This window comes from Salmo salar, chromosome ssa03 (assembly GCF_905237065.1).
Source record: "Salmo salar chromosome ssa03, Ssal_v3.1, whole genome shotgun sequence".
Lineage (NCBI taxonomy): Eukaryota > Metazoa > Chordata > Actinopteri > Salmoniformes > Salmonidae > Salmo > Salmo salar.
The window spans coordinates 89725999-89787206 of NC_059444.1; the positions used below are offsets into that span (position 1 = coordinate 89725999).

The 61208-nt window shown below is 42.7% G+C and overlaps 2 protein-coding genes and 1 long non-coding RNA gene across 10 annotated transcripts; 2 read left to right on the forward strand and 1 right to left on the reverse strand.

The window, feature by feature from the left end:
* Nucleotides 1–24284: 24284 nt before the first annotated feature.
* Nucleotides 24285–30060, forward strand: LOC106593650 (gastrula zinc finger protein XlCGF17.1). Of its 7 annotated transcripts, XM_045715751.1 has the most exons (4): nucleotides 24285–24825; nucleotides 24971–25029; nucleotides 27851–28046; nucleotides 28658–30060. In XM_045715751.1, the coding sequence occupies exons 2-4, from the start codon at nucleotides 25015–25017 to the stop codon at nucleotides 29488–29490; spliced, it is 1044 nt and encodes a 347-aa protein (XP_045571707.1). In that variant the 5' UTR covers nucleotides 24285–24825; nucleotides 24971–25014; the 3' UTR covers nucleotides 29491–30060. The 7 variants fall into 7 exon arrangements, with proteins under 7 accessions (XP_045571707.1, XP_045571706.1, XP_045571705.1 ...); XM_045715750.1 differs by having other exon boundaries at nucleotides 24285–25029; XM_045715749.1 differs by having other exon boundaries at nucleotides 24971–28046.
* LOC123741741 (uncharacterized) lies at nucleotides 27907–42800 on the reverse strand. 2 transcript variants are annotated; one of them, XR_006769278.1, is made up of 3 exons: nucleotides 42712–42800; nucleotides 42415–42469; nucleotides 27907–27986 (listed from the first exon to the last, which is right to left on the reverse strand). It is a non-coding gene; the product is annotated as an uncharacterized lncRNA (long non-coding RNA). The 2 variants fall into 2 exon arrangements; XR_006769279.1 differs by lacking the exon at nucleotides 27907–27986 and adding an exon at nucleotides 30961–30987.
* Nucleotides 41247–51171, forward strand: LOC123723843 (zinc finger protein 239-like). Its single transcript, XM_045715742.1, has 3 exons — nucleotides 41247–41540; nucleotides 48222–48419; nucleotides 48827–51171. Exons 2-3 carry the CDS (start codon nucleotides 48249–48251, stop codon nucleotides 49817–49819), a joined length of 1164 nt encoding a protein of 387 aa, XP_045571698.1. The 5' UTR covers nucleotides 41247–41540; nucleotides 48222–48248; the 3' UTR covers nucleotides 49820–51171.
* Nucleotides 51172–61208: the final 10037 nt, after the last annotated feature.

Sequence of the window (61208 nt, forward strand, 5' to 3'; positions counted from 1 at the left end):
ATGGTGAAAAATAGTTGATTGTTTGAGAAATTGAAATTATTAGATTCTTGCAGTTTTGAATTTCCCGCCATGGTATCTTGTCAATAAATCCCGGTACCGGGATCAGAGCGGGAAGGGGTCCTCAACAGGATAATGCACCTTTTTAAAAGAAATCACCTTCCAGTGTAAAAACCTGGGAATCTCAAAACAAAAAACTAAGTTTTAACCTGTTGGGGATAGGGGGCAGTATTTGCACGGCCGGATAAAAAACGTACCCGATTTAATCTGGTTACTACTCCTGCCCAGTAACTAGAATATGCATATAATTGTTTGATTTGGATAGAAAACACCCTAAAGTTTCTAAAACTGTTTGAATGGTATCTGTGAGTATAACAGAACTCATTTGGCAGGCCAAAACCTGAGAAGATGCCAAACAGGAAGCGCTCTCTCTGACTATTTCTTGGCCTTCTTGATCATCTCTATCCAAAACAGGGGATCTCTGGCATAACATGACATTTTCTAACGCTCCCATATGCTCTCAGAAGGCGCCAGAACGTTGAATGGTGACTTTGCAGGCCATGGCTGAAAAACAGTAGCGCATTTGGATAGTGGTCGATCTGAGAACAATGAGACTGGGGCGCATGCACGAGCCGACACCATGTTTTATTTTTTCGTCTTTGAACGAAAACAGGGTTTCCTCGTCGGAATATTATCGCTTTTTTACGAGAAAAGATTTTAAACAGCGTTTGACATGCTTCGAAGTACGGTAATGGAATATTTTGAATTTTTTTGTCACGAAACGCGCCGGGCGCGTCACCCTTCTTTACCCTTCGGATAGTGTCTTGAACGCATGAACAAAACGGTGCTATTTGGATATAACTATGGATTATTTGGAACCAAACCAACATTTGTTATTGAAGTAGAAGTCCTGGGAGTGCATTCTGATGAAGAACAGCAAAGGTAATCCACTTTTTCTAATAGTAAATCTGAGTTTGGGTGAGTACCACACTTGGTGGGTGTCAAAATAGCTAGCCCGTGATGGCCGGGCTATCTACTCAGAATATTGCAAAATGTGCTTTCACCGAAAAGCTATTTTAAAATCGGACACCGCGATTGCATAAAGGAGTTCTGTATCTATAATTCTTAAAATAATTATGTTTTTTGTGAACGTTTATCGTGAGTAATTTAGTAAATTCACTGGCAGTGTTCAGTGGGAATGCTAGTCACATGCTAATGTAAAAAGCTGGTTTTTGATATAAATATGAAATTGATTGAACAAAACATGCATGTATTGTATAACATAATGTCCTAGGAGTGTCATCTGATGAAGATCATCAAAGGTTAGTGCTGCATTTAGCTGTGGTTTGGGTTTATGTGACATTATATGCTAGCTTGAAAAATGGGTGTCTGATTATTTCTGGCTGGGTACTCTGCTGACATAATCTAATGTTTTGCTTTCGTTGTAAAGCCTTTTTGAAATCGGACAGTGTGGTTAGATTAATGAGAGTCTTGTCTTTAAAATGGTGTAAAATAGTCATATGTTTGAGAAATTGAAGTAATAGCATTTCTAAGGTATTTGAATATCGCGCCACGGGATTCCACTGGCTGTTGAGTAGGTGGGACGCAAGCGTCCCACTGGCCCAGAGAGGTTAAGTGAGAAGTAGGCATTGGTCTGAAGCTGGAAAAAGAAAGGAAATTCACAAGGTTTCAATCCTAAGCAACCTGCATACAAATTGTTCAAAATACAATAGACCAACAAAGCTACTGTAGTAGAGCAATACTGTGGGCTGTAAAACCTTGGTAGAGCATGGGTGGAGTAGGCATTGTGGTGCTCGTGAATTTTCTATCTTTTTCAGCTTCAGACCAATACCTACTTCTTATGTCAAACAATTTCGTTTTTAATTCTTACTATGAAATAGATGTCTTGACAAGGGAACATAAGTGTCTTGTCTACTAAATTGCTTAGCCACTGTAAAATAGGCTACATTAAAGTAGACTCAGCAAAATGACGCGACAAGCAGCAAATATTGCAATGAGCGAGATGCAAGACTTTGCTCTCACACAGTCACACAACGTATCTGTGCATGTATGTGCACGGGTACGCTTCACACTGTTCCAGCATGGTTGCCACAGGACCGAAACAGTTGGGAAGTGTAGCCTCGCGCTTGTGGTGGATGAATCAGAATTAGTTGGGTAACATAGATAATTAAGATGTTTTATTTGCATAATATGCTTATGTGAGATACTTGTCATATGTGAATGTATTGTTAAACCATGTGAAGGGATGGCGTGATTAATGGGGAACCAATTATTTGTCTCCACAATGTCTGTGCGCAAGTCACTCCCCTCAGTGAGCTTGTCCAGGGGTGGAGTCAAGAGGGGGTTTACTCGAGATGGGAGTATCTAGAGTTGTCAATTGATTTATGCCATTGTATGAGCTAATGGTTCTGTTCTATACCGTACCAGGGAGAGACGGTTCCAGTTTGGGGTAGGAGGACCAGATACTGGTCTATACAATGAACACTGTTGATACAGCAGTTGCTGTCTGCTATGTTTTATAGATATTGTTCATACAAAACTTAACCTTTGTGAACTGTTGAGAAGGGTGGGTCTTGGGTATAAAAGATCTTTGTACTTTTGTGTAATCACTTTTCAATGGTTCATTGAAGGTCAAGTGCTTTTGCAAAAGCATCTTAATTATTAAAGATGTAGTTTTAAGTATAACTCTGACTTGTGTGTGAAGTTTGTAACTCTCCTCATTTGGTAATGCAGAAATTAGCCACCACACGCTTCAACGCTCTGGGTTATTGCATCAATTGACCCACTATGCTGTTTACTTTGTGCATCTAGCCTACGTCATATCGCGGAGTCTACCTTTAAACTCAGAATATGCTATTCTGTTATTTTGACTCTTTGAATGTTTTTCTTTTACTAATGTTTCTTAATTCCTGCCTAAATACTTATTAGGCTGTTTGTATAGGCCTACCTCAAGTCCCGGCAGTGTGTCAAGGCCCGTATCTTGAGAGAGTGGAGCTCCTCGTTGCGGTTCTGCTCCTCGTTCTCGCATCTCCTAATCTCTCCTCCTAACACATATGAACCCAGAACTTCGTCGAGCGGCTGACCAATTACGTGAGACTTTAGTTCTGGGTTAATCAAGATTAGCTGAGGGGTGAAAGATGTGTTCAACTCCAGTGAATGCTGAATCAAAGGTTCTGAACATAAGACAGGGAGCATTACATGTGTTATCAGTTTTGACATTTGGGCACATTTGGGATGTCCTGACGGGCTGCCCCCCAGGTGGCGAGGGTAGGCTCCCGAGTGGCGCAGTGGTCTAAGGCACTGCTTCTCAGTGCTAGAGGCGTCACTATAGACCCTGGTTTGATTCCAGGCTGTATCACAACCGGCCGTGATTGGAAGTCCCATAGGGCGGCACACAATTGGTCCAGCGTCGTCTGGGTTTGGCCGGTGTAGGCCGTAATTGTAAATAAGAATTTGGTCTTAACTGACTTGCCTAGTTAAATAAAGGTTAAATACAAATGTAATAAATAAACAACACATCCGCCATGCTGACCCTCAACACGGGAGCTCCTCATGGGTGTGTGCCCAGTCCCCTCCTGTACTCTGTTCACCCACGACTGAGTGGCCGCACACGACTTCAACACCATCATTAAGTTTGCAGATGACACAACGGTGGTAGAGCTTTTCTTTTCTCTCGACAGCCTATAGGGAAGAGGTCAGAGACCTGGCATTGTGATGCAAGGACAACAACCACTCCCTCAACGTGGCCAAGACAAAGAGGTTTATTGTGGGCTACAGGAAACTGAGGGCCGAACGCATCAACGGGGCTGTAGTGGAGCGGGACGAGAGCTTCAAGTTCCTCAGTCGTGAAGAGGGCACAACAATGCCTCTTACCCCTCAGGAGGCTGAAAAGATTTGTCACGGGCCCTCAGATCCTCAAAGTTGTACAGCTGCTCCATTGAGAGCATCTTGACAGGCTGCATCCCCACTTGGTATGGCAACTGCTTTGCATCCAACCACAAGGCGCTACAGAGGGTAAAACATACGGCACAGTACATCATTAGGGCCAAACTCCCTGCCATCCAGGACCTCTGTACCAGGCCATGTCAGAGGAAGGCCTTAAAAATGGTCAGGCTCCAGCCACCCAAGTCATACTGTTCCCTCTGCTACCTCACGTCAAGCGGTACCGGAGCGCCAAGTCAAAAGGTTCCTGAACATTTAAAAAACATTTATTTGTAACTAGGCTATAGTGGTACAATGTTTTATGGGACAGTTAATACTACAAACTTCTAGAGTATGTGCCATTACAGTTGAACTATTTGTTTGACTTATTGTGTACATAATGTTGCTGCTACTGTCTCTTTTGACCGAAAATAAATAATTTCTGAATATCAGAACAGTGAATATTAGCTTTTTTTCCTTTAACGAGTCTGATGAGCCCGACATGAAGGACATACTGCTTCGCCGGGAACTTGCCCAAATCCCCGTCATTTGTGTGTAGAGAAGACAGAGAAAAAGTGGGTTGCCTTCTGAGAATTCGTAGGCGATCGAATAAACCCCCTCTGCCTTCCGTTCTACTAGCTAATGTGCAATCATTGGAAAATAAAATCAACGACCTACGAGGAAGATTAAACTACCAACGGGACATTCAAAACTAATATCTTATGCTTCACGGAGTCGTGGCTGAATGACGACATTATCAACATACAGATGGCTGGTTATACGCTGTATCAGCAGGATAGGACAGCGGCGTCTGGTAAGACGATCGGGTGACGGACTATGTATATTTGTAAACAACAGCTGGTGCATGATATCTAAGGAAGCCTCGAGGTTTTGCTCGCCTGAGTTAGTGTGGTCTAGAGCATATCATGAAATACTCTATCTACCTAGAATTTTCATCTGTATTTTTGGTAGCCGTCTACATACCACCACAGACCGATGCTGGCACTAAGACCTCACTCAATGAGCTGTATTCCGCCAAAAGCAAACAGGAAAACACTCATCCAGAGGCGGCGCTCCTAGTGGCCGGGGACTTTAATGCAGGGAAATTGAAGTCCGTTTTACCAAATTTCTATCAGCATGTTAAATGTGCAACCAGAGGAGAAAAAAATTCTAGACCACCTTTACACCACACACAGAGACAAAGCTCTCCCTCGCCCTCCATTTGGAAAATCTGACCATAATTTTATCCTCCTGATTCCTGCTTACAAGCAAAAATGAAAGCAGGAAGCACCAGTGACTCAGTCAATAAAAAAAGTGTTTAGATGAAGCAGATGCTAAATTACAGACTATTTTGCTAGCACAGACTGGAATATGTTCCAGGATTCTTCCGATGGCATTGAGTACACCACGTCAGTCATTGTCTTCATCAATAAGTGCATAGACAACGTCGTCCCCACAGTGACTACGTACATACCCCAACCAGAAGCCATGGATTACAGGCAATATCCACACTGAGCTAAAGGCTAAAGCTGCTGCTTTCAAGGAATGAGACTCTAACCCAGAACCTTATAAGAAATCCCGCTATGCTCTCCAACGAACCATCAAACAGGCAAAGCATCAATACAGGACTAAGATCTAATTGTACTACACTGGCTCTGACGCTCGTCGGATGTGGCAGGGCTTGCAAACCATTACAGACTACAAAGGGAAGCACAGCCGAGAGCTGCCAAGTGACACAAGTCTTCCAGGCAAGCTAAACTACTTCTATGCTCGCTTCGAGGCAAATAACACTGAAACATGCATGAGAGCACCAGCTGTTCTGGACGACTGTGTGATCACGCTCTCTGCCTCCGATGTGAGTAAGACCTTTAAACAGGTCAACATTCACAAGGCCGCAGGGCCAGACAGATTACCAGGATGCGCACTGCGAGCATGCGCTGACCAACTGGCAAGTGTCTTCACTGACATTTTCAACCTCTCCCTGTCCGAGTCTGTAATACCAACATGTTTTAAGCAGACCAACATAGTGCCTGTGCCCAAGAACACTAAGGTAACCTGCCTAAATGACTACCAACCTGTAGCACTCACGTCTGTAGCCATGAAGTGCTTTGAAAGGCTGGTCATGGCTTACAACACCATTATCTCAGAAACCCTAGACCCCCTCCAATTTGCATACCGCCCTAATAAATCCACAGATGATGCAATCTCTATTGCACTCCACACTGCCCTTTCCCACCTGGACAAAAGGAACACCTATGTGAGAATGCTATTCATTGACTACAGCTCAGTGTTCAACACCATAGTGCCCTCAAAGCTCATCAATAAGCTAAGGACCCTGAGACTAAACACCTCCCTCTGCAACTGGATCCTGGACTTCCTGACGGACTGCCCCCAGGTGGTAAGGGTAGGTATCAACACATCTGCCACGCTAATCCTCAACACGGGCCCCTCAGGGATGCGTGCTCAGTCCACTCCTGTACTCCCTGTTCACTCATGACTGCAAGGCCAGGCACGACTCCAACACCATCATTAACCTCTATGGGCTAGGTGGGACGTAATCATTTAGGCAGGTTACCTTTGCTTCCTTGGGCACAGGGACTATGGTGGTCTGCTTGAAACATGTAGGTATTACAGACTCAGTCAGGGAGAGGATGAAAATGTCAGTGAAGACACTTGCCAGTTGGTCCACGCATGCTTTGAGTACACGTCCTGGTAATTCATCTGGCCGCGCGGCTTTGTGAATGTTGGCCTGTTTTAACCTCTCTAGGGTAGGTGGCACCAAATCGTCCCACCTACGTAACAGCCAGTGGAATCCTGTGGCGCGTTATTCAAATACCTCAAAAATGCAAAAACTTCAATTTTTCAAACATGACTACTTTACACCATTTTAAAGACAAGACTCTCGTTAATCTAACCACACTGTCCGATTTCAAAAAGACTTTACAACGAAAGCAAAACATTAGATTATGTCAGCAGAGTACCCAGCCAGAAATAATCAGACACCCATTTTTCAAGCTAGCATATAATGTCACATAAACCCAAACCACAGCTAAATGCAGCACTAACCTTTGATGATCTTCATCAGATGACAACCCTAGGACATTATGTTATACAATACATGCATGTTTTGTTCAATCAAGTTCATATTTATATCAAAAACCAGCTTTTTACATTAGCATGTTACTAGCATGTGACTAGCATTCTGACCGAACACTGCCGGTGAATTTACTAAATTACTCACGATAAACGTTCACAAAAAACATAACAATTATTTTAAGAATTATAGATACAGAACTCCTCTATACACTCGATATGTCCGATTTTAAAATAGCTTTTCGGTGAAAGCACATTTTGCAATATTCTAAGTAGATAGCCCGGCATCACGGGCTAGCTATTTAGACACCCAGCAAGTTTAGCACTCACCAAAGTCAGATTTACTATAAGAAAAATTTTATTACCTTTGCTGTTCTTCGTCAGAATGCACTCCCAGGACTTCTACTTCAATAACAAATGTTGGTTTGGTCCCAAATAATCCATTGTTATATCCAAATAGCGGCGTTTTGTTCGTGCGTTCAAGACACTATCCGAAAGGGTAAATAAGGGTGACGAGCATGGCGCATTTCGTGACAAAAAATGTCTAAATATCCCATTACCATACTTCGAAGCATGTCAACCGCTGTTTAAAATCAATTTTTATGCCATTTTTCTCATAAAAAAGTGATAATATTCCGACCGGGAAAGCGTGTATACGTACAAAGAGAGAGAAAATAAAAACATCTCGTGCCCTCGTGCACGAGCCTGAGTCTCAGAGTACTCTGACCAGCCACTATCCAAACGCGATAATGTGTTTAGGCCTGGGGCTGCCTCGATATCATTCAGCTTTTTCCCGGGCTCTGAGAGCCTATGGGAGGCGTAGGAAGTGTCACGTTACAGCAAAGATCCTCAGTCTTCAATAAAAAGAGCCAAGATGAACAACAACTTGTCAGACAGGCCACTTCCTGTTCAGAATCTTCTCAGGTTTTTGCCTGCCATATGAGTTCTGTTATACTCACAGACACCATTCAAACAGTTTTAGAAACTTTAGGGTGTTTTCTATCCAAAGGCAATAATTATATGCATATTCTAGTTACTGGGCAGGAGTAGTAACCAGATTAAATTGGGTACGTTTTTTATCCGGCCGTGTCAATACTGCCCCCTAGCCCTAACAGGTTAAGTTTGCCGATGACACAACGGTGGTAGGTCTGATCACTGACAATGACGAGACAGCGTATAGGGTGGAGGTCAGAGACCTGGCTGTGTGGTGCCAGGACAACAACCTCAACCTCAACATGATCAAGACAAAGGAGATGATTGTGGGCTACAGGAAATGGAGGACCGAGCACGCCCCCATTCTCATCGACAGGGTGTAGTGGAGCAGGATGAGAGCTTCAACTTCCTTGGTGCCCACATCACCAACAAACTAACATGGTCCAAGCATACCAAGACAGTCGTGAAGAGGGCACAACAAAACCTATTCCCCCTCAGGAAACTAAAAAGATTTGGCATGGGTCCTCAGATCCTCAAAAGGTTCTACAGCTGCACCATCGAGAGCATCCTGACTGGTTGCATCACTGCCTAGTATGGCAACTGCTTGGCCTCCGACAGCAAGGCACTATAGAGGGTAGTGCGTGCAGCCTAGTACGTCACTGGGGCCAAGCTTCCTGCCATCCAGGACCTCTATACCAGGCGGTGTCAGAGAAAGGCCCAAAACAAGGCTCCAGTTACCCTAGTAATCAACTGTTCTCTCTGCTACCACATGGCAAGCGGTACCGGAGCGCCAAGTCTAGGTCCAAGAGGCTTCTAAACAGCTTCTTCCCCCAAGCCATAAGACTCCTGAACATCTAATCAAATGGCTACCCAGACTATTTGCACTCCCCCCCTTTTACGCCGCTGCTACTCTGTTATTATCTCTGCATAGTCACTTTAATAACTCTACCTACATGTACATATTACCTCGACTAACCGGTGCACCCGCACATTGACCCTGTACCGGTACCCCCTGTATATAGTCTCACTATTGTTATTTTACTGCTGCTCTTCAATTACTTGTTACTTTTATTTTTTATTCGTATTTTTTAAACTGCATTGTTGGTTAGGGGCTTGTAAGTACAGTTGAAGTCGGAAGTTTACATACACCTTAGCCAAATACATTTAAACTCAGTTATTCACAATTCCTGACATTAAATTCCAGTAAAAATTCCCTGTCTTAGGTGAGTTAGGATCACCACTTTATTTTAAGAATGTGAGAATGATTTATTTCAGCTTTTCTTTCATCACATTCCCAGTGGGTCAGAAGTTTACATACTCAATTAGTATTTGGTAGCATTGCCTTTAAATTGTTTAACTTGGGACAAATGTTTCGGGTAGCCTTCCACAAGCTTCCCCCATGTGCAGTTGCAATCCGTAGTCTCGCTTTTTTATGGTGGTTTTGGAGCAGTGGCTTCTTCCTTGCTGAGCGGCCTTTCAGTTTATGACGATATAGGACTCGTTTTACTGTGGATATAGATACTTTTGTACCCGTTTCCTCCAGCATCTTCACAAGGTCCTTTGCTGTTGCTCTGGGATTGATTTAAAATTTTGAACCAAAGTACGTTCATCTCTAGGAGACCGAACGAGTCTCCTTCCTAAGCGGTATGACGGCTGTGTGGTCCCATGGTATTTATACATGCATACTATTGTTTGTACCGATAAACGTGGTACCTTCAATTGGAAATTGCAACCAGACTTGTGGAGGTCTACAATTGATTTCTTCTGATTTTCCCATGATGTCAAGCAAAGAGGCACTGAGTTTGAAGGTAGGCCTTGAAATACATCCACAGGTACCCCTCCAATTGACTCAAATGATGTCAATTAGCCTAACAGAAGCTTCTAAACTACACCTGTTGTATTTGGCGCATATGACCAATACAATTTGATTTGACTATGGTAAACTCAGCTATAGTGGTAAAATGTCTTATTGGGACAGTCAATACTACAAACTTCATTAGTAAGTGCCATTTAGACTAAACACTAAAGTAATAAAATGTTTGGTCTAATGATATTCTACGTACAATACTTCCTGTGGTCACCAGGACAGAGCTAGCCCGTCCCCCTCCAGCCTGCCGGAGTCCCCTGGTCACAACTCTCCTGTGTCATGACTGTCCTGATCAGGTCAGGGTACAGGAGACCACCACCCTACAGATTATCTCCCAAACCCGCAACAGAGGAGGAGAGATCTAGGGGTCTGAAGATGTGGGGGTTTTATGACCCCTCACGCCCATAATAAACCTTAGGCCACAGAGAAATTCCTTTGTCCTCACAATGGAGAACTGGCCTCAGAACATTAAACATGCAATAAAGGGACTTTGGAACAATGGTTTCCGTCAGCCACAATGGTGGTCATGACGAGAGGTGGAATATGAAAATGTATGTAACTTTTGTATTGTTATTAAAGGTTAAGAGATGACGTTATTATGAAAACATTGTACCTTTTAAGAGTTTTCCCTGTTGATGTTTATACATTGTACGTTGTGTGGAACATATCCAAATCAAAGAGAATGTTTTGGTAAGGATGAAATGTGAAGTTAGTGTCTAAAATTGGATTTTAGTCAAATCTAGGCCTTGTCCCTTAACTTGGTACGCCCAGAGAATTGCCCTAAAGGCGGTTACGCCCACTTCTGACCCGAGGGTATAAGACAAGAGAGTGAAGAATTAACATAGGGGACTAAGTGACCCCAAGCTGCCGCGAAGGTCTAACAAAGTCAACGAACCCCAAAACGAAACACAAGGTTGAAGACAAAGAAATCTTTTTCTACACGAGCTACGGACGAGTAGCTGTGTCTACGCGGGTGAATTCAAGCCGAACCACCCAGCCTCCACTCTCCATTGAATCGTGGTATCTACACCGTTCGAGTCCGAAGCTGTGAGCTCTGAGCTACAGAGCTGTCTGTCCTCAGAAGACCCCTTTCAGATCAAGGGCGAGGGATCAGACCACTAAGCCAAGAAGGACACTGACGGAGAAGTGCGTCATTGAGAAGCCTAAACGACCCACGCGGAGCTTCCCACCTGAGACCTCCAACACGTAATTACATCATTATATTCTGACCCATAAGAGCGGCAGTTCGGGGCAAGGCTAGGTTTAAATAAGCATGGCTGACAAATGAACCCAAATGTATATTTCTCTCGTGTACTTTCTTTGTTTCTCTCTCTTTTAAATCACCATTTTGGGTAACACGTGCCATAGTGTGTTGGCCCGTTATACTAAGTCATAATCAATAGCTAGACTGTGTTTTGTGTATGTGTATTTTTATCATCATTTTAGCTTGCTAGTAAATAAATAATCAACTAAGATTGGTGTGGTAAACTCATTGGTGTAGCCCGGGTTCGTGCAGATTCCCGGATTATGCGACGTTCAGACATGAGACAAGAGGTTGATTAATTTAGCAACTGTTGTAAAATCGATATTCTGATATCCTTTGAGTTAATTTGGGAAATAGAAACTCAATCAAAATAATTTTCCCATGGTGCCCCAGGTTAATGAGTTAATAATTGCTTGATTCATTGCTTAATTCATTTAATCACGCAATTATAAACCGTTAATCATTCGATGAGCAACAGTCGTCACATTAACTAATACAACGTCACGACACCTGGTAGCGCCTTACTGCTGGGTCTGAAGAGGGTGTCTGTGCGGCTGGTCGACTGCAGGAAAACAGCGGGGCAGAGTGGAACTGTGAGAGAAGGACACGAGGAGGAAGAGAAGGGAGAAGATGGAGATTTGATTACATCAAGTAAGAACAATGTGTGTTGATTAAACTACAATCTGCTTCTCTAACTGCTCATTGATTGATAAACAATATATATATATATATATATATGTGAGTGATACCGGTTGAGCATGCCAAAAACATTTTTTTTACAGAAGTCATGAGAAAATTGTTCAGCTGCAGGGACTGTGAAGGGAGTTTAACACTACTACCTGTATTTACTGGTGGCACAGATGGTGTATCATTAATTCCTACACTTGCCCAACGATTGCGTCTGATGCCGAGCTTGCAACTTGGCTATCCTCACCATAAGGCAATAGTTATCCTTTATATTAAGAGTATAGCGACTGCAATAAGAAGGCATAACGTTACTTCACTTTTTTTTTGGGGGGGGGGGCGGACAAGGTCCTGCAGATCTATGTCCAGATAAAAATTGTGTGAGGACAAAACTAAGACCTTGTTAAATACAGACTTTGATTTAAATAGTTATTAAGAACCAAAAGCGAAAAAGTTTGTCAGGTAGCCAAGAAGCAACAAACAGTACAGCAGTACGGAGACAGCATGGAAATGCATTGCGTTGCGTCACCAGAACCTCCACCCTTCTTCGTAGGATACCCCTCAGACTCAGCTGCATTCAGCCAAGCTTATGTTGTATGGGTATTCACACTTCATGGGTATGGAGGGGTCGGGGCTTGTCACAATGCCTCCATTGGATGGGAAGCTAGCTGTCTACCTAGCCTCATTGGCTAACAAAGGGATGGCTAATTCCAACAAATCCCTCCCAAATAAGTATTGTTATTTTTCGGGGTTGCAGCTTGACAAGGTGTACCAGGATCATGGGGTGGCGGCCCAGTCCCTGAACATGGTCACAATGCTGCAGATTTACCAAACTGAGCTATTGGCAGCCCTGGCTGCAGGGATCCACACACAGAGCTCCTAGATGAGTTCTGCTACGGACGGTTTCATGTTGCGCATGTTCCGTTGCACTGTCGCAGCATTCGGGAGAAGCATGGGGGCTTCAGGGGTGGAAGAGCACCACCTCTGGTTGACTTTGTCTTAGGTGCCGGAGAGAGACCAGCTGGACAGGCAGAGACACTTTCTCCTACGGGGTTGTTCGGCTCGGCCTTGGCATCTATGCAGGAGACGGCGCTTTACGGCTTCCTTCCTCTGAAGTATTTTTCTGCCTTCAAGAGGATTTGCAGACAAAGGCCCGGCAGTAAGCTGGCTGCCCTGACTTCCGGGTCTACACCCAAGTCAGCTCCTGTTCCCCCAAGAACAGCGTCAGTCTGCTTGGCACAGGCTCTATTTTACTCCTAGAGGTAAAGAGAAAGCTGGTCCCTCTGCGGAGAGGGGAAAGCAGCAGCTCCTGCGCACCTGTCACGATGAGAGAGAAACATCTCTAGATTTTAATTGTGAAAGCGGTACCCCTCAAGTGGCACGTCCAATCTGGGTGGGTCACTGGTCACTGAAACTCAAACACCTAAGTTCTGTGGTGTTCATGGGTATCAAGAGTGTTTTCTTCCAGATGTGAGCTTAATAAAGAGCCTCTTCCCCACGGTCAGACACTCGGGTTATCAAGAAGCATGAAAAATAATCATTCTCCCAGTCCACAAGTGTGACGTAGAAGTCCGTCACTGGCCGCGGGCAGAATTTGGTACTTTAACGCACGGACACATTCATCACTCCTCCCTGCTCCGTTATCACGTAAGTTAACAATGTGGGTCGACACACAAGTTAACTTCTCTATCTTAGTACATACATTTCACACTTACCTCAGTAACCGGTTATGGTATAAAGAAATAAACAGACAAGTGGTCATATTTAATATAAGCAATATTTATTATACTTAGATGTTATAGATGAGCGTGTTGTTTGTTTGTTCTGTTCCTCTCTCTCTCTCCATCTCTGTAGTTTACGGGTATGCTGGATAAGGACCCGAGCTAAGGGAATTGGGTTGACTTTGTAGTGCCTGTCCCGAATGGCTCATGAATGTAAATGGGCATATTGAAAGACACTGTCAGTAGTGATGTAATTTTGTAAATGTTATATTGTGATATTGTTTCATAAAAAACATGTTGCAATGTATATACTTTAGTATGTTTAGTTAAATGGTAAATGTAGGTTTGAATAGGTAATTGCTTAATTAATTTGTGTTAATTGTTCTGAGGGGAGGGGCTACCCCTACAAAAGGAGCCTCTCTTTCAGTTCATCGAGAGGCATTTTGGATTGAGCTGTGGGTGGGGCAGCATTGTTTTTAAGCTGTCCCATAAGGTATACGTTTGATGGCAGTACTGTTGTTTTTGTTCCGGAATCACTATGTAAATAAACACCCTTGCACAGAATAACTTTTTCGGCTCTGCCATCTTTTTATTTTGATAGAGGCTAGGTTTTCCAGTTTAGCCTTCTGGCCTACTCTATGTGACAACAAGTTTCCATTTTGCCCCTTCAGATGGCACTTTACAGGAGAATTGCTGTCTGTGTCGACCAATGGTGTGCAGGCTTAGTGTCACCCTGGATTATGCAAACAGTGACGTCGCAGTATAGTCTCCAAGTCCCCGGCGTTTTTGCAGCGCCGTCATGTTGCGTTTTCCAGAGGCCTATGCGCCCATTTTGAGGGAGGAAATCTCTTCTCCAGAAGCAAGCAATTTCTCTCAGAACGGCTAGTACAGCCAGTATTTCCTGGTTCCCAAGAGGGGCGGGACTTTGTCCCATTTTAGACCTGCATCCCTTTAACAGGCATCTTAAGGTCTACAAGTTCAGAACCAATCGCCCATGTGTTTGGTTCACCTCCAACGCATGGGCGATGGATATTTGTGCTGCGGCCAGTTGTGCATCACCACACACTTTTGTGAGGTTTTATCGCTTGGATGTCATTGCCCCAGCGTATCCCACAGTGTTCTTATGGCTGGGACGGGAGAGGGTCATTGAAAGGCAGTGGACAGTTTTGCAATATACCCAGATGCCACAGGTTTGTTGTTGGGTTGGAACCCTAGGTGGTCTGCCGTGGCCCATTTCATTTGGTGCTGGGTTGTGATTTCAGATCCCCTGAGTTTCCTGACTACAAGGGAACATACAGTTATGACTAGAACTAATGTTCAATGAAAGAGGCAAACAAAGTACAACAGTTGTTGGGCCTCACACCGCCATGTTCAGATTTAAGAGCGGTACTGAATTGAAGGAATGACTCCGTACCTTGGTTTTATCACCTGCAAAGGTGGGACTTCTGGTGTGGCACGGTGTTCATTGGCCTTGTCAAGCGTGATTCTAATGTTCCTCAGTAGAGGGCGCTGGTGCGTGAACTCCCTATAGCTGTACCTTGTTTCCCTCCTTCATAGAACAGTAGTTAAAGTAATAACTGTTTTTTATGCTCATTAAATCATTCAGTGAACACTCATGCCCTGTGGATGGGGGCATTGTCATCAACCATAGGTTGAAGGTGAACACTCAATGGCTATGCATTTATTGGCGTTTACCTTGCCCTCTAAGTGGTTGAGTGGACCTAAACCATGCCAGGAAAATTAACCCAACACCATAAGAGCCGCCAGAACCCTAATTTCCTCAAGTGTTTCCTTTATTTTGGCAGTTATGTTTATTGATGTTCATAGTTGTTTATGGATTGCAAAACCTAGTTATTCAATGTCTTTGCTTCACAGGGGACACCCCTAACTGTCATTCTCTCAGTGGGAGGGGCTTATCATCTGGGGAGCCTCAACATCATGTTGCTGACGAGGCAAAGAAGAGTCTCTACAGATCAGAACAACTCAAGAAACCCCAGCAGAGAGGTGTAGGGAAGAAACCTCACCACTGCTGCTCTGACTGTGGGAAGAGTTTCACTAGACGGAGTGGCTTCATTATTCACCAGTGGATTCACACTGGAGCAAAACCGTACTGCTGCTCTCAGTGTGGGAAGAGTTTCACCTGTCCAGGAGGTCTTAAGTTACACCAAAGAATCCATACAGGAGAGAATCCGTACAGATGCTCACAGTGTGGAAAGAGTTTCGCTGCTTCTAACACCTTAAAATCTCATCTGAGAATTCATACAGGGGAGAAGCCTTATCCCTGCCTTGATTGTGGGAAAAGCTTTGCTAATGCAGGAGGCCTAACCATACACCAGCGTGTACACACTGGAGAGAAGCCTTATAGCTGTGATCAGTGTGTAAAGAGCTTTTCTCTTTCAGAAAATCTAACTATACACCGGCGCATACACACTGGAGAGAAACCTTATGTCTTATCAGTGTGGGAAGAGCTTCACTCAGTCAGCAGACCTGACTACACACCAGCGAACACACCTTGGAGAGAAGCCTTATCAATGTGATCAATGTGGGAAGAGCTTTGCTCTCGCTTCGTCCCTGACTAGACACCAGCGAACACACACTGGAGAGAAGCCTTATAGCTGTGATCAGTGTGGGAAGAGCTTTGCTCGAGCATCCAACCTGACTACACACCAGCGAACACACACTGGAGAGACACCTTACAGCTGTGATCAGTGTGGTAAGAGTTTTAGTCAGTCAAGAGATCTGATTACACACCAGCGAATACACACTGGACATTGGCTTTATAGCTGTGATCAGTGTGGGAAGAGTTTTAGTCGATCAGGGAACCTGACTAGACACCAGCGAACACACACTGGAGAGAACCCTTATATCTGTGTATGTGGAAAGATATTTGTTCATTTAGGGCCAATGAAAAAACACCAGAAAGCACAAATGTGTCATCTTTCAACTCCCTCCGATCCGGTTGCAGATCCCTAAATAATGAATCAATAGAAAACGTCAAGTGAACAGTCATATCCATCTCTCATTCTTAAACAGTTGACTTAGTCTGATCACCACGGTAACCTGTTTGGAACATAGATGCGGTAAAGAAGTCAATTGAACTTGAGCAAAACAAAGGAATTGCCATGGAAATGTGTGGGAGAAAAGGGCCATGGGGGAATAATCCTGAATCTCTTCATTGCCCCCCAGCAAAATTAGCCTACGTTTAGACTATTGTTTATATGTGTATGTCACAATATATTGAGGTACAAATCAGAGTATAATGCTTGTATGGATGTCTACCCTAACAATAAATGTTAATTTCACCAATCAACTGCATTACAGTTAAAAATAGACTACCACCACCGATGTCTGTATGCTAGCTATGTTAACCAGTTTATACTAACTGGAGTTAGCATTTAGAAGTCACTTCAACTTTTAAACGTTACCTGCGAAAACAGCCAACGATATCCAAATCGGACTTACAATACATACAGTGCATTCTGAAAGTATTCATACCCCTTGACTATTTTCCACATTTTGTTACATTACAGCCTTATTCAAAAATGTATTAAATACTTTTTTCCCCCCTCAATCTACACACAATACCCAATAATGACAAAGCGAAAAGTTTAGGAATTTTAGCAAATGTATAAAAAAAAGGAAAAAAAGATGCATACCTTATTTACATAAGTATTCAGACCCGTTGCTATGAGACTCAAAATTGAGCTCAGGTCCATCCTGTTTCCATTGAGATGTTTCTACAACTTGTTTGGAGTCTACCTGTGGTAAATTCAGTTGATTGGACATGATTAGGAAAGGCACACAGCGGTCTATATAAGGTCCCACAGTTGGCAGTTCATGTCAGAGCAAAAACCAAGCCATGAGGTTAAAGGAATTGTCCGTAGAGCTCCGAGGCAGGATTGTGTCAAGGCACAGATCTGAGGAAGGAACCAAAACATGTCTGCAGCATTGATGGTCCCCAAGGACACTGTGGCCTCCATCATTCTGAAATGGAAGAATTTTGGAACCACCAAGACTATTCCATTTCAGAATAAGGCTGTAATGTAAAAATGTGTGTGTGGGGGGGTACATCCTGTAGAAAACACAAACAGCTCTGCACTGCTTTGCGAAGCGCAAGAAGTATGAATCCCTGACTTCTGCTGAGGTCGTATCACAATAAATGCTGCATGGCCAATGTAGATATCGGATTGACCATGCAGCGCCCAGATGCACAATGCCCTTCTCTCTCCAGAATGCGTTCTCTCATGCCAATTTGTGCACATTCGTTGTTTCATAACTTCATTGTGTGAATTGTTTGCATTTGATATCACTTCCCCATTACAAATCACCAGTAGTACATTCTAACGTTAATTCCTGTGATTTCTAATATACAATGTTTGTTACTTTGGTTACAGTAATTTCTGTTAATGCATTCAATATAATTATTACAGTCTTCCCAGTATTATTGTCGGAGTCGACACGTTGTTTGCAGACCGCACAACCTATGCTGTACTTGAGAGAAACAAGTTTTTCTTTATTTCATTCCATTTATGAGTTTTGTCAATTTAGTCAGTCTTTTGTTTGGAGCGCTCCTGTCAATGTTGAGTAAGGATGCGCATGCATAGAAGTAGGCCTATAGGCTACCTGGCCTGTGGGCAAATGTGTATATAAATGTGCCCATTTTGGAGATAGTATTTCTGATTGGCTTAGCACACCATCACTAATGACCTGTTGATCTTCTCAAAGTAATGTTTTCTTCACCTCAAATGGCAAGCAAACAAAGTCTGTTTTTACATCCATTGAGAATTACAATAGTTACTCATTTGTATTTGAAAAATCTTTCCAGCGATCTCCCTTTTTCAATAACCACATAGTGTGAAAGGGAAAAATGTGATGCTCTAATCCAGTGTAAATGTCAAAAACTTATCATTGCTTGACTTGGACTGAAACAGGTTCCGGTTGTCATTTTGGGTGCTGGTACTGTTTATATTTTGGTGCAGAAACTCCACAATACTTTGGAGCTAATATTCTACAAGACAAACATTTGCAGTGCCGGTACCCAGCTCTGGTGAGCTCCTGCCCAAGTTTCTTATCCCTTGCACAAATAGTCTACAGCTGTGTCTGTCCAGAGCTCATTGGCTCAGGAAACTGATGGTCCAGAATATTTTATAAAGTGTTGCAAGTTCGCTAGCACAAGTTTCGGGCTGGACCCAATTAAGAGCGGGAGGAGAATAGTTGGGTCAAGTTATGTTTTTCCTTATTCTGTTCATCTAAATCTCTGGTGTCATTGAGGCATTTGCCTTATTTCATCAAACCGTAAGCTTAAAGCATCAGACAAGCTCAGTGCATATAGTTGATTTTATTAAAACACATTAACACTATAAATTGAAAAATACACATTGAAACATTTAGATCAAATGGATTGGTTAAAAGAACAGATGAATTTCGGTCTACAGATAATTGTTTTTGTCGGGATCTCCCTAGTCTGAATACTTTCCGGATGCTGTAAATCATGACGATTTGATGAATATCCACTTTGTTAGATCAGATTTGTTGAACGGTCTTCGTTCCATTGACTCCTTTACCGCATCTATAATATGCAGCTCTGATCTAGGAGCAGGTTTCCCCTGTGTCCATGCAATATCACACATTGTGATCTAAATCGATAAATGTTATATTATATTGATTAAAAGTCACCTTGTCTGAGAGTGATTTTACATGTCTCGCCAGGGTAGGCCTACACGAAACACAGCCCTTATTTTAAGTGTTTCTAAAATCCCCTATGGGAAAAATGTAATGGTGGAAAAACTATTGGAACCATTTCCCTGCTTGACACTAGGTTTAACAGGTATTATGACACACCCATGGACGAGCTCTATAGAGAGAAGTAGTGATGACATCTTTTTATAGGCACTAATTTTGCCATGGTTCTTTGGACAAAGCCATGGGGAAAATGAATTGCGTTTTTGGATAAATGCCAAAAATAAGGTCTGTGGGAAACAGGTTTAGATGTTATATGTTTTGTTCTGAGAGTCTTCATCAGCTAATGTAACTTTTTGTGAATTTAAGGATTTATGTAATAGCTTTTTTTTTTAAGGTTTCATAATTCATAAAGGTCATTAACTGACTGATAGTATATCATAGAACAAAACCTATAACAAGGTAACTAATTTCTGGGATATAACTGAGACTGCTCTTCTCTGTGTCACGGAGGCTCTGCGCACTGCTAAAGCTAACTCTCTCTCCTCTGCTCTCATCCTTCTAGACCTATCTGCTGCCTTTGATTCTGTGAACCATCAGATCCTCCTCTCCACCCTCTCCGAGTTGGGCATCTCCGGCGCGGCTCACTCTTGGATTGCGTCCTACCTGACAGGTCGCTCCTACCAGGTGGCATGGCGAGAATCCGTCTCCGCACCACGTGCTCTCACCACTGGTGTCCCCCAGGGCTCAGTTCTAGGCCCTCTCCTATTCTCGCTATACACCAAGTCACTTGGCTCTGTCATATCCTCACATGTTCTCTCCTATCATTGCTACGCAGACGACACACAATTAATCTTCTCCTTTCCCCCTTCTGATAACCAGGTGGCGAATCGCATCTCTGCATGTCTGGCAGACATATCAGTGTGGATGACGAATCACCACCTCAAGCTGAACCTCGGCAAGACGGAGCTACTCTTCCTCCCGGGGAAGGACTGCCCGTTCCATGATCTCGCCATCACGGTTGACAACTCCATTGTGTCCTCCTCCCAGAGTGCTAAGAGCCTTGGCGTGACCCTGGACAACACCCTGTCGTTCTCCGCTAACATCAAGGCGGTGACCCAATCCTGTAGGTTCATGCTCTACAACATTCGCAGAGTACGACCCTGCCTCACACAGGAAGCGGCGCAGGTCCTAATCCAGGCACTTGTCATCTCCCGTCTGGATTACTGCAACTCGTTGTTGGCGGGGCTCCCTGCCTGTGCCATCAAACCCCTACAACTCATCCAGAACGCCGCAGCCCGTCTGGTGTTCAACCTTCCCAAGTTCTCTCACGTCACCCCGCTCCTCCGCACACTCCACTGGCTTCCAGTTGAAGCTCGCATCTGCTACAAGACCATGGTGCTTGCCTACGGAGCTGTGAGGGGAACGGCACCTCCGTACCTTCAGGCTCTGATCAGTCCCTACACCCAAACAAGGGCATTGCGTTCATCCACCTCTGGCCTGCTCGCCTCCCTACGTCTGCGGAAGCACAGTTCCCGCTCAGCCCAGTGTTCGCTGCTCTGGCACCCCAATGGTGGAACAAGCTCCCTCACGACGCCAGGACAGCGGAGTCAATCACCACCTTCCGGAGACACCTGAAACCCCACCTCTTTAAGGAATACCTGGGATAGGATTAAGTAATCCTTCTAACCCCCCTACCCTCCCCCCCAAAAAAGATATAGATGTACTATTGTAAAGTGGTTGTTCCACTGGATATCATAAGGTGAATGCACCAATTTGTAAGTCGCTCTGGATAAGAGCGTCTGCTAAATGACGTAAATGTAAATGTAAATTTAGGTCTACAGGCTGGCATGCTCTATAGCGCCGTATACAGTGGCCAGAAAAAGTATGTGAACCCTTTTGGAATTACCTGGATTTCTGCATAACTTGGTAATACAATTTAATCTGTTCTTCATCTAAGTCACAACAATAGACAAACAGTCTGCTTAAACTAATAACACACAAACAATGATATGTTTTCATGTCTTTATTGAACACATCATTTAAACATTCACAATGTAGGTTGGAAAAGGTGTGTGAACCACTAGGCTAATCACTTCTCCAAAAGCTAATTGGAGACCAATCAATGACACGAAATTGGATATGTTGGTTAGAGCTGCCCTGCCCTATAAAAAACAAACAAAATTTGAGTTTGCTATTCACAAGAAGCATTGCCTAATGTGATCCATGCCTCGAACAAAAGAGATCTCAGAAGACCTAAGATTAAGAATTGTTGACTTGCATAAAGCTGGAAAGTGTTACAAAAGTATCTTTAAAAGCCTTGATATTCATCAGTCCACTGTAAGAAAAATTGTCTATAAATGGAGAAAGTAGAGCATTGTTTCCACTCTCCCTAGGAGTGGCCGTCCTGCAAAGATGACTGGAAGAGCACAGCGCAGAATGCTCAATGAGGTTAAGAAGAATCCTAGAGTGTCAGCTAAAGACTTACAGAAATCTCTGATCATGCTAACATCTCTGTTGACGAGTCTACGATACGTAAAAAACTAAACAAGAAAGGGGTTCATGGAAGGACACAATGGAAGAAGCCGCTGCTGTCCAAAAAAAACATTGCTGCACGTCTGAAATTCGCAAAAGAGCACCTGGATGTTCCACAGCGCTACTGGCAAAATATTCTGTGGACAGATTAAACTAAAGTTGAGTTGTTTGGAAGGAACACACAACACTATGTAGAGAAAAAAAGGCACAGCACACCAACATCAAAACCTCATCTTAACTGTAACTGCTACTCTCTGTTTATCATATATGCATAGTCACTTTAACCATATCTACATGTACATACTACCTCAATCAGCCTGACTAACTGGTGCCTGTATATAGCCTTGCTACTGTATATAGCCTCGCTACTGTTATTTTTCACTGTCTTTTTACTGTTTTTATTTCTTTACTTACCTATTGTTCATCTAATCCCTTTATTTTTTTTAATTGCACTGTTGGTTAGTAAGCATTTCACTAAGGTCTACACCTGTTGTATTCGGTGCACGTGACAAACTTTGATTTTATTTGGAGGGAGCATCAGGGTTTGGGGCTGCTTTGTTGCCTCAGGGCCTGGACAGCTTGCTATCATCAACGGAAAACGGTTTATTTTATCATTTTATCAAAACATTTTGCAGGAGAATGTAATGCTCTGTTCGCCAATTGAAGCTCAACAGAAGTTGGATGATGCAACAGAACAATGACCCAAAACACAGAAGTAAATCAACAACAGAATGGCTTCAACAGAAGAAAATACGCCTTCTGGAGTGGCCCAGTCAGAGTTCTGACCTCAATCCGATTGAGATGCTGTGGCATGACCTCAAGAGAGCAGTTCACACCAGACATCCCAAGAATATTGCTGAGCTGAAACAGTTTTGTAAAGAGGAATGGTCCAAAATTCCTCCTGACCGTTGTGCAGGTCTGATCCGCAACTACAGAAAACGTTTGGTTGAGGTTATTGCTGCCAAAGGAGGGTCAACCAGTTATTAAATCCAAGGGTTCACATACTTTTCCCACCCTGCACTGTGAATGTTTACATGGTGTGTTCAATAAAGACATGAAAACATAATTGTTTGTGTTATTAGTTTAAGCAGACTGTCTATTGTTGTGACTTAGATGAAGTACAGATCAAATTGTATGACCAATTTATGCAGAAATACAGGTAATTCCAAAGGGTTCACATACTTTTTCTGGTCACTGTAGCGCCACACTGACATGATTGGTTGATGGTAGGTGGGGGGCGGTACATCCTGTATAAACACAAACTCCCTTCCTTGACTACTTCCTTCCAACAGTGTGTATCAGGGAGATTCCTAGATGTGAGAAGTGTGCAGGAGGACCTGAGGGAAAGGAATGTGTACTATTGATGTAAAAAGTTGTGTGTGTAAACTGTAGGGGTACACATGGTGCTGGAGATCAGATGTGTCCGGTGAGAGAAAGACAGGTTGAGGCTACCAGGATCAGAGTAGCGCAGAAGGTGTTGTATGCTGAGACAGTGAAGAGAGTAGTAGTGGAAGATGGGTCCAGGGTGAGGGATCCTGAGAGGATACCTGTGATTAGGCTGAGGTCAATAGAGAGTGATAGGAATAACATGCTTCAGAAAGTTTTTTTAAACGTTTTTTTTTCGCGTTCATGGCCATGGTTGTCAACTGTACCGCAGCAATAGAACGTAAATCACAGCGCATAGATGTTGTGGTGGCAGCTGCAGAGAAGTACTTGGGTGTACAATATTTTACTGCAGAGTTACAAGGTGTTTTGAACGATAATATCCCGTCCTCCCAGGCTGCTGGCCTGGTGTAGGATCAGAGGGCCAAAGTAATGGAATATTGATGAGGTTTTAATGGGTGTAGGGTTAGTGGTGTGAAGTACTTAAGTAAAAATACTTCAAAGTTGTTTTTTTGGTTTATCTGTACTTAACTATTTTTAGTTTTTGACAACTTTTACTTCACTACATTCCTAAAGAAAATCATGTACTTTTTACTCCATACATTTTCCCTGACACCCAAAAGAACTCATTACATTTGGAATGCTAAGCAGGACAGGAAAATGGTTCAACTCACGCACTAATCATGAGGTCATCCCTACTGCCTCTGATCAAGCAGACTCATGAAACAAATGATTTGTTTGTAAATGATGTTGTGTGCCACTGGCTATCTGTAAAATAAATAATTGAGCTGTCTGGTTTACTTAATATAAGGCATTTAAAATGATTCAGTTTGACTTTTGATACTTAATTACATTTGAGCAATTACACGTAGTTTTAAACATACTTAAGTATCAAAAGTAAAGACTTTTAGACTTTTACTCAAATAGTATTTAACTGGTTGACTTCAACTTTTACTTTAGTCATTTTCTATTAAGATATCTTTACTTTTACTCAAGTATGACGATTAGGTATTTTTTCCTCCACCGTGCAGCATTAGTTAGTTGGTTTTTCCCAAAGCGTAATGAATTCAGACTACAGAGAGCAGTAGGCTGATACACAGCCAATACAGTAGGCAGCGGCATGCATCTATAACAATTGTATGCGGACCGCCATAATACCGAAGAAGAAGACCACTTCCTTCACCACAGCTTTCGTGAAGCGGAAGAAGTATGAATGCACTGACTACTGTGGAGACTGCATTGGTGTAAATTCTGCATGGCCACTGCAGATGTCGGATTGAACATACATCAGGTTTTACTGGTTCGCTGCACGGATAGCGCTGCTGTAATAAGTCTGGTATTTTACAGGCTTCCCTTACTGGGCCTCAGACAATTAAAACTATCTGGACTGTCGAAGAGGACGTTGTTCCAACAGACTCTCGTGTAGAGTTAGACGATAACAGACAACAGGATTATTGGTGGATAGGGTGTTGAACGTTTTGTTGACTCTAATAGATCATGTAAAATCTTATCCAGGATCTTTCTGAAGTAAGAGTATCCTACATCAGACATTTATTTGTCACAATTTAAGTCAAGTTGTGATATTTACAATTACGTTTGATTGCTCTGGTCTAGCTGTTCTTTATATGAATTCAGTGACAGAATAGCTAGTGTACGGTACACATTTACTATCATGTTTTTTTATTTAAAGAAACGCTGATGAAATAATAGCTTCGACGATGGATCGGGTACGTTTGGTTTACTTTTATTAACAGTATAAAATGTATTGGCCTAGTTATCATATTTTATCTTCCATATCCATTCATTCCATTTGAACAGCTGGACAAAATAAACAATGATGGTAATAAACACTTGGGATATTTTGTCCTTCAGCAAAGTACCCTACTAGCCTAAAGCCCTCAGATTGATACAAGGCAATGCGCAACGAGCAGGTAAAGTCAGAACCATGGAGAAATAAGCCATAATGTTGTTTTTACATGGAAGCCAATCCAGAAAAAATACATTACAACCTGTGTGTTGTGACTGTGTTGTTTGATGCTGTTAGTTCATATGCCTTGACACAGCCGATACAAGAAGACAGAGACGGAGAGCACAAAACATTTTGCATGTAATGTACTTGCCTAGTTAAATAAAAATTTTTTTAAAATCGGACTTCTAAACAAATATTGATTTAGAGTTACCTCAAGTCGCAAAGACAACAGGCGACGCCTCCACTATTCAAGCTCCATTTCAACATCTAATCACCAATGCTTAGTCTACTAAATTGACAACTAAAACATACCAAAAACGATTTAGTCCGATCAACCTAAACTAAATATGTCTATCCATGATACTGATATCTGTGTGTGAGTGCAAGTACAAAAAAAAACATGTTCACGCACCTAATTTGTAGAGAAACGCTAATGCCATCCTCCTCTTTCATGTTCCCTGAACGGTCTACCACTCTGTTTTGTTGTCCTAGGCTACCTGGCTAAAATGCTTGCTCGCTAGCCTAATTTCCATTCATAGTCAAGGATGCGCCTGGCCAGCTAGTTAATAACCAATTTTGAAATGATTAATCTTCATGAGAAGTAACTGAGATGCGCATCTCGCTATGCACTGGTAAAACATTTCCTTTGGACAATTATTATTTTGTGTTATATTCCAGTATTATAGTCGTGAGTTTTCAGTATTTCCTGTGCCTATTTAGCTGAAATTCTTTCATCGGATTAAAACAGCACCATAGCTTCCATAAAGTGACCATTGGACTTAAATGTTTAACTTTGTATCTGCAACAGTTTTTATAACATGTATAATGTATCGCTCTCACGTGCACATTTCTGTCCATTAAGAACCAACGATGTGCGACCTTTTTGTAGCTTTTCTGATACTCATTTCTTTTCAGGCAAATCTCAAGAGTTCTATCTGAATGGGTCAGCATCTTGGCAACAATACAGCTGCTATTAGCTAACGTTAGCTTGCTTGTCCAAAGTCCAGCAGCTAGCCTCTGTAGCTAGCTAGTTAACACCAGTCAGCTGAAAGCATGCTAGCTAATTTAGCCTCGCACATCAACGTTTTTGGTGATTGCTGAAATGTAGCTGTTTACTTTGCATATAGCCTACATCATATTGCTGAGTCTACGTTTAAACTCAGAATATGCTATTCTGTTCTTTGGAATGTTTTCCGTTTCCTAATGTTTCTTAATTCCTGCCTACAGATGTATTAGACTTTTTAAAATGTAGACAACATGTATCATTGTTGGATTCTTCTTGTATAGGCCAACCTCAAGTCCCGGCAGTGTGTTAACTTAATTTAAACTATTAACTTAATAAATAACTTACTAAATAAATGAATAATTTTCAAGACCATGGTCCTTCCCCCACCAGCAGTGCAGCCACCAGTCCCAGGGGACCCCTCAAGGAGGTATAGTGACAGACAGCTGTAGGGTACTTTGCTTTATAAAATAAGCAACAACCGCCTAGACCAACTTCAGGATTTAATTTAATCATATAAATTGACCATGTTTTATATTGTTAAATCATGTTTTATAGGGTTAAATAATGGTAGGCTAACATCAAACCCATGGCCCTCACGCTAGCTCCACTTCTGCCTAGATACTAACTATGTTAACGAATCCCTAATTGTCTTTCTGTCCTTCCAAAGTGTGCACTTATTCACTTCCCTTCACTGATTGGAAATGAAATGACTGGTATAAAACATATGGTGGATACACCCACTAGCCCATGACTCCATCAATCTAATTATGTTTCTCTTTGGTACAATTTTCACCATTATGTGGTACATTTTCACAACTTTAAGCACAAAAATCTGTTTCAAACCTAGCCCATTTTCAATTGATTCGTTTTGAAAATATTTTCCTGACATTTTTTTTAAACTGCTAAAAACTGAACTACGAAACCAGAATTATATAGTGTAGTTTTTTTTTAAAGTACTGAAATAAATTAGTTTATTCCATTCATTATCTGAATATTGTTGATACACTGTAAGCTGATGATTTTAGATGAGGATGCTGTTACAGTAACAAGTCACATAGAAAAGTGGATCTGAGCAATGTTGCATGGGGCAGAAATTGCACCAGGCTGCACAATAAATGTTTACTGTAGGCTTCTGCTACATGTTACAATACCCCATATCTGATGGTTTCTTCTACGTATGTGCTCTATAAGGATACTGAAACTATGAGACTGACATTTTTCTCAACATGCTCCAAGTGGGATAACTAGCAGCAATAGTTCTGGTGTTTTAAGTTTTGCGTCACTGGTTATTTGAACAAATAATGATTTAGCAGGTGTTACCGTCTTTCAAATTTCGGAAGGGGAGGGGGCATTCGGCCCGTGTCTTGAGAGACGGGGGAGCTTCTCATTCCGGTTCTGCTCCTCGTTCTAGCATCTCCTAATCTCTCCCAATATGTATGAAACCAGAATTTAATCGAGTGACTGACCAATTACGTGACACTTAAATTCTGTGTTGACCAAGATTAACTCAGGGTTGAAAGATGTGTTCAACTCCACTGAATGTTGAATCAAAGGTTCTGAACATAAGACTGGATATTACAAAAATATATACCACTTCAATTTGAAAAATTGGCCGACGTAATTGAGAAACTACATATGTGTAAAGTAGTGAACGATTGCACACTTCAGGAGAATGGTGCATCCTTATAATACCTCCTGTCAATCAGAGATTTAGACTAAAGTAATCAAATGTTTGGTCTAATGATATTCTATGTACAATACTTCCTGTGGTCACCAGGACAGAGCTAGCCCGTCCCCCTCCACCCTGCCAGAGTCCCCGGGTCGCAACTCTTCCGGTAGCGCTTTACTGTTGGATCTGAAGAGGGTGTCTGTGCGGCTGGTCGACTGCAGGAAAACACCAGGGCAGAGTGGAACTGTGAGAAAAGGACACAAGGAGGGAGATGAAGATTTGATTTCATCAAGTAAGAACAATGGTGTGTGTGGATGAGACTGCAATCTGCTTCTGCAACTTCTGTTGATTTGATAAAAATATACACTCAGTTACCAGATTATTAGGTACACCCATCTAGTACTGGGTCGGACCCTCCTTTGCCTCCAGAACAGTCGGAATTCTTTGGTGCATTGATTCTACAAGGTGTCAAACGTTCCCCAGGGATGTTGGTCCATTCTAACGCGATGGCATTACGCAGTTGCTGCAGATTGGACGGCTGCACATTCATGCTGCCAACAGCCCGTTTCATCTCATCCCAAAGATACTCTATTGGGTTTGGTCAGCAACAATGTTCAGATACGTTGTAGTGTTCAATCGATGCTCAATTGGTATCAAGGGACTTAACGTGTGCCTGGAAAACATTCCCCACACCAGATCACCACCTCGACTAGCCTGTACCGTTGACACCAGGCTGGATGGGTCAATGGACTCACCGCCATGTGACCCACTGTATGTAGGAACGATCAATTTTTGTGAAAGGGGGTGGACCGAATAAACTGTCCGCTGAGTGTATGTTGCTATATTATTTGTATAATATTTGTTTATGGACCCACATTTCTAAAACCTAGCAACTCAATGCCTTTTGTTTCAAAGGGGACTCCCATAACCATCACTCTTTCAGTGGAAGGGACTTATCATCTGGGGAGCCTCAACAACAACATGTTGCTGAAGAGGCAGAGAAGAGTCTCTCCAGATCAGATCACCTCAAGAAACACCAGCAGAGAAGTACAGTGAAGAAACCTCACCACTGTTACTCTAACTTTGGGAAGAGTTTTACTAGACTGAGGTCCTTAATTCACCAGCAGATTCAGACTGGAGAGAAACCGTACTGCTGCTCTCAGTGTGGGAGGGGTTTTACTGCATCTAATGCCTTAAAATATCATCAGAAAATTCATACAGGGGAGAGGCCTTACCCCTGCCTTGATTGTGGGAAAAGCTTTGCTAATTCAGGAGGCCTGACCATACACAAGCGTTTACACACTGGAGAGAAGCCTTATAGCTGTGAACAGTGTAGGAAGAGCTTCAATCAGTCAGGACACCTGACTACACACCAGCGAACACACACTGGAGAGAGGCCTTATAGCTGTGATCAATGTGGGAAGAGATTCAATCAGTCAGGAGAGCTGACTACACACCAGCGAAGACACACTGGACAGAGGCCTTATAGCTGTGATCAATGTGGTAAGAGATTCAATCAGTCAGGAGAGCTGACTACACACAAGCTAACACACACTGGAGAGAGACCTTACGTCTGTCTATGTGGAAAAAGCTTTGCTCGAGCTTCCACCCTGACTAGACACCAGCGAACACACACTGGAGAGAAACCTTATAGCTGTGATCAGTGTGGAAAGAGCTTTTCTCAAACTTTCTCCCTGACTAAACACAAGCTAACACACACTGGAGGGAAAGAAGCCTTATATCTGTGATCAGTGTGGGAAGCGCTTCAGTCAGTCAGGGACCCTATATTCACGTCAGTGAACACACACTGGAGAAGGAACCTTATGTCTGTCTAGGTGGGAAAAGCTTTGTTAATTTAGGTCCAATGGAAGAAAAAACCCCACCAGAAAACAAAACCATGCCGTATTTCATCTCCCTCCTCTCCGGCACCGGTTTCAGATCCATAAATAAATGATCAATAGAAAACATCTAGTGAACAGTCATATCCATCTCCCATTCTTAAACAGTTGCATTAGTCTGATCACCATGGTAACCTCTGTGCAGCATAATATGCAGCTCTGATCTAGGATCAGGTCTCCCCTGTGTCTATGTAATATCACACATTGGGATCTAAATGGATAAATGTTATCATAGAAAATGTAATAGTGAACCTGTGTGGGGGGGTGTTGATAATTGTATCTTTCATCTACTCATGATACTATTATTATTAAATGTCATTATGTAGAATAATGTTTCAACAATAGGTGTATATTCATTTATTCAATTGATCAATATATTAAATCAATTATCTTCTAAACAAGAATTTATCACTTTCATTTTTTTTAAATAATATCTACATTCATTAAAAGGATCCTAAAACGAATCAATGACGCATTGAATAATAATATGAGGTCAAGGAAAGAACTATGTATGCTGTCTTGTAACAACGGTTCATTTTTTACATTTGACATTTTAGTCATTTAGCAGACGCTGTTATCCAGAGCGACTTACAGTAGTGAATGCATACATTTCATACATTTTTTCCCCCCGTACTGGTCCCCCGTGGGAATGTAATGTAACTTTTTGTAATAACTTCTACATTTATAATGTAATAAAACCAGTAAATGTAATATCTTCTTGGTTAATATGATAACGTAACTTATTACATTAAGTGGAAAAAGTTATCAGGTGAGTAACAACTTTTTAAATGAATAACAATGACTTCAACCGATCATGTAATAACACCTAAACCAATGTTTTATGTGTTACTTCACTAATGTTATTGCACATACCACCCTCCACCAATTACAAACCTACACACCAGGGGCGAAAATCTGATATCCACTTTGGAGGGGACAATTACATGAAATTTTCTCAAGAGCAATTCCTGAGGGGGACACCAAAAGTAGTGCTGTAACACATAGCCTACATTGTAATATGGTAAATGTATATTGAGGAACCAAAGAAATAAGGTGTTTGCCGTACTCCTAACTACCGGTACCCAAAACTACACAACTAATCACAACAGCAATACCATTGCCTTTAACAAATCTTAGTTCAGTCACCAGTTTAAGTTGAGAGTGGGGGTATCCATGGCATTTTCCAATTATGTTCCTATTTTACAAGTAAAAAAAATTGAGAACCTTTCATAATGTTGCCAAACAAAGACTCAACAAACTTACCTGAGACTCCCTGTCTCTGCCAGTCTGTCCCTGCATATCTGTCCCCAACTCTGCTGTCTGTGTGCCATCTGTTGCCTGCTCTGCCTAATGACATCATTGTGAAACATTTCCATTAGAATTTAATTTCTTTCTTATGAACATTTTATCAACTAGTCTTTGAGATATTAGGCTACTAGGGTTCTTACTATGCGTTTTGGTGTATTGAAAAATACTCTGATGTCCGTCTTTTATTTTTCTGCCATTTTTCTACCTGGCTGGCTGGCTACACACACAGTGTGTAGGTTATTTACAGTAGGAGATGGGCTTCTATCATCTTCAATCATTCTATATGGGCTTCGATCTAAGGTAGCTAGCAAATGTGAAACGGATTAAAATGACAAGAGTTGACAGCTGTATGAGTTCACCATTTACACAACATATGCTGCAACCTTTTGTAATTTTAATAGTTTGTTTCATATTGGCTGGCTTCCAACAATAGCTGAATTTGCAAAGCTAGCGAGCACCAATTCAGTTTCAGTGGTGTTTGCTATAATCTTTGCTACCCGGGTTAAATAAAGGTGAAATAAAATAAATAAATAAAAGTTCCCTTGCGACAATTTAGCTTTTGCAACGAGACCATTAAATATATTTAAGACAATGGTAGAAGAGAGTGTAGTTCTGTTCAGTTTGGACTTCAGTTTATCGCTAACCTTATCACGGGGACTTTGAAGCACTAACTTACATCATCTGCATGCTGATCCCATCTTTGACGACGCCACATAAATGGAATAGGTACTAGCTAGCTTAATAGTTAATATTTGCGCGCTAGCTCTGCATATTCAGCTAGTGTGTGTGTGCGCGATTGACTGGATGAACCTCACGGCAGTGTCACGTCCTGGCCAGTATATAAGGTTAATTGTTTTGTAGTTTGGTCAGGGGTGGCAGGGGGTATTTGTTTTATGTGGTTCGGGGTGGTGTGTTTGTGTAAAGGGTGTTTGATTTAGTAATTCCGGGTTTTGGTTTATGTTTAGTTAATTCTATGGTTAGTCTAGGTTGTGTGTTTCTATGTTTGGTTGATTGGGGTTGGGACTCTCAGTTGAAGGCAGGTGTTGTCTATCTGCCTTTGATTGAGAGTCCCATATATTAGGGTGTGTTTGTATGTGTGATTTGTGGGTGATTATTCTGTGTATAGCCTTGTGCCTTACCAGACTGTTTATTTGTCGAGTGTTCGTTTTTTGTGTTTTGTATGTTCATTTTTGAGATTAATTAAAAATCAAGATGAGCATTCACGTACCTGCTGCGTTTTGGTCCACATTTTCTGATGACGATTTCGCATTATCGTCAGAAGACGAAGACAATTGTGACAGAATCACCCACCACCAAAGGACCAAGCAGCAGAGGAAGGAGCAGACGGAGTTCGAGTTGGACTGGCGGGAGAAGTGGACTTGGGAGGAAGTTCTGGACGGGGCCGGACCCTGGCATCAGGCTGGGGATTATCGACGCCCGCAGTGGGAAATTGAGGCAGCCAAGGCAGAGAGGCGGTGGTACGAGGCCAAGTACGCGCTGAAGGAGAAGCACGAGAGGCACCCCCAAGAAAATTTTGGGGGGGGGCACACGGGTAGTTTGGCTAGGCGTAAGAAGAGCCGGAAGCCAGCTACTCGTGGTTATATGGAGGAGCGTATGGGGTGGAGAGCGCTATGTTTCGCTGAGGAGCGCACTATCTCACCCATACGCACGCACAGTCCGGTGCGCGTTATTCCAGCCCCTTGCAGGTGCCGTGCTAGAGCGGGCATCCAGCCTGGTAGGAGGATGCCTGCGCAGCGCATCTGGTCGCCGGTACGCCTCCGAGGACCAGGCTACCCAACTCCCGCTCTACGCACGGCTACCATCAGGCCCCTGCACAGCCCAGTCTGCCCTGTACGAGCACCCCGCTCGTACAGGGCTACTAGTTCCATCCAGCCAAGGCGGGTTGTGCAGGAGGTAAGATCTAGACCGGCTGTGCGCCTCCATAGCCCTGGGTTTCCAGCTCCTGTCTCTCGTGCGGACCCGGAAGTGCGTCAACCCAGTCCGACTCGTCCTGTTCCCGCTCCCGCACTAGCCTGGAGGTGCGTGTACATAATCTGGTAAGCCCAGTACCAGCACCACGCACCAGGCTACAAGTGCGTCAACCCAGCCTCGCCAGTCAACAGTCTTCATCAGAGCTGCCCGCCAGTCAACAGTCATCATCAGAGCTGCCCGCCAGTCAACAGTCATCATCAGAGCTGCCCGCCAGTCAACAGTCATCGTCAGAGCTGTCCGCCAGTCAACAGTCATCGTCAGAGCTGCCCGCCAGTCAACAGTCATCGTCAGAGCTGCCCGCCAGTCAACAGTCATCGTCAGAGCTGCCCGCCAGTCAACAGTCATCGTCAGAGCTGCCCGCCAGTCAACAGTCATCGTCAGAGCTGCCCGCCAGTCAACAGTCATCGTCAGAGCTGCCCGCCAGTCAACAGTCATCGTCAGAGCTGCCCGCCAGTCAACAGTCATCGTCAGAGCTGCCCGCCAGTCAACAGTCGCCAGAGAGGTCAGACTGCGCTGAACTGCCGGAGTGGCCAGACTGCGCTGAACTGCCGGAGTGGCCAGACTGCGCTGAACTGCCGGAGTGGCCAGACTGCGCTGAACTGCCGGAGTGGCCAGACTGCGCTGAACTGCCGGAGTGGCCAGACTGCGCTGAACTGCCGGAGTGGCCAGACTGCCCTGAACTGCCGGAGTGGCCAGACTGCGCTGAACTGCCGGAGTGGCCAGACTGCGCTGAACTGCCGGAGTGGCCAGACTGCGCTGAACTGCCGGAGTGGCCAGACTGCGCTGAACTGCCGGAGTGGCCAGACTGCCCTGAACTGCCGGAGTGGCCAGACTGCCCTGAACTGCCGGAGTGGCCAGACTGCCCTGAACTGCCGGAGTGGCCAGACTGCCCTGAACTGCCGGAGTGGCCAGACTGCCCTGAACTGCCGGAGTGGCCAGACTGCCCTGAACTGCCGGAGTGGCCAGACTGCCCTGAACTGCCGGAGTGGCCAGACTGCCCTGAACTGCCGGAGTGGCCAGACTGCCCTGAACTGCCGGAGTGGCCAGACTGCCCTGAACTGCCGGAGTGGCCAGACTGCCCTGAACTGCCGGAGTGGCCAGACTGCCCAGACTGTCCCGAATTGCCAGACTGCCCAGACTGTCCCGAATTGCCAGACTGCCCAGACTGTCCCGAATTGCCAGACTGCCCAGACTGTCCCGAATTGCCAGACTGCCCAGACTGTCCCGAATTGCCAGACTGCCCAGACTGTCCCGAATTGCCAGACTGCCCAGACTGTCCCGAATTGCCAGACTGCCCAGACTGCCCCCGGCGATGCCAGACTGGCCCGACTGCCCCTCGGCGATGCCAGAGTGGCCCGACAGCCTGGAACGGCCGGAACCAGAGCCACCTCCAGAAATAGGTGGGTTGGGGAGGGGGGGTGTAGCACAGTGCCGTCGTTGACGGCAGCCACCCTCCCTTCCCTCCCTTTAGAAAAGGGGACTTTTTGTTGGTGTTGCTTGGGGTTATTTTTTGTTAAGGTGCTTCTGGGGTAGCACCTTTAAGGGGGGGGTACTGTCACGTCCTGGCCAGTATATAAGGTTAATTGTTTTGTAGTTTGGTCAGGGCGTGGCAGGGGGTATTTGTTTTATGTGGTTCGGGGTGGTGTGTTTGTGTAAAGGGTGTTTGATTTAGTAATTCCGGGTTTTGGTTTATGTTTAGTTAATTCTATGGTTAGTCTAGGTTGTGTGTTTCTATGTTTGGTTGATTGGGGTTGGGACTCTCAGTTGAAGGCAGGTGTTGTCTATCTGCCTTTGATTGAGAGTCCCATATATTAGGGTGTGTTTGTATGTGTGATTTGTGGGTGATTATTCTGTGTATAGCCTTGTGCCTTACCAGACTGTTTATTTGTCGAGTGTTCGTTTTTTGTGTTTTGTATGTTCATTTTTGAGATTAATTAAAAATCAAGATGAGCATTCACGTACCTGCTGCGTTTTGGTCCACATTTTCTGATGACGATTTCGCATTATCGTCAGAAGACGAAGACAATTGTGACAGGCAGTTACGTAGCAAGCTAAGGAACTGGCAGTGGATCAAACCATTGTGAGGCAAAGGGCGGGGGGTCGCAATCTTTTGAAACTTAAAAACGCGCTATTAAGTGTCTATAATCAGCACAATTGCTTTCATTGCGTATTATTAATATTATTTAAATTACATAGTTATGTTTCAGTGATATATTGGGGGGGACAAATCATATTTTTCCCAGGATGGGGGGGTCGTGTCCCCCCCGGGATTTCCGCCCCTGCTACACACACAAACCTATGCACCTGTACACAAACACACACTCTAATCTTCAAATTGTATTGGTCACATACACATATTTAGCAGATGTTATTGCGGGTGTAGAAATGCTTGTGCTCCTAGTGTCATGACATTGGCCTGTGGGTAAGGTTTATGACCCCCCCATAAATACCTTTCTCCCTTCCCCTCTCTCTCTGACCCTACTGAAGGACTGTTGAATATCCTTTGTTAAATATAGAGAGTCTGGGAACATCAAACAAAAGGGGAAAAGGAACCATATTTTGGTAATAAAACCAGTTGGAAATATGCTTTGGAACTTAATGAGTATGGATGTCAGTTCGGTTGTCATCTGAGACATGACTGATGACAGGACGACATAAACTGTACCTGGGAAAGTATACACCCTCTAGTTATCAGAGTCACATAGAATTGTTATGCAATTTAAATGTTTGATATTGAAATTGTTTGTTAGGAGATGAAATGTAATTTTATCTTCCAATTGAGAGAATTGGGTTTTCATTAGGAAAGTGCCTTGCTTTATCAGTGGCCCGCACCTGTGAAGAGACAGGGGTTATAAACGATGACACACCCTTCTCCCCTCGCCACTATATAAGACAATGACACAATGTAACCGGGTTCCACTACGTGAGGTCTGCAGCCTCTGTGTTACAAGGACACACATGTCAACTACAGAACTAAGCCAACCTCGGCGTGAGCTTTGGTTGTGAATGGTATGAACTTTGAACTTATTCACTACAGAAGTGATACTTCCTAGCCGTTGAGTTAGCAGCGGCCGCTGTAGACGTGGGCTAGGAAAGGACGGACGACGGATCCAGTCTAACACACGACGAAGATACCACAACGTATCCACTTTACCACCATTGACATTCTTCTGAGGACAGGAAGATCTGTTGGCCAACCCGGCCAGCATCTACGACCAATCTACCGAAGCGCAGCTCAGAGTAAATATTTATTGCATTTTCCTTTTCCAAATGGGCGGTAATTTAGAATGCATAAGATTCTGTATTTACGATAGCATAGCTGCTGTTTCTTTGTTCCTCAGTCTTCCCGCTCTTTCATTCAAGCCCAACCCCCTTTCTTTGTGTAACAAGCCGCCATGTCGGCTCCGTCCACCAGGGGCGTTTTCTGTATGACATAATTTGTATTCTGTGTATATGTAATTCTGTGTGATTAGTTAGGTATTTAGTAAATAAATAATTAAACCCAATTTTGTATTGCTGATTCAACTTGTTAGTCAGGGTTCGTGAAGATAACCAAGAATTTATAACTTTCATTACGAGACTGAAATAAGGTGAGGATTGAGATGACGGCTATCAATGTAAAATATTACTAAGTCTTTTAAGAGTTTATTCGGAAGATAACGGCTCTATAAACACTCTTCCGTGGTGCCCCGACTTTCTAGTTATTTACATGATTAGCTTAACCAGGTAATATTAATTACAGAGAAAGGATTTTATAGAACAGCATGTCATATCACTTAATCCGGCATAGCCAAAGACACGACACTAGCTTGAACAGTGCAGTAATATCTAACAATACACACCACTTCTAAAAGTAAAATAACGTAATTAATGAAATATACTCGCCTGTACAATTTTATATATATATATATATATATATATATATAATATATATATATATATATATATATATATATATATACACACACACACACACAGACACAATGATAAAAAATAAACAGAATGAATCTGTAGGCCTTATAGTCAATGAGTCAGGGGGCTCGGTGGGGCTCACTTAGGGTGAAAATGTCTCATAGTGATTTTTTTTAAGGTCTATGTCCCTGGAGTTGAATGTGTTCTATCATTGCAGCAATGGTAGCTTTCTGTGTGTTATCACTCTTTCTATTCATCCCTCCATCCCATTCAGTTTTCCCATAGGGGTTTTACCCTATGACAATGTCAGCATACAGGTTATTACTCATGTATACCCTTTAATCATAGCTCATTGGAAAGCTTAGATTCACAGCTGTCCATTCAGATCAACAGAACTTTGATCTTCGACCTCTAGAATACAGACTTACCTGTATACACTGAGTGCACAAAATATTAAGAACGCTTTCCTAATGTTGAGTTGCCCCCACCTGCCTTTTCCCTCAGAACAGCCTCAATTTCTTGGTGCATGGACTCTACAAGGTGTCAAAAGTGTTCCACAGGGATGCTGGCCCATGTTGACTTAATGCTTCCCACAGTTTTGTCAAGTTTGCTGGATGTCCTTTAGGTTGCAGTTCTTGAGACAAACCGGTGCTCCTGGCACCTACTACCATACTCTGTTTAAAGGCACTTCTTCAATATTTTTTTCTTGCACATTCAACATCAATGGCACACATACACAATCCATGTCTCAATTGTCTCAAGGATTAAAAATCCCTTTTTAACCTGTCTCCTCCCCTTCATCTACATTGATTTGAAGTGACGTTAACAAGTGACATCAGTAAGTGATCACAGCTTTCACTTGGATTCACCTGTTCAGTCTATGTAATGGAAAGAGCAGGTGATCATAATGTTTTGTCCAGTCAGTGTATGTCCATTAATATGTTATGAATATATTGTGTCATAAAAATGTTGAAATTCCTCACTACATGTAAATATGAACGTTTCTGTATCTCACTTGTAGAAACGGGCTTGCTACATTTTCTGGTTGTAAGCAAATCACAATATCCAGAATTCATAGCGATTTCAGGACTTGGAGGACCGTCCCGTGAAGGTGTATCCAGTTGATGTGAGAAATATCAAAATGTTTGTAGCCACAACTTTGAACCAGAGGATTTTGAAACGGAACTAAAGTCTCAACTCATGTGGTTGCCATGTCGTCGGACATTGAGAAGTGATGCTATTGTATCAAATTATTTTTTCCCCTCTTTTTTCCCCTTCATTTCAAAGATGAAGGCATCCAGTCAGCCAACATCAGAGCAGCAGAAAAGAGGACAATCTGATGTAAGGTCACTAACAACCTAGCTAGCTAGTAAACTACATTTGTATATCTAAACCAAAATCTAACTTGCTTGCTTTCATGATACGCTGGCTAGACATTCCAAAGCATATCAATGTAAATAGCCATCTGTTATTTGGCTATGTGATTTGTTACTTTTTGAGCTCGTTAGGTATTAGTAAGGAGGGGATTATCTGGGTGACTAACTGGTCTGTTGGGGGTGTGTATCAGTGGAGGCTCCTCCGGAGGAAGGGGAGGACCATCCTCAGTGATTTTTCAGAAACATTTAAATTTTAAAACATTGAAGTTATCCTTTTTAGATGAAACTATACTAAATATAATCACGTTACAAAGTAATTTATTAAAACATCTCCGCATGTGTATTTCCCACCGTGACGCATGAGGAGGAGGTGTTATGGTGTGGGGGTGCTTTGCTGGTGACACTGTGATTTATTTTGAATTCAAGGCACACTTAACCAGCATGGCTACCACTGCATTCTGCAGCGGTATGTCATCCCATCTGGATTGGGCTTAGTGGGACTATCATTTGTTTTTCAACAGGACAATGACCCAACAAACCTCCAGGCTGTGTAAGGGCTATTTTACCAAGAAGGAGAGTGGTGGAGTGCTGCATCAGATGACCTGGCATCCACAATCCCCCGACCTCAACCAAATTGAGATGGTTTGGGATGAGTCGGACCGCAGAGTGAAGATAAATTATAGGTAATACGTATCAGTGCTCATCAGCCATTGGACATAAACATTACACAACAACTTGGAAATCGCAAATTCAACAATGAGTGGTTTGAAAGGAATCAGTGTATAACTGCAAGCGTTGCAAAGCAATCACTAGCCTACTATTCAGTGGAGAGGGTGTGTGGTCCAAGTCTGGGTTTAAGGTCTCTTTTCCAAGCTTAAAAGGATAAACATTCACATACAACATCATGGGCCAGAAAATGTTGAATATATTGGCCATGCTGTCAATCGAGCATGACTTCTGCCGCGTTCAAAACAACTGGAAACTGAACTGGGAAATCTCAGACTTCAATGAGTTCAAGACAACTGGGAACTAGGAAAAACGCAAACTCCGACCGGGAAAATACGTGTTGAATGGTCATCCACCTCGGAATTCCAAGTCGGAAACTCTGGCCTCTTTTTCTAGAGCTCCGACCTGAAGATCACTGACGTCATGATACAACCTTGTTTTTTCCTCATTTTTCAGTTGACTTGAAAGCACCATAAATCCAGAGGAAGACAGACTTTGATGACAAAGTTTGATGACAAAATTTGCCCATGCCTCCTTCCTGTTCAAGTGAGCACAGCACAACAAGGTGAGTCCAAAAATGTATTGTATGCTGCTGCATAAATGATGTAATATGCCAGGGAGATATGTATACTGTAGCTAAGAAAGTAATACTAAATGTATGTTGTGTAGTAAGCTGTTAGTAGCCCATGTGCTTTACCCTAATAATTTGATCCCTTAACTGTTCTAACATGTAGCCTATAGCCTGTTTTCAGAGAAATGTCATCAAATATTGTAAGAGCTTTCATTGTCTGCTTATATGCCCCCTTTTTTTAATCCTATGATTCTGACTTGGTGTACAGGGATAATACTGTAAGAACGGCCCATGTGCTGAATTCTGTTCCTGTTCATTTTAGAAGTGCTAAACAAATAGTTATGACTACGCCCATGTTTATATTGACTACTACTATGTCGCTTATTGTCTTAATCAAAATTTGATTGCCTCTTATCCGCTCATCGTTCCCCATCATTCCCCTTGGGTTTCTGTACAGCACTTTGTGACATCAGCTAATGTAAGAAGGGCTTAATAAATACATTTCATTGATTATGCCATAGTTTGTACATCTCAATTGTCAGTAGAAACCACATTTGTTTAAGCAAGTCATCCATATCAGCCATGCTTTTTTTAAAGGAGGTAAATGAGGCTGAATGAACTGTTTCGATGCCAGACAAGACTCCGCTGATAGCCAGGTGTAGCATGACAAGGATTCACTCCATGGTGCTGAAAAGAAAGCTCTTCTGTTGGGACAGCTTTATGTAGGCCCTAATCATTTCTGGGAACCGGTTGTCACTGGTATAGTTGAATTAATTAATGTATTGTCTAGTGTTGTTGCCTTGCTGGCATGCATCCCCCCCAAAAATGTAGGCTTTTCCCACCAAGATTTACATGCTAAAATCGCCACTGTGTATGGCCACTGCAGAAGTCTGATTGAACATAAATCAGACTTTACTGGTTCACTGCACGGATCGCGCATCGGTAATCAGTCTGGTATTTACGAGGCTACTCTTACTGGGCCTCAGCCAATAACAATAGCTGGACTCTGGAAGAGAACGTTGTCAGAGAGGAAGAGGCAAAGTGAGAGGCCCAACTCGAGGGAAAATCTGTCTCCCTCCAGCAGGTGGTGTTTGTCCGTTTTTTTCGCCCACCAAGCAAGGAGTTTTTGAATGGAGGTCAATGAGAGAGTGTTGAATTTGGTCATCAAAAACGAATGGCTTATTTGATTGAAGTTTCTTAGCCTGCACACACAGGACTGCTATAAGCCCTTGGCAGGCCGCTTTTGCGTCTTCCATTCAGAGGACCGCTATAAGCCCTAGAAAGCCATCTAGCCATGAGCTAATTTGAAAGACTAGCAAGGAATTTCTCTAATCTCAAATTCAGCCTGCCACCTTCCAGCAAACCACAGCCAGCCGGAGGCTGCAAGCTGTTTTTGTTGTTTCTATAAATACCTTAGATTTGTTTTGATTTTAATTTGATGTAATTTTCAAATGTAAAAACAATACAACCACACGTTGACATAATGCATTTGCAATCATTGAGGATGACACAAAAGACGTGATACAAATAATAATTTAAAGTTTAAATAGATTAATGATATATTGATTATGCCAATTTATGTTTTGCCATTAATTTAACATACTATATATTTGAGGCAATACAGCAGTTATTTCCTAACAATAAATTACTCCCTAAACCGCCTCACCCACTTGAAGAGAAGTCTTGATGACTATGTACAGTAGGTGGCGGCACCTCTTAAACACCACAGAAGAAGCCGAAAAGCATCAACTGGAAGTTGTTTACCATCCTCTATCTAGTTTTCAAACCAAATAGAATTCCACAGGCTTTTCCAGGATGTTTCTAATGTAAGATTAGTCTAAATGAGACGTTTATTTGTCACAACTTTAATGGAGTTTTTATATTTATAAAGGTGTGGTCTAGCTTGTATTTATCTGAACGCTGTGACAAAGAAAGTAACTGTAGCGTAACGTTACTCTTACTGTCATGTTTTTTTTATTTGAAGAAAGAATACAGTTGCTTCCACGATTGATCGGGTAAGTTTGGTTGACTTATGAACAGTATGCTTTCTGTGGTGTATGAAATGTCAAGGCCTAGTTATCATAATCTTTGTTCGTCCATATCCATTCGTTCAATTTGAACAGCTGGACAAAATAAACAATGGTGGTAATAAAAACGTGGGATATTTTGTCCTTCAGCAAAGTACCCTACTAGCCTAAAGCACAGTTTGATACAAGGCAATGCGCAACGAGCAGGTAAAGTCAAAACCATGGAGAAATAATGAGTAAAAAAAAATGACAACTTGCAGTAGCGGTGCGTGGGTAAAATCGCCAGGCAAGCCAAGCCAGAAAAATAGCCATATTACAACTTGTGTTGTGATAATTGCGTTCTTATATAACCTGTTAGTTCATACGCCTTGACACAGCCGAGACAAGAACACAGTGGCAGAATAAATTCAACCACACATTTGTTAAAATCATAAAACCGGAGAGCAATATCTGTCCTGTTAAGTTCACAGTTCCAACCTACAGAATGATCAAGCAAGTTAATGTTTTCGGACTAGTAAACAACAATTGATTTAGTTACGGCAAGTCGCAAAGAAAACAGGCCCTGCCTCCACTATTCAAGCACCATTTCAACTTCAACATCATCTTATCACCTATGCTTAGTCTACTACAACTAAAATATATTTTTTTTAAAACAAGGGGTGCAACTTTCATTGGGGACAAGGGACATCCCTACATTCAGAATTAGCATTTGTTTTGTAATAAATATGGCCCCCTCACTTCTAAATGTTGCACCCCTGCCAAAAACGATTTAGTTAGATCAACTTTGGCTAAATATGATGCGTCTATCCATGGTACTGATTTCTGTGTGTGCTTGCATGTAGAAAAAAGCATGTTGACTCACCCAACTTGTAGAGAAATTCCAATGCCATCCTCATCCTTCATGTTCCCTGAACGGTCTATGAGTCAGTCATACAGTACACACTTTTAGTTTTTGTTGTCTTTGGCTTCCTTGGTAAGATAATGTCCATCACAAAAATTATTTGGTTTTATATTCCATTATATTGTTGTCGTGAGTGTTCAGTATTTTCTGCGCCGACTTGGTAAAAATGATTGCAGCGGATTAAAACGACACTAGTTTCCAGAAAGTGACCATTGGACTTAAATGTTTGACTAACTTTGTAGATGCAACAGTTATTACATTTTAATTTATCACTCTCACGTGCACATTTCTGTCCATTAAGAACGTTTTGTAGCATTTCTGGCAATGCCAACTAAGTTTCAGCTTCATCTCAGAGTTCTATCTAACCTAGTCAGGAACTCTGTTGCTTGGCAACAATGCAGCTGCTATTAGCGAACATTAGCTTGCATGTCCAGCTGCTAGCCTCTGTAGCTAGCTAACTAACGAACAAGCAAATAAGTGTAGCTAGCTGTAATTGTTTATGGAAGGTTTGTTACACAAATAACTAAAGCCATTAGCTTGCTAGCAGACAACCTGTGTGCTTTGGGCTAGTAGGCTGCTGAAAGACAAAATATCCCACGTTTTTTATTACCACCATTGTTTATTTTGTCCAGCTGTTCAAATTGAACGAATGGATATGGACGAACAAAGATTTTGAAAGCTAGGCCTTGACATTTCATACACCACGATAGCAAGTTCACGTCCAAATGCCACTCGTACATTTTTCCACAAAACATAGCTAGCTAGCTACATCAGTTTTAAAAAAATGCCACACTGCTACCTTAATGCATGCAATGCAATGGACTTCTGCAATGCTAGCTACTCCATAGTCCAAGCTACGGTAAACGCTAGCTGAGAAAACAAATCAGATTTTATTGGTCGCATACACATACTTAGCAGATCTTACTGCAGGTGTAGCGAAATGCTTGTGTTCCTAGTTCCAACAGTTCAGTAATATCTAACAATTCACAACAATAACGTTATATACATCTAAAAGTAAAATAATGGAATTAAGAAATATGTAAATATTAGTCCAGAGTATAAATACAGTACATTCATAAGTATGTGGACACCCCTTCAAATGATTTGATTTGGCTATTTCAGCCACACCTGTTGCTGACAGGTGTATAAAATTGAGCACACAGCCATGCAATTTCCATAGACAAACATTGTCAGTAGAATGGCCTTACTGAAGACCTCAGTGACTTTCAACGTGGCACCACCATAAGATACCACCTTTCCTACAAGTCAGTGTGTCAAATGTCTGCCCTGCGAGAGCTTCCCCGGGCAACTGTAAGTGCTGTTATTGTGAAGTGGAAAAGTCTAGGAGCAACAATGGCTCAATTGAGGAGTACGCCACACAAGCTCACAGAATGGGACCACCGAGTACTGAAGTGCGTAACGCGTTAAAATCATCTGTCCTCGGTTGCAACACTCCCTACCGAGTTCCAAACTGCCTCTGAACGCAATGTCGGCACAACTATTCGTCAGGAGTTTCATGAAATGGGTTTCCATAGCTGAGCAGCCGCACACAAGCCTCAGATCACCTTGCGCCAGTCGCGTTTCTAGCTTGTATGGCTCCCTGGGCGAACCCCCCCCCTTTATAGTGCAGTGTCATATTAAGGGCCTCACATTGTTCTGTCAGCTCCTCATTTGAGAGACTTTGGAAGGTTGACAGCACTCCAAACTTCTCTCCCACATTTTCCAGTGTGAAAAATCTTTCCTGAAGGGCTGAGGTAGCAGCATCAACAACGACATTGAAAAATGTCACCTCCAGCTTCTTCAGGGCATCACTCAAAGGCTCATCAAATGATTTGCATGAAAAGTGCCTCTTTGTGGACCTCAGCCTTTTTTGTTGTAGAACGGCCTCGACATTCATACCCTCGCAAATATCCTTGGCTGATGTTTGTGCAGTCATAAAGCATGTTGCCCTGTAGTTGCTTAGACCTCTCTCTGTCTTTCTGAGAAGACTGACTGCAACATCCACATGCATACTGGGAGACTGCATCAGCTTGCTCACATGTTGGATCTGGCTCAAGATGTCATACCACACCACTGTACAGATGCTGAAGCAATATGATCCCACCTCCTCTGACAAGGACTGGGCCTCAATCTTCATCACAGGGTCTTTGGTTTGATCCCTCACCTCAATCAGTGCCTCTCACCGCTGCTGCCTGATTCCTCAGTGGCTTGACACTTACATTTACTCTCCCACCCTGTCTCAGTCCTTCAAAGTGATGTCCACAGCATCAGCAGCATCAGCCACAACCAGGTTCAATGTGGGAGCCCCACATTGCACAAATAGAGCTCTTGGATTAATTTCCAGGAGTCTGGCTTGGACACCTTTGTTTTTGCCTCTCATGTTGGCCACATTATTATAAGACTGTCCTCTGCAGTCCCCAAAAGGAATGTTTAGCTCCTCTAATCTTTTGAGAATCAGGGATGCCAAATATTGGCCCGTGGACTCCTGCCTCCAAATACCCCATAAAATGTTCCTTTATGTGGGGCTCCTCCTTCAGTGATACAATTCTAATCACAACTGACAACTGTTCAGTGTGGCGACATCTGAGGAGCAATCTAGAATGATAGAATTTTGCCAGCTTGATGTCACTCACCATTATTGAAATGACCTTGCTGCTCAACAAATCAATGAGTTAATTCTGTATTTGGTGTCCAAGGTCGCTAGTGGTGGTTATAGTGTTATACTAGCCTATTTCATTACATGCATAATATACTCATGAAGAGATGACAGCTGCATACCTTTTTTCTCCTCTTCTTCTTTCCTCTTTTTTCTAAAATGGGAACCTGATGGCTTAGACCTTTTCTTATCCATTTGTGTTGATTTGGCATCAATACATTACCCATCCCCCCAACATTTACATTTTAGTCATTTAGCAGACGCTCTTATCCAGAGCGACTTACAGTAGTGAATGCATACATTTCATAAAACAATTTCTCCGTACTGGTCCCCCGTGGGAAACAAACCCACAACCCTGGCATTGCAAACACCATGCTCTACCAACTGAGCCACACGGGACATTTAATATGCTAGTGAGCTATGGCATGTAAGCAAAGACAGCTGGGCATACATCAGATAGGCCACACTGTAGTCTTGAAGCATGTACATACAATTCATGACAGTTGGTTAGTTCTGGGCGATATTCATGGGTAGATAGGTCGTCAGAGCAGATTTCAGCTTTCCATGATATTTACAGTGGTCACGCCCAAATATGATTGCACCAGATTGTGTTCTCAGGTACTGCAGCAAGTTCTTGTTGTAGCCTACATAAGGGTTTTCCAAACTTGGTCCTAGGGTCCCCCCCTGGATGGACGTTTTGTCAACCAAGAGTCAAGACTAAACCAATTCAACTTGGTGGTGTGCAGACTGGTTTCATATTATTCTTAACGATTTCGCAAACCAGAAAAAAATGCAACAATATGTCTGTGAAACTATATATTAAGTGTTATGAATGAATTGTGGTTTATTTGGTAGCATTTCATAGTTTGACCGATTTTACTAATTGCATTAGTACTGTACAAAGTTAGAGGCGCGCTATTTGATAGATTCCCCCGCTCCCCTAATCTCTGGCTTCCAGTGGGGAGACCTGAGGTCAACCTACCCCCGTCCCCCTTCCCCATCTCCATCTCGTACTTCTGAGTGGGAGACCTTCCCAGGCAGTAGCCTGCCTAGCTCCCAAACTAGAATCAGGGCGCCCACTCCGACAAGTTTAATTGACCCACAGTCCCACATGGTGACATGATATCATTGACGTGACGTGCAAATGAGCGATAGAAAACCGATCACGCAAATGTCACCGTTCCAAAAAAACTAATTTTGCGGGTGCCCATGTCGCCCATACCTAAATCCGCCACTGCCTTGCGCAATGCCAAGCGTCGGCTGGAGTGGTGTAAGGCTCGCCACCAACGGACAAATCTGGGTTTGGCAGATGTCAGGAAAACGCCATCTCTCCCAATGCATAGTGCCAACAGTAAAGTTAGGTGTAAGAGGAATAATTGTCTGGGGCTGTTTGTCATGGTTTTGTCAAGGGAAATCTTAACGCTACAGCATATAATGACATTCTAGACAATTCTGTGCTTCCAAATTTGCGGTAACAGTTTGGGGAAGGCCCTTCCTGTTTCAGCATGACAGTGCCCCCCTTGCACAAAGCAAGTTCCATACAGCAATAGTTTGTCAAGATTGTTGTGGAAGAACTTGACTGGCCTGCACAGAGCCCTGACCTCAACCCCATCAAACACCGTTGGGACGAATTGCAACGCCGACTGCGAGCCAGGCCTAATCGGCTAACATCAGTGCCCGACCTCACTAATGCTCTTGTGGCTGAATTGAAGCAAGTCCCTGCAGCAATGTTCCAACATCTGGTGGAAAGCCTTCCCAGAAGAGTGGAGGCTGTTATAGCAGCAAAGGGGGGACCACATGCATTTGGAATGAGATGTTTGACGAGCAGGTGTCCACATACTTTTGGTCTTGTAGTAGATGTGATGAGATAGTCGTGTAAATTCTACACAGGGACACTCAATCTTAAATGAATCATTGCTTATTATCAGCATGCTCTAGAGGTCAAAGTCAAACTTAAGATGCATAAAGTACCGTTCTGAAGGTAGCTCCCTCGGGGCAGTCCCGTTAGATTTCTTATATACTGGTTACTGACAGGTTACATAGTCATCGTTCATAGGGTTGGTTCCGGCATGTGTCTGGCACCGTCTCCTATCTTAACTTATAGACCATATTCTGGCCGTTCTGCCAGATGGTCCTGAGGAGGGTCATGTTGCTCCCCTTCATATTTTTACCAAGTACGGGCAGGAACCAAGGATTATTTATGACACTAAGACAAGACGAACATTTTCAAGGCTGCTCTTCACATAACATTTTCCATCACAGGATGTATAGACATTATGGACAGTGTGTATAGAATTACTAGTATACATGTACAATACGTAGGATTGAGTCGTGATCTGATTTGCCAAAGGGTGAGCAAATATAGATGTAAACAGCATGTTGTTCGTTGCATGCTTGCTAGCATCAGAAAAACATCAGAATAACTCTGCAATGCTTTAGGCTAGAAACAAGCTGTAAATGGTGCCAGAAAGACGTGGCTCTATTGTACATAGTGATAACTGTATAAATTGACATTCATTTAATTTAGGGTGGAAGTTAAAACCAAATAATTGATGGAGTTGGCTCTAAATACTACATCATAATGAGCAGCAGTAGTTCAGGTGTTGTGGTTTTTCTTCACTGGTTATTTGGACAAATTATGATTTTGCAGGTGTTGGTGTCCTCTGAATTTTGGAAAGGGGAGGGGATATTCGGCCCGTATCTTGAAAGAGAGGGTGGAGCTCCTCGTTCCAGTATCTCTTAAGCTCTCCTCTTATCACGTATGAGCCCAGAACTAAAATGAGCGGCTGACCAATTACGTGAGACATTAGTTCTGGGTTAACCAAGACTAACTCAGGGGTGAAAGATGTGTTCAACTCCAATGAATACTCAATCAAAGGTTCTGAACATAAGACGGGGCATTAGAATTGTTATACATTTGTAAAAAAAAATATCACTTACGTTTGATATTTTTTACAAAGTGATTGAAAAAAATTAGTGGAAAGTAGTGAACAGTTACACACTTCAGGAGAAAGGAGGTATTATAAGGATGCACCAATCAGAGATTTAGACGAAAGTAATCAAATGTTTGGTCTAATGATATTCTATGTACTTTACTTCCTGTGGTCACCAGGACAGAGCTAATCTGTCCCCCTCCACCATGCCGGAGTCCCTGGGTTGCAACTCTCCTGGTAGCGCCTTAATACTGGGTCTGAAGAGGGTGTCTGTGCTGCTGGTCAACTGCAGTAAAACACCAGGGCAGAGTGGAACTGTGAGAGGGGGGCACGAGGAGGGAGATGGAGATTTGATTTCATCAAGTAAGAACAGCGGGGTGTGTGGATGAGACTACAATCTGCTTCTGCAACTTCTGTTAATTCATTGATAAGCAGTATACATTCAGTGGCCAGTAAATTGTTGATCCAGTTTCGTGTATGGAGGGGGGTATAACTAATAAACTGGCCACTCCACTGAGTGTATATTGATGATACGGGCAGCAGGTAGCCTAGTTGTTAAGAGCGTTGGGCCACTAATCAAAAGGTTTCTGGTTCGAATCTCTGAGCCGACAAGGTGAAAAATCTGTCTGTGCCCTTGAGCAAGGAACTTAACCCTGATTGCTCCTGTAAGTTGCTCTTGATAAGAGCGTCTGCTAAATAACAAACAATAAAAAAATACAAATAAAAGTTTTGGAAATATGGGTCTATAAACAAATACTAAGTATTCAATGTATTTATTTTACAGGGGACCACCCCTAACCATCGTTCTCTTAGTGGGAGGGGCTTATCATCTGGGGAGCCTCAACAGCATCATGTTGCTGACGTGACAGAGAAGAGTCTCTCCAGATCAGAACATCTCAAGAAGCACCAGCAGAGACGTACAGGGAAGAAACCTCACCACTGCTGTTCTGACTGTGGGAAGAGATTCACAAGCCAGAGTGGCTTCATTATTCACTGTGATCAGTGCGGGAAGAGTTTTGCTGCATCAAACACCTTCAAATCTAATGTAAGAATCCATACAGGGGAGAAGCCTTACCCCTGCCTTGATTGTGGGAAAAGCTTTGTTAGTGCAGGAGTCCTAACCATACACAAGCGTGTACACACTGGAGAGAAGCCTTATAGCTGTGATCAGTGTGGAAAGAGCTTCAATCAGTCAGACAACCTGACTACACACCAGCTAATACACACTGGAGAGAAGCCTTATAGCTGTGATCAGTGTGGAAAGAGCTTCAATCAGTCAGACAACCTGACTATACACCAGCGAACACACACTGGAGAGAAACCTTATGGCTGTGATCAATGTGGGAAGAGCTTTGCTGTAGCTTCCTCCCTAACTAGACACCAGCGAATACACACAGGAGAGAAGCCTTATAGCTATGATCAGTGTTGGAAGAGCTTCAGTCAGTCAATCAACCTGACAACACACCAACTAACACACACAGGAGAGAAGCCTTATAGCTGTGATCAGTGTGGGAAGAGCTTTGCTGCAGCTTCCACCCTGAATCGACACCATCGAACACACACTGGAGAGAAGCCTTACAAGTGTGATAATTGTGGAAAGAGCTTCAGTCAATCAGGGGGCCTGAATTCACACCAGCGAACACACACTAGAGAGAAACCCTATGTCTGTCTGTGTGGAAAGAGCTTTACTCATTTAGGGAATATTAGAAAACACCAAAAAGCAAAAATGTGCCATATTTCATCTCAGTCCTATCTGATACCGGTTGCAGATCCCTAAATAAAGGATCAATAGAAAACATCTAGTGAACACTCATATCCATCTCCCATTCTTAAACAGTTGCCTTGGTCTGATCACCATGGTAACCTCTGTGCAGCATAATATGCAGCTCTGATCTAGGATCAGGTCTCCCCTGTGTTTATGTAATATCACACATTGGGATCTAAATGGATAAATGTTATCATAGAAAATGTCATAGTGAACCTGTGTGGGGGGGTGTTGATAATTGTATCTTTCATCTACTCATGATACTATTATTATTAAATGTCATTATGTAGAATAATGTTTCAACAATAGGTGTATATTCATTTATTCAATTGATCAATATATTAAATCAATTATCTTCTAAACAACAAGTTATCACTTAAATTGTATATGTTATAGATCTATATTGATTAAAATGTTCCTAAACCTAATCAATAATACATTGGACAATAATATCCATGAGGTTAAGGCAAGAACTATGCATACTGTGTCTTGCAACAACGGTTAATGTAATAACTTTTATTACATTATGTAATAAATGCAGTGTAACCGGTAAATGTAATATCTTGTTGTTATCTTGTATGATAATGTAACTTATTACATTAAGTGGAAAAAGTTATCAGGTGAGTCACAACTTTTAAATTAATATCGTAATAACTTCAACCGATCATGTAATAACACCTAAACTAATGTTTTATGTTACTACACTAATGTTAATGCACATACCACCCTCCACCAATTGCAAACCCACACAGACAAACCTATGCACCTGTACTCGTACACTAACACACACAAGCACACATTGATAAAAAAAACAAAAAAACAATGAATTAATCTGTAGGCCTTTTAGTCAATGACTCAGGGGGCTCGGTGGGGCTCACTTGGGGTGAAAATGTCAGATTTTTAAGGTCAATGTCCCAAGAGTTGAAAATGTGTTCTATCATTGCAGCAATGGTAGCTATCACTATTTCTATTCATCCCATTACATTTTCAGCCAACATCAGCGCAGAGGATGTCTGATGTAAGGTAGCTATCTAGCTAGTTAGCGAACTACATTTGTTTATCTAAACTAAAGTCTTGCATGCTTTCCTGATATGCTGGCTAGACATTCCAAAGCATATCAATGTAAATAGCCATCTGTTATTTGGCTATGTGATTTGTAACTTTGTAAGCTCGTTAGGTATTAGTAAGGAGGGGATTATGTGGGTGACTGTCTGGTTTCTGTTGGGGGGGGGGATCAGTGGAGGCTTCTCAGAGGAGGAAGGGGATGACCATCCTCAGTGAATATTTTTGTTGCTGAAAAATTCAAATTGTAAAAAGTTGGTTAAAAAAAAAAGTTAGCTAAATACTAAATATAAAGACATCACCAAGTAATTGATTAAAACAGACTACTTTGCAATGAAGGTCTACAGTAGCTTCAACAGCACTCTATAGGGCAGCACCATGGTGTAGCCAGAAGACAGCTAGCTTCCATCCTCCTCTGGGTACATTGACTTCAATACAAAACCTAGGAGGCTCATGGTTCTCACCCCCTTCCATAGACTTACACAGTAATTATGACAACTTCTGGAGGACGTCCTCCAACCTATCAGAGCTCTTGCAGCATGAACTGACATGGGGTAGTGGGTTTTTAATGAAGTACTGAGAAGTACCTGGGTGTACAAGATTTTGCTGCAGAAGAGTTAAGATGTTTTGAGATTTAAAAAAATATATACAGTTGAAGTCGGAAGTTTACATCTTAGCCAAATACATTCAAACTCAGTTTTTCACAATTCCTGACATTTAATCCTAGTAAAAATTCCCTGTCTTAGGTCAGTTAGGATCACCACTTTATTTTAAGAATGTGAAATGTCAGAATAATAGAAGAGAGATTTATTTCAGCTTCTATTTCTTTCATCACATTCCCAGTGGATCAGATGTTTACATACACTCAATTAGTATTTGGTAGCATTGCCTTTAAATTGTGTAACTTAGGTCAAATGTTTTGGGTAGCATTCCACAAGCTTCACACAATAGGTTGGGTGAATTCTGGCCCATTCCTCCTGACAGAGCTAGTGTAACTAAGTCAGGTTTGTAGGCCTCCTTGCTCGCACACGCTTTTTCAGTTCTGTCCACAAATTTTCTATAGGATTGAGGTCAGTGCTTTGTGATGGCCACTCCAATACCTTGACTTTGTTGTCCTTAAGCTATTTTTCCACAACTTTGGAAGTATGCTTGGGGTCATTGTCCATTTGGAAGACCCATTTGCGACCAAGCTTTAACTTCCTGACTGATGTCTTGAGATGAATATATCAATATATCTACATAATTTTTTTTCCACATAATTTTCCTGCCTCTCGATGCCATCTATTTTGTGAAGTGCACCAGTCCCTCCTGCAGCAAAGCACCCCCACAACATGATGCTGCCACCCCCGTGATTCACGGTTGGGATGTTGTTCTTCGGCTTGCAGCCTCCCCCTTTTCCTCCAAACATAACGATCATCATTATGGCCAAACAGTTCTATTTTTGTTTCATCAGACCAGAGGACATTTATCCAAAAAGTACGATCTTTGTCCCCATGTGCAGTTGCAATCCGTAGTCTGGCTTTTTTATGGCGGTTTTGGAGCAGTGGCTTCTTCCTTGCTGAGCGGCCTTTCAGGTTATGTCAATATAGGACTCGTTTCACTGTGGATATAGATACTTTTGTACCTGTTTCTTCCAGCATCTTCACAAGGTCCTTTGCTGTTGTTCTGGGATTGATTTGCACTTTTCGCACCAAAGTACGTTCATCTCTAGGAGACAGAACGTGTCTCCTTCCTGAGCGGTATGACGGCTGCGTGGTCCCATGGTGTTTATACTTGTGTACTATTGTTTGTACAGATAAACGTGGTACCTTCAGGTGTTTGGAAATTGCTCCCAAGGATGAACCAGACTTGTGGAGGTCTACAATTATTTTTTCTGAGGTCTTGGCTGATTTCTTTTGATTTCCCCATGATGTCAAGCAAAGAGGCACTGAGTTTGAAGGCAGGCCTTGAAATACATCCACAGGTACACCTCCAATTGACTCAAATGATGTCAATTAGCCTATCAGAAGCTTCTAAAGCCATAACATCATTTTCTGGAATTTTCCAAGCTGTTTAAAGGCACAGTCAACTTAGTGTATGTAAACTTCTGTCTAAATAATCTGTCTGTAAACAATTGTTGGAAAAATGACTTGTGTCATGCACAAAGTAGATATCCTAACCAACTTGCCAAAACTATAGTTTGTTAACAACAAATTTGTGGAGTGGTTGAAAAACACGTTTTTTTGACTCCAACCTAAGTGTATGTAAACTTCCAACTTCAACTGTATATTCTGAAATAGTGGTATATAGATGTAGGGTTGGTTGGTGGTGCAATTAATTTTTTTGTGTCACCCACTACTGCAGAGTAGGTGGCAGCATCCACAAACAAAAAGTGAAAATGCCATGACTGAAGAAGACAATTTACTTTAAGTTTATAATATTGATGGGCACCAAAATGATTCATATTTTTCAAGTCCATTTCTGCTTGATACCTGGTATGTCAAATTGTAGTGTTTTTTTTGTTAAATTTATTGTAAATAAACTATGCAATTTATGTAGCACACAAATGCTATCTTATCTCCTTGGTGCTTGAGCTTAATTTTCTGAAAATCTTTTGTATGTCCAACATTTGTAGACCCAGATTATATATTCATGAAAACAGAGTGACCCAAGTCTCTCGTGTGTGTGTGTGTGAGTGAGAAAAAAAAAATAGAGACACTGACTGACTATTTATAGTATGTTAAAGAATTCTGGTGAAGTAACCCTTTTGGACCACACTATCTGCCACATTGAAGAACTCCGGGTTAAGTGAATTATCACTTCTACCTCTAATCAGCAATCATAGGATTCATTCATGCTCCTTCGATGCCAGGTTAGGGTTACACACTCATTTTCTGTCGTGGTCTATGGACCCCCTGAAGTATTCCTGGCCACCCCATGTATTACATTTTTTACATTTTAGTCATTTAGCAGACGCTCTTATCCAGAGAGACTTACAGTAGTGAATGCATTTTTTTTTTTTATAAAACCCTAGTTCCGCCACTGCCTTGATCATGTGACCTACTGGACTCAAACAAGGTTCAGAATGTCCACTCAGTGGGCCTACACATTGTACACCATTTAGTTTGTCCATTTTCATCTCACTCGATATTACATGAATTTTTCAAATTTACAATTTCAATAACTCCTTGGTCATGTGATCTGCTGACCTCAAAAAAGGTTCAGAATGTCCACTGACTACCCTTCTATATTGCACACCCCTTTGGTTTGTCCATTTTCATCTCACATGGTTTTACATGAATTTTTTTTACGTTTTTAATTTCAATAGTTCCCTGGTCATGTAACCTACAACCTTCAAACTACTTTCAGAATATCCACTGACTAGCCTTACACATTGCACAAACTTTTGTTTTTCCATTTTCATCTCACACAATTTTACATTAAATTGCCTGCTCTGCTCCCCTGAAGGACAGTGTCACTCACTCACCTATTCCTTCTCCCGCTGTCAGGAACTGTGTGCACATGGTAACCCGAAGCAGGCTCTGTGCACCTGGTGATCCGCCTGCTTTTTTTTTTTCACTCAGAGACTAAGACCCACTCCAACCTCCATGGTCTGAGTGCTGCCCCCAGCCCCCGAGTCCGGCCACCCCTGGTCGGACTGAGTGTCCCCCGCCTTGGGGGAAGCCTCCTCGTGCACCTGGTGACCCTTTGACTTCCACAGCGAGTCCCAACCTGACTCACAGTCCTACCAGAGGACGGACGCGGGTGGATGGGCGACCACCACCTAACCCCCTACCTATCCAGAGCCCCATGTCAATGTCTTCTACCCGCCTGTCTGGGCTCTCTCACAGTCTGTGTCTGGCCTCTGGCCCTTCTGTGTGCACCAGGTAACCCTTAAGTAAAGAAGGAGGATGGTTGAGGAAGATGCCTTCCGTCCCCTACAAAAGCTTGGATTGAGGGCTGACTTTCAATAGATCGCAGTGAGTGAGCTGCTCTGCTACGTATGAAACCCTGACGCAGAATCAGGTCATCTACTAGTGATTTAGCACCAGGTTCCCCACAAAAATGCGGTGCACATCAGGAGAGGGGCGGCAACTCATCCGGCCACACCCTAACCCCACCACGAATGGCTCTATTCACCTGCCAAAAGAGGCAGGCTACCCCGGGCCAACCGAACATCCGTGGTTCTACGGTATCATTACGTTTAGGGAGGATTCTGACTTAGAGGCGTTCAGTCATAATCCTACAGATGGCAGCATCGCAACATTGGCTCCTCAGCCAAGCACATACACCAAATGTGCTTTGGTGATTTGAGTGTGACTGCGACAGGTGGGTACGCTCCTTTGAATTTAATCAAGTTGACATTCAGTGATCCGTGCCCAGTGGGAACCTAGGCTTCTTCAGTACGTTTTATGGGTCCGCAGCAAGTCATTGGGCGTGGATGGTACTACCAACATCAGATGTAGGCCTCCTTCCCCAGACAAGCTGGAGATGCCTCTCCCCACTTCGTAGGGCATGAGCCAGATCCATGCAATGCCCTATCACTGCGGGGCCAATGGGTTTAGTCTCCGCCTCGAGTCTAGTGAGCGTAGAGGAGACCTCTCCACCTACAATGTGTGGCGTCTCGCACTCAGGCAAGCCTGAGGCCTGGTAGTGTCAGCTAATGGTAAGGCACATGCCATCTCCACTACATGCTCCAAGGAGCGTGGAGGACAGCTCCCACATAGAATGTGTAGAGTCCCACACCCAGGCGGACCTGAGACCTGGCAGTGTCCTTAACCGCTACGCACATTCCATCTCCATTTAGTGCTCCACTGTTAGCGGGTCCAGCCGTAGCCAGCATTCGATTCAAACCTTCATGGTTTAGAGTTAGCTAAGTATATGGGACGCATGTTTAAACGTTTCACCACAGCCGCTCTGTGATCAAACTGATGCCAGTAGTACACTTTCATCAGCCGTCTCCCAGGACTTAACTCCCCCCTCCCAGCCAAAGCCAGGGATGCGTTTGAGCCATCATTCACTGATTGGCTTCCTGTCAAGGTCAGAATTCGTTTACAAGAGCCCCGCAGCAAATCATTGAGTCTGGTGGAACCGCCCTCACATTTTCATGCTTGACCGAAATCCCTATATTCCAACTGCCACCTTCCGTAAACAATCAACAGCCGTCACCATCTGCAGGACTCTCTTTGCATACGGACCAGTACCGAGGTAACTCCCATTTGGTTTGCATCGTTAGCGACACCTGAAAACAGGTGACATACAGGGAGGGATTGGAAGATGGACACCACCCCGACGAACCCCCGCACGCAGCCCCTTGCGAGACCACGCATGAGAAACTGCGATAGGCCGCACAACTAACTTCCAACGGTGGCGAGAGGAGGGCAACGGAGCGACTGCTCCCCCAGCTGCGGTAGATATATGTTATCAATCAAATAACAGAAATCGCATAAGTAGATTGTAGTCTAATCCACACACACCATTGTTCTTACTTTAAATAAAATGTCCCTCCTCGTGTCCTTCTCTCACAGTTCCACTCTGCCCTGGTGTTTTCCTGCAGTCGACCAGCAGCACAGACACCCTCTTCAGACCCAGCAGTAAGGTGCTACCAGGAGAGTTGTGACCAGGGGACTCAGGCAGGTTGGAGGGGGACGGGCTAGCTCTGTCCTGGTGACCACAGGAAGTAAAGTATATAGAATATCATTAGACCAAACATTTGATTACTTTAGTCTAAATCTGATTGATTGGTGCATCCTTATAATACTTCCTTTCTACTGAAGTGTGTAATCGTTCACTACTTTCCACAAATGTAGTTTTTTTTTCAAATAACTTTGGCACATTTTTCAAATTGAAGTGGTATATTTTTTTACTCAATATAAATGTCAAGGTGTTCTGAACGATAATATCCCGTTCTCCTTGGCTGCTGGCCTGGTGTAGGATCAGAGGGACAAAGTAGTGGAATAATGATGAGGTTTTAACAGGTGTAGGGTTAGTTGTTTTGGCAATTTTTTCGCAGTGTAATGAATTTATACTTATACAGAATAGTACTACAGAATAGCAGACTGATAAACAGATAAATCAGTAGGTGGCGGCATGCACCTATAACAATTGTTTTGCGAACCGCCATAATACCAAAGAAGAAGACCCCTTCCTTTACAACAGCTCTGCACCAAAGATGTTCTACTGAGATAGACCACATCCTGTCATTTCCAACATCCTGTAATTTCCAATTGGAGGCAAGTGAGCCGAGTAGGTGGGATCAAGTGTCGAGATGGGTCGTTCAAAGTCGCGTTTATTGGTTTATCAGATGTCAGTCAGATGGCATAGTGACGTCAATAAATACATTGTCATCATATTCAAATTAAGTTCAAAATGAGATGCAGACGTTGGACTGGAGATTTGGAGAAGAGTGACTTCCAACACTTAAATTGATGTAGCTAACTTTAAGTAACTATTCGTTAAGACTGTTATAACACCACCAAGATAGAAAAGTAAGTTACAAATATATAGTTTAATGTTATACATGTTATATAAATTAGATATTAAAATGTTTTGTAGTGGGCGTTAACGGTTTGGCTAGCTATTTTCCGTTCAAACATGCTGAGGAACAGTAACGTTAAGTTGGCTAACAGTTAACGTAAACTCACCCCCTTCCGTACAAATGTGCGCAATCGCGACATTCAAACGAGGCTGCAAAGAAAACTAATGGGACTGTAGCGACTGTGTTGACTTCAAAATCTGGGGTGTGAACTACGTTTCTATTCAAGCGTTGATCGATATGGTAATGGCTCTCCGTTGCATCGTGACGTGTCATGACGTAACGTACAGCACGCATAAAGCAACTATTTCTGTCTTACAATCTCTCTCCACCAGGTGTAGCTTCTCTCATCGTTTAAAAACAAGAAATTAACAGTGACGGGGTAAGGGTGGGATACCTAGTCATTTTTTGCCTCATCACTGCAAGCATCATGACTATCAAAGCCGCTGTTTACTTCTGAAGATCACTTTAGCACCGCCCTAAAAACCCGATTCAAATTCGATGCAAACTTTCAAATAGGTATGTAATGAAACATTATATAAACTCTATAGTGTTTTATTTACATTTTAGAGGCGATAAGGTGATAAGTTGGACGGATCGAGTGAAAAAAAGCAGTTTCCCACACCACATCTCTCTTTCTCACTATCACGCATTAGTTTCGCTTCCCCACCCCCTCATTTTTAAAGAAACGGGCAGCGTGGTGGTCTCTGCATGAATTCTGTTGCAAAGGGGAGAAATTGTGCTTTACAATGGTATTGACATTACAGTTGATCTGGAAGTATTACGTTTTTTGGGCGCTAAAATAAGGTCAATTGTATGGACCAAGGCGATGTACAAAAGTGAGTGAGTTTACGTTAACCTTAACTAAATCAATAACGTTAAATTAGCTGTGCTCCGCACATGCAAGAAACTAGATGACGACTAGTTAACAGTTGTCATTTTGCGAATCAATACGGGAGACTATTGGTAAAATATAATTGAGTGAGGTTATTAATAGCTAACCGTTACTCTTCTCTTAATACATGTTATAATTTCTCATGGGCAAGAAGAGAGAAATAGTATCTAGCTCGATATATACTCTTATATATTTCTCAGCTAACGTTAACTGTAGCGCAATAAATCAGATTCTGCATGTGTCACAAAAATAGCAGAGTAACTAGCTAGTTTAGCTAGCTAATCATTCAGGACCGCACATCTGAGAGAACAGGACGTAAGTTATTTGTTTACTCGAAGAGCTAGAAATCTCTAGAACATGGATGAGCACGGACGAACAGCATTTGTATGAATTAATGTACTCTCTACAGTACTGCATTGTTACACCTCAAAAGAGCTAGAACCAGGTGTTAGAACCAAAATGATTTTACAATCGTTTTGAACAGAACCATTACAAGGCGGACATTGGAATTAGTTTCTGAGTGACATTGAGGACAAAGCAATGTTCCCCCAACTCGCAGGCCGAATTTGACCCCCAAAGTTTTCTGAGGCAATTTAAAATATAAATGTACATAAAAGACTGGAAAAACATAAGGAAATCAGCTCCAAGTGATTTTTAATTAAGAATATATTAATGTATTCCGATGCATAATAGACACCTGATAGTATACAAATGTAAACAAGGTTCAAATTATTATTTTCTTCAAATATATCTGTTCTGGCTTCTTCCAGTCAATTTGCAGTCTACAAATTATTTGTAATTACATTCTGGCCCCCCGTCCATCCCCTCAAGAAAAAATTGCCACGCGGCTGAATCTCGTTGATGATCCCTGGGATAAAGTGAATGGATGACTCCCCTTTCCTCTGTATGTTTTTGTTCTCTTCACCAGGATAGTGAGACAGGGGGGAAGTCCAGGCACCAAAAGAAAAGTACTATCCGGTGAATGAAACACTTCAGTTTTCGCTGTGCTATGGTTTTTGGTTCGTTAACTTCACCATGTGTTTTTCTAAGCTGTGTTCGCATTCTATACATGGTGCATTTCTTTAGAATTTTTTTCTACGAGGAGGTAGGCATGCTCAACATGGCCTTCCAGGACACAATCAAAGGCACTAGATCTAAGTAAGAGGACTCTTAGTCCTTACACAATGCCAGTTTTTGCCCAGAGACTGCTACATTCCCCCCCCCCCGATGTCCTCCATTTCTATAAGATGACGACATACTTGGTTTTGGTGGCTTTTAGTCCTGTGGCATGCCTACTTTGCAATTTGACAGCTTCTTTTCCAGGAGCTGTATTTTCTTATTAAAGTAACATCTGTATGAGATTAACTTTGTGATATTTTTGTTTCAATGTGTGTGCAATTAATCACTGTGGGTGTATTATTATTATTATACTATAGGATGCAGGATGATGGCCTCCTGCATGACACCTGTGCTACATGCTGCTTCCTTTGACACCTGAGCTTCCTGTATGCTCGTGAGGATGACTCCTTCTGCCACCTCTGTCACCTGAGCCTCCTCCTGTATGCTTGTGAGGAAGCCTCCTGCCACCTCTGTCACCTGACATACCACCTCCAGCAGACCGCCTGAACTAAATTCAGCATCCGCTGCTTCCTCTGTTGGGGCTGGGTCTACGCTCCGCTTCACTCTCGTTCTCGCTGTCTTTCTCACCTAAAACGCCTACATCTGCTTCCCTGTCCTCCCCTTCAAAAATAGACAATTCAAGACTTTAACCTGTTATGGCTGGGGGCAGTATTTTCACGGCTGGATAAAAAACGTACCCGATTTAATCTGGTTACTACTCCTGCCCAGTAACTAGAATATGCATATAATTATTGGCTTTGGATAGAAAACACTCCAAAGTTTCTAAAACTGTTTGAATGGTGTCTGTGAGTATAACAGAACTCAAATGGCAGGTCAAAACCTGAGAGATTCCTTTACAGGAAGTGGCCTGTCTGACCATTTCCTGAACTTCTTTGCCATCTCTATCTTTTACAAAGGATCTCTGCTCTAACGTGACACTTCCTACGTCTTCCATGTGCGCTCAGTGCCCGGGAAAAAACAGAATGTCGTCATCCCAGCCCCAGGCTGAAACACATTATCGCCTTTCTCAAGTGGCCGATCAAGGGACTGTGGGCTTAGGCGTGTGCCCTGGCCACCCCCGTCTTTGTGATTTTTCCTCTGTTTGCCGAAAAGGAGATTCCCGGTCGGAATATTATCGCTTTTTTACGAGATAAATTGCATAAAAATTGATTTTAAACAGCGGTTGACATGCTTCGAAGTACGGTAATGGAATATTTAGATTTTTTTTGTCACGAATTGCGCCATGCGCACGACCCTGATTTACCATTTCGGATAGTGTCTGGGACGCACGAACAAAACGCCGCTATTCGGATATAACGATGGATTATTTGGGACCAAACCAACATTTGTTATTGAAGTAGCAGTCCTGGGAGTGCATTCTGACGAAGACAACAAAGGTAATAACATTTTTGTTATAGTAAATCTGATTTTGGTGAAGGCTAAACTTGCCGGGTGTCTAAATAGCTAGCCCGTGATGGCTGGGCTATGTACTTAGAATATTGCAAAATGTGCTTTCACCAAAAAGCTATTTTAAAATCGGACATATCGAGTGCATAGAGGAGTTCTGTATCTATAATTCTTAAAATAATTGTTATGCTTTTTGTGAACGTTTATCGTGAGTAATTTAGTAAATTGTTAGTAAATTCCCCGGAAGTATGCTAGTTCTGAACGTCACATGCTAATGTAAAAAGCTGGTTTTTGATATAAATATGAACTTGATTGAACAAAACATGCATGTATTGTATAACATAATGTCCTAGGGTTGTCATCTGATGAAGATCATCAAAGCTTAGTGCTGCATTTAGCTGTCT

What these genes read in the sequence shown, in the direction of transcription:
- LOC106593650 (XM_014185011.2), top strand. Translation starts at nt 27,824, where the DNA reads ATGTACAATACTTCCTGTGGTCACCAGGACAGAGCTAGCCCGTCCCCC. An exon ending in TTCATCAAGTAAGAACAATG is followed by an intron (nt 28,047 to 28,657) that starts GTGTGTGTGGAT and finishes TTTGTTTCAAAG; the next exon opens with GGGACTCCCATAACCATCAC.
- LOC123723843 (XM_045715742.1), top strand. Translation starts at nt 48,249, where the DNA reads ATGCCGGAGTCCCTGGGTTGCAACTCTCCTGGTAGCGCCTTAATACTG. An exon ending in CATCAAGTAAGAACAGCGGG is followed by an intron (nt 48,420 to 48,826) that starts GTGTGTGGATGA and finishes TTTATTTTACAG; the next exon opens with GGGACCACCCCTAACCATCG.